Raw genomic sequence first — 72,089 nt, 5'->3', positions numbered from 1 at the left:
GAACCCAAAAGATGAGCCGCCCATAATAGTGTTCGATTTATTAATACAAACGGAGACCTGCCGTGGTTGCTTTGTGGCTATGGTGCAAAGCACGAGGTTGCGGGATCATACCAAGGTCACAGCGGTCTCGTTTCAACGTGGTCGAAATGCGAAAACACCCCCATGCTTACATTTAGGTATACGTTAGTAAACCCCATGTGGTTCAAATCATTCCACAGTCCTTCTCTACGGTGTGCCTCACAACTAGATCGCCGTTTTGGCACGTCAAACCCAATAATTTCATTTTGATAAAGAAGGACAAATATCAGAGAAATTCCAGTTCTCCAAACCTATAGCTCATCACGAAAAGTTATTACGAACAATCCAAATTGTGACAGGTCTGGATTGGAACCCCTACTTAAGTGGGCCTGTTGAGCTTTCTGCAACAAATGCTAAAAGGCCCGAATGTAAGATATGGAGTCCATCATGTTGCAGAGTACACGTGTAGACTTTATTCGTTCGTGGCCACATTCTATACTAGGTACAAGGACAGGGCTTGCAGACGATTGGGGACCGACAGACTATAACGTTAGCCGACGTCTCATTCAGCCGTCCGGGCATACAGCCACAAAAGGCTGCATGAGTCGACGGCGGGAGCTTTTTTTCTGTGAAGATGCATAAAGATGGCTGTCTCATCGTGTGATTATTTCAGCGAAGTGACCTAGCAGAAATGTTTGGCTATATGTGCAAGATACGTTGAATATGCTAAAAATTGAAATCCCATTCCTTTTAAGAATTCCACGTAGGTTGTTGAATATTTGCGGCAGCATAACCGTGCAAATGTGTCGGCCTTTCCGGTCGATATAAACGACCTTTTTTATTCTTTGCCGCAAGTGACACTACTATTGTATATTGAACAGGCCATTGACAGGTTAGCTGCCACTTCCTTTCAAAACAGTTGTGGAGCACCTGTTAGCGGTTTGGGAAATTGCTTGGGGTGTACTTGAGATCAACCTTTGCCGCTTGGGACAAGGATATTTGCCTATAAAAACGCGGAATTTGCATTGGGTGAGGTATTGTTCCTGTCCTTGGCGACCTGTCTTTAGCTATTCATGGCAAGAAGACAAAGAAACGCCTCGAATGAACAAGTGTAATCCAAATTTTTATATTTGTAGACGATTTACTAATCGCTGACAACACCAACGCGGATTTTTATCAGACAGCTGGAAACTTGCTTAGTATATTTAAGCGAAACTTAACACCCTTAATTTTGACGCATGAACTGCCTCATGAGAATTCCATTAGATTTTTAGAGCTGCGACAAAACTTTTTTTATGGTTACGTATGTTGGGGTTATGAACCAAGAGCAGAAAAAAAAAGGTTTTATTACCCGCTGCATCTGCTCACTCCCAGCTCGTTAAACGTAACATTGTTAAGTACTGCTTTACTAATGCCCTAACAAAACCTTGTAAACATATGCTCCAAGAAGGCCTCGCACTTCAAATTAGACGGTTTCCTGACGCGGGATACCCGGAACCTCTTGTGGTTTCTGTGGCCTAAAGCTTGTTGCTAAAATTGACAACAGCGCGGCAATCTGAGAAGCAAGATATGGCAGGTTCAGTCGCGTACAAGAGAATAGCAATTATAGTGTACATTCTTGTGGCTTCTCACAACCTGAAAAAAATTGAGAAACGAGTAGGCGTTGATGTGATGTTTCCGGCTCCATTAAAACTTTCAATCGGGTTCAAAAAAACAAAAGTCAGACAATAGCAAAGAGTAGAAATGATGCAAGATTCAACATCAAAAACGTTTTGTCTCTTGAGGCTAGGGTGTCGTTTATTCCATGCCGTTGTCTTGTGTGCGCGAATAAATTGGGAAGACTGGCAGGTGCATAAACACCAGACTAAAAAAGCACAACGAAAATATAACTAACGGTAATCAGGGCCAGCTTAGCTTACACTTCTGTAAATGGGGTAAGTCTACACGTCATCATAACAAGTCATGCGTGCCTCAGTTCGAAAAAAGCGGGATTGTTTCTCGACACAAGGATCAGTGCGCCAGAGAAATTATCGATACGGTCAAGATTGCTCGGGCAAGAGTGGTGTGTGTAAGCATGCCGCCACACACATTGACCAAAAAGGACCTAAGGTTTTTAATTAGCTGGTTCTTAGGAGATTGATGATATCACCTTGTGCCACTCACGCTAATTGTTGTTCTTTTCCTTTCTCCCTCTTTTTTTCCTTTTCTGCTGGTGCTTCGTCTGTATACATATGCGTAGCATCGCCAGTAGAGTAAACAGCTGGAAGTCAGCACACTTTTCCACTCGGTTTCTATCGTCGTCCCTTCCTTCAGTTTCGCGCTGTTACAAAATGTATTCCCTAATTAATTTCGTAACTATTTACCTTACGGCACTTATTGTCCTTTCGGAATTGTAGCCGTTGACTTCATAAGGCACCTTTAACCAATTTTCACGTTGGCTGATGTTTTCGGATGTTCATTCCTTAAATTGGCGACGAAATATTTCGGCATTCCAGCTACTCCTTTGGTTGAATACATAAGACGACGTTTTCCTATGAAGGTAAGCGGTGAAACCTACCAATTTTTCGCCAGTTTGTCGGCGCATATCTCGAAACGGGTGGCCTCTTGAGTACTCGCTCCAAGTGGATATGCGTCGCAAACTCACTGGCTTCAACTCCTAAACTACAATAAGTGCAGCATATATTTTAACGGGGCATTGAATTAGAAAACTTTTGTTAATTACAGAACTGTGCTGCAAGGCCCACGGCATACTTGCTCAATTTCGGCACAGTTGAAAAGAGGAGAGGCGGGAATTCCAGCTCAAGACGCCAACTACTTCTGCGCGCTCAATTGACTGGAACGGGTTGATCCATGGGAGCCGCAGCCAAGTCCGTTTGTAGAGTAGACGGTCGGTTTACCGAGAAATAGGAAACGCGGAGGTGAACGCGCGAAAAGTATTTCGAAAGTGTTGCTTTAAGAGTTGTGAGTGAAGAGTCGCGGCAGGCACCAGTTGTGGTGACGTGGAAGCAAGACGGTCCCTACATAACGGCAGCCCATTTCCTCCTCATTATTGTAGGTCGTATCGTCATCATCATCAGTCTGTCTATGTGGACTGCAGCACTAAGGCCTCTCCCTGCGATCTCCAATTACCCCTGTCGTGCGCCAACTTAGCTGGCCAACTGACTCCAACTTGCGCCTGCAAATTTCCTAGTTGCTTAACCCCACCTAGTTATCTGCCGTGCTCAACTGCAGTAGCCTTATCGTGGTACCAATTCTGTAGCTCTAATGGTCCACCGGTTATCAATGGCCCGTCCAGCTCCATTATTTTCTATTAATGTCAATTGGAATGTCGGCTATCCATGTTTGCTGTCTGATCCGCATTGCTCTCTTCCTGTCCTTTAACGTTAAGCCTAACATTTTCCGTTCCATCGATCTTTGCGTGGTCCTTAACTTGTTTTCGAGCTAGTTTGTCAATCTCCAAGTTTGTGCCTCAAGTTTGTGCGTAAAATGCAGTGACTGTACACGTTCCTTTCAATGATAGGGCTAAGCTCCCTATAAGGATGTGGCAATGCCTGCCGTATGCACTCCAATGTACCTTTTTCTTCTGCAAATGGCCTCCTCCATTTTTCCAGCTACGCCGAAGCTGACGCTCAGCACAGGAACGAGTACCTAAGAGTTGCGCTTTAAAAGCATGTCGTATTTGCTGGCATACTGCCTACAGCAAAGTCAATCCAAGCAAAGGACACATGACGCTTTCATGCGCTTTCAACGTGTATGAGAGTTTGGATCGTCTCAGACCTCGAGCTCTTGAAAGCAAAGGAGAGCATGAAGGTAAAAATTGCTGATCCGTTCAATATGTGCGTAGCAATGTTTGCGCACGGTAAATTAAATAATATGTGCATCTTTAAATGCCTTGTAATAGTGCTAAGACGCATGGAATGCGGGATGTCTGCCATCAGGTCGTTGTTTTTTCGCGCCAGTTCTACGTCGAAACTGGGAGTTTTGACGTGTTCCTTCGTCTCTGCACGTAAATGCGTTTCCATCGTTTCAAGGCATGAGTGGACATGATCCCTTAGCACGTGCTGCTTGGAGCCACGCTCATCGAAAAAAAAAACACTCTGGTGTCACTGTCTTCAAAGTGCACGTAAAATAATACAGGGGCCCTTTAACGTAAAACTATCCCAATGTGTTTCTATTCCAATCTCCTGACGTCAAATTTGCCTAATTACCGACGCAAGCACCGGGCGGTCACCCGCAGGACTGCCTGAACAGACCAATCAAACGCTCTCCTCGTTCATACGAATAACATTGCCTACAGTGAGCGGCTTGTCTTATCTAATTGGTAGACAAGAAGCGAGGAGCAGGCTCAAGTGGAGAGGGATTCGATAGGGCCGATCCACTCCACTGAAAGGCGATAACCGGATGGAGAAGGCGGTGCCGGTGTCTGCGATTAGTCTACTTTCCCTTACTTACTTGCGGTGGCTGGTCGAAAATCGCGGCGGCATGCAACGGAAGGTTAAGAATGACGCTAAAACGGATCCTCAGCAATAAAGAGTTGGCAGAATGCAGTCGTAAACGTGCCGAAAGGGCTCGAAAACGTTATACGGCCATGCAAGAAGTTTCAGTATACGCAAAGAAACCCATGCCCTCCGGCAGGCGCGAGTAGCCAGGGCCTGAGCGATCGATGGCAGCCATCTTTTATTCCTTTCGGAACGGGGCAGCCAAAATTCAGTTTTGTTCGGCATATTACTGCATCTTTAATGCGTAAACGTCACTTTGACGCTGCGAGTTCTTGCGGTTTTATGATGTCGCGTGACAGGCAGGTGAAGTGGGCGCAGCCCGAAACTTTTGACCAATAGCCAGGAGGCTAATGGCGAAAAGGCGTAGATTAAGAAATAACTATTTTTTTGTCAAATCATGCATAATCAGCCTGTACACGTCATATCAGATGGGACGCTATCGCGGTTTTCGTGACGTCGCCTGACAGACAGGTGAACTTGGGGTGGTCCAAAATGTTTTTCATCAACCGGGGAGGGCTGATTGCAGAATTGGAATAGAAAAGTTCGGAATAGTTTTACGATATAGCGCCCATGGAGACAGAATTATTTGGCATCCATGTGCTACACCGTCCCTATAATCGACTGTGCAATTTCGGGGCGGTCAACTTAGCGCTCAAATAAAGCGCTCAGTGATCCCGTTAGTGCACAAATTCTAAGCGCTGTTATTTATACGGATCATGTGCTCGTGAATAATTGCTTCTCCGTCCTGAGAGAGGAACGAACGGTCACTATCGCTGAACTACTTGCGAGGCGCACTCTGCCGAAACGACGAAGCGCTAAAACATCAGCAAGGCAACCTCATGAGCGAGGCAACCTGGGACTGCTGGTAGCGCTGAAGTGGCCGTGTAGAGCGTGAGATAATCAACACCAACGATGACCCAGTGGTCACTGGCTCGCATGAACCAAATGGGACTACACAATTCGCTTCCGACGAAGATGAAAGAACAAGGAGGACGTGGGAGTGCCTTCAACAGCCTAGTGGTCATATGAGGAGGGCTAGCGCGCTCGGAATAAGCGTGTTCATAATAAGATGAAGCGGTGCAGGCCGTGCCAGTACTACCGAAGCCAAAGGCGTGCTAAGTCGTGAACCCTCCGGAATGGACTTACCGCGGGTCCACATGAAAGTAGGCAAATACGTTGGAGCGTATGTGGCGAGGAATTGCATTTACTGCTGATGAGTGATTAGAGCAGTAGAGAAGCTCATGAGAATCGGTAAAATTATGGGCAGTGTGTTGAATCGAGCTTTTGCTAAAAACGGCTTTCAGGCCGCGAAAAATAGATCCACCAACGAAGAACGCACTTGGTGCTTTGTGTGTATGTGTGTATCGTTTCTTTCTATGTTAATTTTCGAGCTGACAAACACTGTTTAGTATACTTCCCCATCTTGCCCTAGAAGACCAATGGAGCGGTTGGTATACTACGCGAGGACAGCTCAGACAGGAGCTGTAGAAGAGATGATACCTAAGGATCCTTGCGCTCTCGGAATGCATGATGGCATGTAAAGGGGGAGCAGTTAGAGCGGGAGATAGACGCAGCTAGACGTCATGTGGAAGGCGAGATAAGCAATGGACGTCCGCGTATGAATGTTTACGGCCTGATCGGTAAACGACACGGGTATTCTACTCTTCGATACGGAAGCACGCCTGAAACCAGATGCGTGCCGTGCCCACGAGGTAAAATATCAGATTCGCGAGCATGCTGCTCTGGTCCCAGTGGTTGCTGGCGCTGACCCGCTCATATAGCTGAAGCCAGTCTTCAACAACAGTGTTGTTGGTGCCAGAAGAGGTTCCTGGGTCGCGTGGTTGTGCTACAATGACGGTGGGCGTGGGTGCCGATGGGTCCGAAGCACCCTCGCCTTGAGCTGGCATTGCAGATGCAGCCAAGGAGAGCCCGCTGCGTAAATCCGTCTCGATAATGATCCCGCAACCTTCACCAAAATGTTACGGGGTTAAAAACAGGCAGACGTGTATTTACAGAATATTTACAATAATTACATAAGCTGACAAGATGGTAGCCAGCGCGCGAAGCCCAGAACATCGTCTTCTTCCGACGATGATGAAAACATCTTCTTCGCCAGCGTGTCACAATATCGTAAAGCAATAAAAAGAGTTCCAAGGTAGGAATGAAAAGCACAGGTCGCGGTAACATAAAAAGCGGTACATCACTTGCGTAAAATTAACGGACAAAGCACGAGTATATGAAACAAACAAGAAAACTGAAGCAATAAATTGAAAAAAAATATATGGTAGAGAATAAGAATGCCCAGAGAAAGAGACAATTCAACACGTCATACAGAACCACACATTGGAAAAAAGAGAAAGATGGCACATATATGGGACATTAGATGGCATGACATATATGTACAGATGAATATAATTGTTATGAGGAAAAGGGCCGGTTCTGTAATTGTCTGAATTTATCACAACAGTGGCGCGACAGTGCTGTTAAGAAGCGAATTCGATAACCAATTTGCTCGTGGTAAAACAGAGAAGTTAAATGCGTTAATGTTCCCATAAATACGAGCGAAGCTTAAAGCATTATAAAGTTATCGTGATGTGCAAGACGCGTTCCAGATATCGCGCATCTTGCACATAGACGCGCGTTACCCTAAGATGTCGACGCTCATCTGATCTATGCATTAAATAAAAATTGGCTGGAACTTAGCTAAGGTTAAGCCTGGATATCTCTAAGCGAAAAGGTTCGGTGATGCTTATGGTTTAGCTTATGATTATTCTTCGTGACTTAGCCTATGGTTATGCTTACGGTTTAAGTTATGGATATGCTTATGGTTTAAGTTATGGACATGCTTACGGTTTAGCTTATGGTTATGCTTTGTGATTTAGCCTATGGTTATTCTTACGGTTTCACTTATGGAGATGCTTTGGTTAGCTTCTGGTAATGCTATACGTGTGCCTTGCGTAGTTATGCAAATTGCTTATCAATGATGTATACCATAAGTTATGCAGGATTATTAAACTTCTTTATTCATCATTGTTCGGCACATTGTCTTGCGATTTATGCACAGCCATAAACACAGCTATCTGTATTGGTAGTGTCACTCTCCTCTCCTTCCATGTTGAATGCTTACGCCTATTCTCTGGCAAGCGGTTATATAGTCGGCCTCCGCGATAAACCCGCGCTTGCGGCGAACGTCAAACGATGACGCATAGCCCGTGGCAGTGACCACCTACGCCGACTCCGAACACGCTGACGGAGCGAATTCCGACATACGCCGGCTCGCGCAAAGCGCGGTGTTGACTAGCGTAGTGAAGCTTTTCGCTTCAATATAAACGCCACCGCTTTTCCTAAATGAACTACGATATATTAGATGCGACTATTCGCTTTGCAATCCATACCACCGTCCTCCAGTTCTTTCTTTTTTAGTTGCGCCTAATAAACTGTTGCCATCATGGTCACGATCAGGTTACCGGTGATGGCTTGCGAATGGCTGGCATCATGTAACCGCGCAAACAACAAAGGACAAAGAAGGAAACACACAGGACAGATTCGCGCCTGTCCTCTGCGTTTCCTTCTTTGTCCTTTGTTTGCGCGGTTACATGATGCATTCGTATATCGACCACCAACTAGCCCGCCTCTTCCTGTTAAAAATGGCTCGCAGATTCTACTCCAACAAAAATTTGTTTACCTCGAAATTCTGTTTTAGTCAAGCCCCCTTTGATCGCTAGATTTAAATGTACTGTTAAGCAGCTTTCAGAGGGTGATGTCCTATCACGAGCTGTTCCCGTAGCATACTATTCACCGTCTATCTGCAGCCTTGAAAGGCGACATAGGAAGATTAGTTATGTTTCCCAGAATTGTCTATAGCCTGACTAAAGTCATGAATGTGATCAAACGCCGGACGTACTTTTCGAAAGGCAATCTGCTCGATCAACTCAGAGATGCCTACTGCGCTCCCTGGTCGACGTTTTATGTTTTTAGTTAGAGCTAACATAAGCTAAAGTTGTCTTCCTCACTATTTAAATGAAACGCGACTCACAGTTTCCGAAACCTATTTCTCTACTTTTCTCTTTGAGACGAGGGGACAGGGGGTGATGTTTATGGAAAAACCTTGCAGAGTGACCACACGTTTCACCCGCATAATCAGCTGCAATATCGGCTGAGTACACCACTCTGTGTAAGGGACTGCGGTGAAGAAAGCGGCAACAGCCTGAAGGCGAGCAGTGCGTAAAGGATAAAAAATTGCACTTCACAATTTTCGAATATTCTTTCTTTCCAAGTGACCCGAGTTCACATCGCTACGTTCACTAAACACAAAACCAAATAGTCATATAACATCAGCTGCTTAGTAGCGCTGTGGCTATGAAGCGGAAATTTGAGAGGAGTACATCGCGTTTCAGATTTGTGTAGTTTGCATATTGCATTTGTTGGATGCCTTGCGGAATTAAAAACCATGACTGACTTCTCCTAGTTCTATTCTAACGTCTAACACTCTAATTCTAACACTCTATTCTAACATCTCCCAGTGGTGTAGTAGGTGACAAATAAAGCTTCGCTTTGGTAAAACAATGATGAAAGAAACGCAGATGGCTGTTAGTGACGTTGTCCTAGGAGTCATGTTGGCGAACTCGCCCCGTGCACAGCTGCGTACGTTGGCCTTTCGCGCGGCTCGAACGCTCCAGCACCGCCTCTAGGGCAGGGACCTCTCTAAAACATTCTTTCCCTCCGTGTAAGCACAGGGCCTGTGCCACTGAATACGAAACACTGACGCCATTGTAGACGGCTTATTCGTGAATCATCACTGCGAGATGTGCGTCCCTGACGTCATGTGCCAGCTTGGAAGTTTCGCCCGAAGAGCAAAACAGTGACAGCGACAGCAATGTATAGCCCTGCGCTTTAACTCCGCAAACGGTGCTCTAACCACAGTTTTAGCCATGCGTGGGGCCGACATGGCAACCAGGTGTCTCAGAACGCTGGCGTCAACAGCGCCACCAGTGGCATTGCAGACGTTGCACCTCGTGGAATGGAAACAAACTGGAAGGTGTAGCGGCATTAAATTACATCCAAAACGTAACAGTTGAATCTTTCCGAGGTAATGACTAGGTTGTATTTAAAGAAAAAAGAGAGCATGATAGAGAACCAGGTAGTAAATGAGCTGGTGCTGACAACTTTCAAGTGGAAGAAAGCCGAAGAGAAAATTCCTAACCGCACAGCCAGACGGCTGGACGAGGTTGCCGTTAGGCTGATTAATGAACAAGAACCAAAAAGTAAGGAAGCTCTGATGAAAACAGTGGAAAAAACTTTAAACGATAGACGAATACCAGACGGTTGGCGACAAAGTAGAATGAATTTGATTCATAAAGGTAATGGGGAGAAAGATAGAATTCACTTTTTTAACCTAGGTAGGACTTTAGGCAGCATAATAGCGAGAGCTTGGTGACGCAACCCAGTGCCCCATTCCAAAGGGGACGCTCATAGCATCCATCAATCCATCCTCGCAGTATTCAATGCAATTGTACATTGTATTCAACGAAAACAATGAACAGTGTCAATACAGGGCCCCAAATTACCTCGGGTGAAAGAAAACAAAGACCTTAATGCGTTGATAAAGGAGAGAAATAGATATGTGGAAAAACACGAAGAAACAATAATAGCAAACGGGAAAGGAAATGCGGTCATAATGAAGCACAGAGCGCTGTGGGGATACAACAGCTAGGACGTGGTCCGGGGTATTTGGAAAGCTGTAATTGTTAGACGACTTACAATTGGAAAGTCGATTGTTTGCTTCAAGTCAGGGCACAATTATGGCATGGTGGCACCCAACGGTCACTGCAACGCGTCGCACTGGTAATATACATCGGTAATATACGGGCTAGCAATGTAGGCAATCAAGTTGAGGTTGCAAGCATGGGCATAGAAAAATGTCATTTTGGAAGAACTTCAGAATGGCTTTAGAATTAGTAGGCGGTTAGATGATAACTTATTTGTTTTTGCTCAGTGTATTGAAATATCAAGAGAAGAAAGCAGACCGTTATATGTGGCCTTTTTCGACATTAAAGGAGCGTATGACAACGTAGACCGCCACATTTTATGGCATATTCTGGAAGGGCAAGGCTCAGTTGACGATTGTCTCCAGCTTTTGAAAGAGATTTACCTGGAAAATAACGTTTGCGTAGAATGGGAAAGGATGAGAACCGACGAGAAAGTTGATATCAACAACGGACTGAGGCAACGGTGACCTTTATCCACACTGCTGTTTATTATGTACATGGTGAGGATGTCGAGGGCACTAGAAGGAAGTAATTTCGGGTTTATTCTCTCATACAAACAGGCGGGTACAGTAGTAGGGCGGCAGCTTCCGGGTTAATTTGATGCGGACGACATCATGTTGCTAGCTAACACGCAAAAATTTAGGTTTGAAATCTAGTGTTAGAAAATTGGGTGTTGTGGTATTCAATGAAAACAGTGAACAGAGAGTGGCGATACAGGGCCAGGAAATACCTCGGGTAAGAGAATATAGATACCTTTGTATATGAATAAACAAAGGCAATAGGTATATGGAAACACAGGAAAAAATAACAGCAAAAAGGAAGAGAAGTGCCGCCATAAGGATGCACATAACGCTATGGGGATACAATCGGTACGAGGTGCTCCCGGGTATGTGGAATGGTGTAATGGTTCCAGCACTTACTTTTGGAAATGCAATTGTTTGCTTTAAATTAGGAGTACAATCATGATTCGATGGGAACCAAAGGTCAGTGTGACGCCTCGTTTTGAGCGCTCACGCGAAGACTACAGACGAAGCTGTGCAGTGTTATCTCGGCTGGACTACTTTTGCAGTGAGGGAAGCTCACAGTAAAATTGATTATGAAGTACGACTGAGGATTATGGAAGAAAGTAAATGGGCCGGGAGAGTGTTGAAATATCTGTACAGGAAGAACATTGATTCACAGTGGAGAAAAACAACTAGGAAGCTTACCAGCTAGTATGCGGCCTGTAGGGTGGGCAACACAGCAAAAAAGAACGTGAAGTGGAAAGTCAGAGAGGCTGAAATAGTCTGATGGGGCATGGTAATGGAAACGAATTCTCCCATGAGTAACTACTTAAGGGAAAAAAACAAAATCAGGCAAGAGATAATTTATAACTCAAAGGCAAGCCCATTACTTTTCGAAGCGAGATCGGTATGCCTTAAAACATGCACCTATAAAGCGAGATATAAGGAGGAAGAAGAAGGATGTGCTTGCTGCGGTAAAGCTAGAGAAACGACGGAGCATCTTTCAATATAATGCGTAGACGTGTGCCCAGCGGTACATTTATGTACCACTGGACTCGCTGAAGCCCTTGGGTTCAGCGATAGCAGGGGAAAAGTAAACATGTCCGCAATAGATAATAATAAGAGGCGATTGGGAGATTCGTGGAAGAAAAGTAGGGAAACGACAAGAAAACGGAGACGCCCGAAAGCAAAGTTCGCAATAGGGGGTTAGAAAATTTGGTTGTGGGAGTTCGTAGTGGTTTTTGTCTTTTTTTTCTTATTTAACCTAGGTAGGACTTTAGACAGTATAATAGCAAGAGCTTGGTGACGCAACCTGCCACCCCATTCCAAAGGGGACACCCATAACATCCATCCTCGTAGTATTCAATGCAATTGTACATTGTATTCAACGAAAAAAATTAACAGACAGTGTGAATACGGGGTCACGAAATACCTAGGGCAAAATAAAACAAACACCTTAATGCATGGATAAATGGAAGAAATGCATATATGGAAACACACAAAGAAACAATAATAGCTAAAGGGAACGAAAATGCGGTCATAATGAAGACAGAGCACTGTTGGGATACAACAGTTTGGAGGTGGTCCTGGGTATTTGGAAAGCTGTAATTGTTACAAGACTTGAAATCGGAAAGTCCATTGTTTGCTTCAAGTCAGGGCACAATCCCGACACGGTGGCACCCAAAGGTCACTGTAACGCATCGCATTGGGCGCTCACGGGAAGTCTACAAATGAAGCTGTACAGGGTGACATAGCTGGACACATTTCAAAGTGAGGGAAGCTCATACAGATTTGATTCCCAGGAATGACTGAGGAATATGAAAGAAAATAAGTGGGCGGAGAGAGCCTTCAAAGACTTATACAGGAAATATATTGACTCACAGAGGAGGAAAAGAACTAGGAGCCTTGCCAGCAGGTATGCGACTGGTATAATAAGCAATATGGCAACCAAGAACGTCAAACGCAGTCATATGGGCCGAGACGACCTCCTGGGCGGCGGCGAATTAAAGTAAACCTGCTATGAGTAGCTACCTAAGAGACAAAAGCCAAATCAGGATAGGAATAAGTTATCAAAAATCAAAGGAACGCTCTTTACTTTTTGAAGCTACCAGGATGCCTTTAAACGCCTTTAAACGCGTAACTATAAAGCGAGGCAGCCTTGGTTTAATTTGTTGTTTTCCGGAAGAGCGGGGGAAAATAAGAAAGTCCTCTGTAGACCATTGTAAAAGGCGATTAGACGTTTGGTGGCATTTAAGCACTGAGTCTAGAAACAACAGAGGCGTACAAAAGCAATGTTTTCAATTGTGGTTAAGAAAGTTTAATGCTGGGAATTCTTCGTGCCCGTTTTTATAACGCAAAAAAAAAAAATCCGCAGATCCCACGCACTGTGCGAATGTTTCTAAGCGAAGCTTTCCGTGCTGGATGCTTTGAATGACGATAATTAGCGGTGATGTTGAGCTCTAAAGCTTAATTTATTCAACCTATAGTCTAACACGAGGGTGGTGAGTTGATGTCAAATATTACATTGTGCGCCCCACCGCTGTTTGTCTGCGTAGTACACAGAACACAAAGGGAGAGTTGTTTGCTCGAGGCGTTGTTGTGCACCATATTTTGTAACCTCTGCGAGGGTTGAGCGTTGTCATTTCCTCACATGGCACATCGTATTGTGGCAGAAGTATTAAAATTCAATTGGATTATGGCGCTGTACGCGTCAAAACCACACTCGGACTTTGAAGCAAGCCGTAGTGGCGAACTCCGGATAAATTTTCACATCATGATGTTCTTTACGTGGCATCTAAGTGCACGTGCGTTTTCTATTTCGCCCCCGTGGAAATGCGGCTGCCGCGACTAGGATCAAAGTCACGACCTCTAGCAGCGCCATAGCCGGAATGCTAACGCGGCGGGCACAAAAGTCTTAATTTGATGGTCGAGCGGCTCGGCTTGTACACGCCCTGCGTAAGCTGCACGCCTGACATATTTGCATGGCGTTTATTTTTCAGAAATAGCAGCAACGTGTTGCGCCGTATCTTGAAATTAAGCTTAGCCAGTTTCCCCGCAACCTCTGTCGTACAGTACTGCGGTTTCCCTGCCTACTCACGTCACCTCCTCCACCTTTCTTATATGGGAAGTGCCTCTTTTCCTCCCTCTCATTCTCCTCTTCTTCTCTATACAGTTATATATGCTGTACGTGTTGAATTCTTAATGCTTGCCGTTCATTCTTTTTCACAGTTTTGTTAACACCCATCTGAATTGCATTATGATGTACCTAGCCGAAATATGTACGTGACGGCCTTATTTGAAGAACATATTTTGTTGAGTTTTCACAGCTCTGGCTCGGTCTTGGGACCACAACTGGCATTCGATGGCGCATCAGGAGGCCTCTTATTAATCACCCGTGCTTTCGTGGGGCTGTTTTTGGAGGCTGATAAGTCGCCTTTGGAATTTGGCCCGCCGTTGGGGCCTGGTTCACGGGGTCTGTGACAACTAAGTAAACGCCAAAATGGATCTTGCCAAGTGTTACACCCTTAAATAAATTCTTCACTTACTATAATTGACATATGCTGTGAACGAAGTGTTTATTTAGTGTTCTTTGCTGGCTGCAATTATCAGAATATCTCATGGAAAATTCATCTAAGACCATAAAACTTCGTCAGAAGCACATTTTGATTTCAAAAAATGGTAGGCGACCGCATTCTTTTACTTAGGTCTCTCTTAATGGCACACGCACCTCGGCGTTGGTGTTCTTTAACTTAACTTTAGGCGGACGCAACGCACGAACCGAACTCGGAGGAGCAATGCAGCGACTCCGACTTCCTAAAGTCTACAATTCTATGCATTGGGGGGCAGTAGTCAGTGATTGAGTGATTGGTTCCGTGATTAATGGGTTTCATGTTTGAAACCGATGAATTGTGTACTTCACTATTTTTCTTCTGGCTTATTTTGAATTTAACCTTCGGCCGTCTGAGGAGGTAGTTTTTCTAATTAATTCAACTTATTCCAGACACTTCACTAATTCTACAGGTAACTAAAGTTATTCTCTGATGTATCTATAATGAATCTTATGAACTTTGTACTGTACTATTTTTTATGATTTATCTTGAATTTTCTCTGCGGTCGCCTCACGAAGTAGTGCTTTCTATTAAATTCTAATTATTCCAGACATTTCATTTGCTCTGATGTCGTATCTACAATGAAGCCCATGATTATCTTAGCAAGGTAAAGCTGTGGGCCAGTTGTGAGACATTGTGAATAATACTGCTACAGATGCAGGACGAAGGGAGACCACACTGTGTGGTGTCTCCCTGCGTACTGTGTCTATAGCGGTTTTATTCGCAAGGCCCATGAATATGTACTGTACTGTATTTTCACATTTATTTATTTATATTGAATTTAGTCCTCGGTCACCTCAGTGATCCCAGATCAATTCTAATTTTCGCAGCACTTCAGTAACTTAACTTGTAACTAAACTTATGCTCAGACATCATATCTATAATGAAACCCGTGAATTTGTCCTGCGCTATTTGTTTATTTCTTTTGTACTTTTGCTGACTTATTTGGAATTTCGGCCACGGTCGGTTCTGGAGGTGAACCGGAAGTGCTGCGCAAGAAACAAGAGTGTCACTTGGTGCTCGTTCGATTAATAATACAGCATCTTGCATAGCATACCGAAGCACCCATACGGACCATAACTCAGATGCCGACACCAATAGTGGTGACGACTAGTGGAGGCGGGCGTACTCAGAGAAGCAGTACATATTCTACGTGTTAGCTACAAATGGCCCTAGTAAATATATGTGCTTGTTTTTCCACATACTCATCATAGCTTTCGTGCATTCGATGACCTCAGGTAACAGCCTCACCATTGCCAGAGGGACAATATCTCGGCTGTGTGGCAGCTATATTAAAACGGGCCACTTTTTCTTTATTTATTTATTTATTTATTTATTTATTTATTTATTTATTTATTTATTTATTTATTTATTTATTTATTTATTTATTAACATACCTACATTCGCCCTGAGGCATTGTAGTAGGAGGTGTTATATATGAGTAAACGCAAAAAGTTGCAAGCATGGCATAAAAAAAAAACATTGCATTCCTTGCGCGTGAGCTGCAGATGGATGTTAATTTTCTACTCAGCGATACTGAGTCGCCTGTGCTACGCCTTGTATTTTCGAACACATGCACCTGCCCATCGCACAACCAAGTGCATTAGAGAAAGGTGTACGATATAAATTTCAGTCATAATGCTCTAGATTTTATGGAGGGACAAAGAAGTGCGACGCCTTGTCAATCACAAAAGCACAGCATGCGACGTATAGCTTCACTGAGTAATGAGAAACACAATAGGTCTGTGCTCCCCCATAACATTTGTTTTGTAGGAAGTGGATGCAGCTGGATTCCCTGACCGATCCACTTATTTCCCGAGCAAGAATGCCGCTGCATCACTGGGGTCTCTGTGGTAGCTCACAAAGGTATAAATTGTAGAGCATGGCGAATATTTTCTGTGTGCAAGGTAAGCACAGCCCGTGCCTGTAACACATAACTGTGTAACACGCCATCACTTTAGATAGTCGGGACGGTATCCTTAGATTAAGCGGTGGAAGAAGCTCTAAAAGGCTACAGTAGCAGTCATCGTCTTCGCGGGTAAGTTGCATCAGAGCCTTTTTTTTTACACTTCATGCCATTTATTGTTAAAGTAAAATCTGACAGTGCCTTTACTTAGTTGTATGTTTACAGTATGATAAAGGAAGTGTCTTCCCACTGTTCTTCCAAGAACGCATTGACAGCAATATGATGAAGTCTTCAGTGTTCTATAGAGTACACACAAAGAGAAAGTTAACATAGCGACAGGCCTCCCACGGTATCGGGACAGTAGTCGGCACGCTTCGACTTCAACTGACACATAGGAGGGCGGGTCAGAAAGTCTTTGCACCTACTTTCCGTTGAACGAGCATCGAGATACGCTCTCCTTTCTTGCACAGAATTTCCGGTTTACTTTCTGAGGCCACGGGGGACGAAATTAAATATAAATCAGAAAAATTTAGAATAAATATAGCACAGTACAATATTTGTCGTTTTCGTTATAGATATTACATCAGAACATTCGTTTAGATGCAAGTTGAGTTCTTGAAGCACCTGGAATAATTATAATTAATTAGAAATCACAAAATACTGCACACCAAAGCACAGAATTGTAGATTTTAGAGACCCACCGATTGAGCACGACTTTGGCGAAATTAGAGAAAGCCCGGAAATAGATAGCGGCAATAATGACGTCACTAATGACGTCACACACAGGAAGGTGGCATGATATTTAACCGGCTAAATAAAGGAATTGCCTGGTATGAACTGAACATGTGAGTGAGAGAGAGAGAGGGAAGAAACCTTTATTTAGTCGCATAGTTATGTAAGGCCGGGGTACGTTGCCCTGCTATATGGCCAGGAGGTCAAGCTTACTGGCGACTTCATAGGCCAGCTTCAGGGTCCGGTCTTGGATGCCCCAGTCCGAGCTGTGCAGCAGGGTCTCCCAGTCATCTGGAAGCAGGATTTCCCCTAATTCTGCAGGTGGGGGATCTTCTTTGCCTCCCCAGAGTATATAAGTGAGCGTAGCTCTCTCATCGCAAAGCGTGCAATCAGTAGAAAACGGTGATGGAAACATGTGGGAGAGAACCACCGGGTTAGCGAAGGTGTGTGTTTGCAGTCTCCTCCTGGTGATTTCATGCTGTTTATTGATCTTACTATATGGGGGCGGAAACCTCATTCGTTCAAGGCGGAAAAGGTGGGTTGGATCCTGAAATGAAATTAGGCTATCCTATCATTGGCTGTCCCCAGTGCGGAGGTGCCCACCGCCCGGCCGACTAAACCTTGGGCTGTCTGATGAGCCGCCTCGTTTCTAGGGTTGCCAGAATGCGCCGGTGCACAAATCAATTCAATATCCCTACCTGGGGAGGTGATCTTACTAAGAATGTTAAGAGTGGATTCAGCAATTCTGCCCCGGGCAAAATTGTGTATGGCCGTCTTGGAATCACTGAAGATAATATCTGCCCGGGGATCTGTAACGCCGAAAGCGATGGCCACCTGCTCAGCCATTGCGGATGTGCGTACACAGATGGAGGCGGAAAGGACTGTGGCATGTATACCCGTAATCGCTGCCGCTGCGACTGATCTATTCGGAGCTAGATATTCAGCCGCATATACGTAGATGGCACCCGATTGCTATATTACATTCCTTATGGATTGCCAGAGCCCTGGCAATCCTCCTACCTTTGTGGTGCACGGGATGCATACTTTTGGGAAAAAGGTTTAATGGTGAGGCGTTTCCTGATTGGTGTGGGCAGGTCTCTTGGTTTATCCATTTGTGGTTATACGTTTTCGTCTAGTTTGGCGAGGATACTTCTGAATGTTTTAGTTTTCTTGAGCTTCGCCATCTGTGTGGTGATGGGGGCGGCGCAGAGTTCTTCCAGTGTGTTATCAATGCCGAGTTGGAGACATTTTTCTGTAGATGTACAGCTGTACGCTGCAGAAAAGGCGAAGCTCCAATGCCTAATCAGACAAGCATTCAGAACGGCATGCGAGTGAAAAGCGGATGTGACGTCTCTCCCCTCTGTCTCGCTTCTCCACTCCCGGCGCGCACATGCTTGCTCGCCACAGCTGCGCGAGCGTGCTCGTTACATGCGCTGACGTCAGCACCGGAGAAGGGGCGTAAAGTGTTTTATGCGAAGCATATTACGAGGGCTCAACCCAGCTCCTCAGGCGCGGCGGTGACCATGAAATCACGTGACACCGTGACGTCACGACAGAGGAGAAGTGGCTTTGGCTCAACTCTTGCAAGACGGGCTGGGTGGGAATCGAACCAGGGTCTCCGGAGTGTGGGACGGAGACGCTACCACTGAGCCACGAGTACAACGCTTCAAAGCGGTACAAAAGCGCCTCTAGTGAATGCGGTGTTGCCTTAGGAACGCGCTGTTTCTAAGGCGTGCGTCTCTTGCTCAGGCGCACATTTCGTTGCCGCGCCGAACGCTGCTTTGCTCGACGCTCACCGCGTCCAATGCGGGGCGCGTAGTCGCTGCCCTGTAGCCCATTGTCTTACACCCCTTGGCGGGTCGACGGGAACGCTGTCGCGTTCCACTCTTGAAGGCGAAGAAGTAATGCATGAGTTGTTTCTTCGTCTAGCCGAACCAAATATAGCCAAGCAACAGCAGTTCACCAGGCTAAACAGTGGTTCAACAACTAAAATAAAGGCTAGTATGCTTCGCATCCTGGGCTTAACCTTACCTAAGCCACAGCCATTTTTTCATGCGACGCTCACTAGGGGGCTACACCCCGCCATGTGGCTCGCGGTGCGCTTCCTCGTCGCCCTCGTTCGCTTCTCGCCCGCATGTAGTGCCCGCGAAAAGATCCTCGTTCGGTTGCTCCTCCGAGTTCGGTTCGTGCGTTGCGTTTGCCAGAGGTTAGGATAAAGAACACTAACGCCGAGGAGCGAGTGCCACCAGGAGAGACCTAAGTCAAAGCTTAGGGTCACCTACAGTTTGTTATTAGCCAGAACGAGGCGCATGCAGGCAATCACGAATATAATACTCTACGTACCTTACGCTATTCTACCACATAGTCCCCACAGTGGTTCCGACATTTGTCCCATCGCAGCACTAAATTTGAGATGCCCCTGTGGTAGAATTCGTCCTGCTGAATCTGAAACCACCGCCGGACCCTTGCCCTGGCTTCATCTTTGCACCTGAATCGGTGCCCTGCCAGGAACTGCTTCAGCGGATCGAAAACGTCGAAATTACTAGAGGCGAGGTCTGGCCTGTATGGTGAGTGGTGCAGACTCTGCCAGTGAAATGACCAGAGCTTTTCGGCGGTTCTAACTGCCACATGTGTCCTCGCATTGTCGTGGAGGATAACCGCGTTGTACACATCGAGAATCCCTTGGCGTATTCGCCTGATGGCAGCCAGCAGACATGGCAGTGCCGAATAATAGTTTCGGCATTGATGGTTGTACCTTGCGACATGATATGCAGCAGGAACAGTCCCCGGCGATCCCAGAAGACCGCTAATATTGCTTTTCCTACTGATGGCACTGAACGCAATTTTTTTTTGCCACCAGTGAACCCAGGTACTCCCACAGCGTATTCTGCTGCTTCGATTCTTGCGTGAAATGCCGTATGCACGTTTCATCCCCCGTAAGCTTGGTGTTCAGGTAACATTCACCCTCCTAGGCATACTGCTGCCGATAATTCACTGATGCAATCATTCGCTGGTCTGTCATCTAGTCATCTAGTTGGTTAGGAACCTAGCGACATGAAATATCCCGGTACCATAAGGAACCATGAACGATGTCGTAAACAATCCCGCATGGAATGTTCAGGTCTGGACATGAAGTGCACCTCAAGCACCTCAAGTGCACCGTATGCACCTCAAGGAATTCTCCTTGAGGTGAATACGCCGATCCGCTTTCATCATTACAACCACACAGGAAATGTCGTCATTCAGCGACATGCCCGGCCTACCTGAACGATCACTGTCATGCAAGTCTTCACGGCCCTTTCGCGAACTCGCAAAATCAATACCTCACACTTCTTACAGCGAGACACCTTTTCCCATACGTGGCCTGCATTTCCCTGCATATTTCCATAGGCGTTCGTCTCTTGCTCCATACAAAATGAATCACACTTCGTTGCTCGTACGCCATGGACATGTCAAGCAGAACCGTTATGTTCAACAACTGACACCAGCGCTGTGCCGCGTAGCTGGCGGCTGATAAGGCCGGGTCAGTACAAGAACGGTCCACAGCTGGAAATGAGCATGCTGACTTCGTATTTACCGGCATAATTTCGTTTAAATATAGGGGCAATGAGTCTCTGATTCTCCATCGTACAAATATTTTTCAGCAGGATATACGGAATATGCCGCTTAACTTCTAAGTGATTCAATGGCCATCAAATTGAGGATGTTTATATCACATCCTTCTTGCGATTCCAAGTTGAAGAAAGAAGAATATTGTCAATAAACTAGGAATACTAGACAAGGTCCCTTTTACAATGAAAAAGTTACATGGGCCCTGTTGAGTGCGTCACCCGCAGCAAGAAGCAAACATATTCTAAAAGACTTCTTAGTTGGCACGGGGTAAGATCAGTGTTTGCGATTAGTGGTCACGGCCAGTTGTGAATGAAGTGGCGTATCTATGATATGTAGTTTGGAGTTAACTTCAACTGCTCTGAGTGTTCGGGCATACCATTTATGATACAGCACGTGAAGGACCCTTGCAGCAAGAGATGATGGCTGAAAACTGCATAAGGCCCTGAGGTACCTGCGCTGACAGGCAACTCGTCGATTGACCTCGCCGTTGTTGCATCTTTCCCTTTCATATGATTATCAGCGTTGTCTTTTTTTCACTTCGTTACAGCTTTGTATTATTAATTTACTGATTGTTCTTGAGTGTGGAGTAATGGAGTAGTCGAGGTAATCTCACCCTCAAATTTTCTACAGGAGCCTAATGCATAAACCAACAAAGATTAGGTACCATTTGAGAAAAAGCGCATTCGCGAGCTACTCCACCTTAAGCTAAAATATGGGAGCAAAAAATATTAATGGTAGTTTCTTGACTGTGCTGTAATAACAGAAATTTGTTGGCCAGATGCTATAAAATCTTGAATTAAGCTGTCTTTCAGCTCATGAGAAACGTTCACATCAAACGAAGGCTTATTTATCCGCAACAAAGCAAACAGAGTAGGAAGGCAAGGTGTAGCAGGACGATCAACTGTCCGAATAATAAAGCACGCTGGTCGATTTGTATTCAAAATTCGGGCCGAAATTATGTTGGCAGCTTCTCCACAACCCTAAAGTCTTGTATACATTGATATATGAAGCAAGTATTTAAGGCTGCCAAGCACTTAGCACTAATAGTCCACTTGCAAAAACCTGCTCGTCCATAGACTAAACTTCTCCCTCTACGTTCTCGCCCCCTTATATAATTCTTTGCCGAGGGAGTGTGAGCGCACACGCTCTCCTTGGATTACAGAAACATTAATAACATCACACGTTGGCCCCGTCCCACGCCTCACCACCGAGAACGACCGTATTGTTACCATTTTGAAGCCTTTACTTACCTGTACCTTCCCTGGGTAGAGGGGTGCGCACGGTTTTGGCGATGGCAAAGGCGAAGCTGTTGAATTGAAACAATAATTAGTCCTAGTTGTCCTTGGTCCACTTTTCTGAGAGAAAAGATGCCGCAAGAGTGTTGCAAACTGTGAATTGCACCTTACATGGAAGAGTCAGCTACTATAAAAGGCAGGAGATCACGATCGCGAAATAGAAAATTGCCATTCATCTAAGTGCTATTGACGCATTTTGATCCACAGTCGGGTGAAGCACAATTTTTTTCCTTCACAAACCTTTTTCCATATTGCGGGCTGCCGCACAACTGATTTGCGAACATATGCTGCACTTTCCACAGCGATTGAAATAAGGACCGAATGAAACAGTATTCTAGCGTACGCAGACAATCAATGTTAAGAAAACAAAATAACCAGAAATCTATTTGCTTCCGTAGTTTTGTGATATGGCATGCCAGCAAAGCCAAATGAACATCGCAAAACACAAAAGAGTACTTGTATAGATGCAAAAAAGAACTCTTGTCTGCAAAGCACAAATATAAGAAAATAATTACAAAAACCCAAAAGTACATGCATTGGGACTTTGTTTTTTAATACAAGCCTTGGAGGCTCTAGCGCAAAGCTTACTTCCTTTCTGTGGATTTAGGATTGAGATTTCTTATTTCCCGCAAAGATGGCTCAGCTGCTCCAATCTTTTCCAGTTGTCGGCCTTCTGGATATTCCCCTATTGAACTGCCCGGCGCATAAAGTTGCACTAGTTTTCTTTTGGCAACTTTTTTGGGTATTCTTAATTCTTGCTGAAAAAGCGCTGGGAAAGTTTTCAGGGCTCTTGTGGGAAGCATATGTGTTCTTTGTATTCAAATACCGCACTCCAGGTTATCGCATTCTGCGTTTTTAGCTTCCAACGTACGTACGTACCGACGTTCAATGCTGAGCGTATGCCTACCTTACAGAAATTATTTCACAACCGTGAGAAATGTAGTCTGTTTGATGCAACCTAAATGAACACCTATTACCTAACGACTCGCCCTCAGGGTAGGCCGGTCAGCCCCTGAAACTCTTACAAGGGCACCTAGCGCGAACTGCTATCAAGATTAACCTTCACACAACCTATAATACGTTGTTTCCGGGACTATCCTGGCGTTGCAAGCTGCAATAAAATCTTTGCAAGAGATACGCTGCGCTACTATCACGATCTATTCATGCACACCATTGATTACTCGGTGTCACAGGCCCATGATTTGCGACTTCGCCTGCCACCTGCGCTCTCCCATAGTGGATTAGCTTTGGTGTGCTACCGGCGGTTGGACGTCGCATTTAGGAAAGCTTATGCATTCCTTATCAGAAAAGCCAACCTCGCCGCATGCCCTTCATGCGGACGTGATCCAGCTAACAGCAAATTCCGTGACACTGTCCAACCTGCCATTCCCAACGGTAAGCTCTGCATACTAGATTTAGCCACTTGCACGACAAGCCGCTCTCGGTGGCTGAGATCCTGGGACCTTGGCCGCAGACATTAAGTATGTACAAGGCCGTCAAAGTGCTTATGCACTTCGTGATTTAGGGGAGCGCTTGTGGCCGTATACGTGAATGGATCTCCATCTGATGGTTCGAGCACAAGTATTTTTCTTTCTTAGCTTTCTTTTCCTTTTCTCATGCGCAGGGTAGCCAACCGGGCGCTACCTTCGTTAACATAACTGCCTTTTATCTCACTTATCTCTCCTGGATTCGCGTTCCTAATTCTGCGTCCGCAGAAACTATAAAGGCTGGTGGCTTTCTTTCAAAATGCTACTGTATTGGGTTTCTTTCTAAGTATGTAAGCTGTATCACGTGCAATTACTACGTAACGCCTGTTACATAACCTTTAGCCATCAGGCGCTAAGAGGCCGATGAGGTAGATGACAACACTTCTGTCATCGTCCGTTCGCATCTCTTGCCTGAAGTTGCACAACCTTGCCCAAATTAACACCGGAATGTTCTACGTCATGGTATAACCAACATCGCTGTGACGAGACCTGCACTAGAAACAACTACAGTCGAACCTCTATGTAACGAAGTGGTATTTGCAGCGAAAAACTTCGTTAAATCGCTAATTTCGTTAATTGGAGGTTCTAAAGACTTCGCGTTAAGGACAACTTCACAAATTCCCAGAGCATTCCGGATGGATGATACCTGCTTTGTTAGGATAAAAACAAAATAGCAAGAAGGTTGCATCATAATAGAGCGGTTATGAGCACCAGTGTGTGCGGTGCACATCGCACTGAGAGCAATGCATCAACGTGGATCACGGTGTCCGAGATTTCAGTGTGTGAAGTGTGCGCTGTGAATCTAGGATGCCATAGCTGTCCGTGCTTAGCGCCTACTGCCGGCACCCACAAATAAAAAGGGAAAGTGTAATAAATGCACGGATATTTGTCTTTCGCCAAAAAAAGTCAGTTTTGGCAGAAAGGTGGATACTGCACGAAGCAAGTTCGCGGTTTTATCGGTGTCACAGACTTCACTCAATGACAGATCATGTCATCTTCACAGATCTCACTCGATGACCACGAAATGGCAGTCCCAACGCAAGCGACCGCTGCACACCGTGACTCGGAAACTTGAGCTTACGTGACCGCCAACCCAGGTCGCACGGAAACAACAAAATGCGCGCGAAGGCACCATCCATTTCGGCATGACACGCATACATTACCTCCAAGATCGGTACAGCGCGTGGCGCGCGCCCGGACGCACGCGCGGAGGAGAGGGCGGATAGGCGCGCGTTCCTGCACTCTCCTCCCCCCATCCAAACGCCGTGTTTGATCACGTTACCGCGCGTTCACTCCCTGCCCATCCCTCTAGCGCAGACTAAATCGTCAGCGCTGGTGTTTCTTCGAGTTGTTCAACAACGCCATGAATGGCGCAGCGTTGTTTCCTGCCAACTGCGTCCCGGCACGCGCACTTTGACAGCGGTTTTGCCACTCAAACATTTCATGGAGAAAGATGTTTGTAAAAGCTTTTATCTCGGTCGACATAGTCTTTTTCTAGATTTACGGGCCACACAGGCTCCAAATACAGGATTGAAATGACCGAAAATTGCGTTAAGTTAACACACTGTTACATCGCGCATTTCGTTAAACATCTTCTTTATATCGAGGTTTGACAGACTTCATTTCAACGAAATTTAAATTTATTGCGCGTCGTAACAGTTCGCATATTGATTAAGTTCATATTTATTCTTCTCTAAACGTTCACACAGTCCAATCCCCTTTTAGGGATAAACGCACAACTTGCTATTTCAGCAGATGTCCCTCTCAGCTGTATGGAGAGTCCTTCTACGAGCATGAGCATTTGACGGCAATCACAAGACAGATATATTTATTATTATGGTGGTGGAGAAATACCGGGCTGTATTGATCGTACAAACAAGCATAAAATACTTAGCATTCTCACCTGCAAAACGCCGTAAGCTACTAAGGATAAATCTTCTGGAAGGCTATAATGCTGACAACCGACAACCACCCCTTCATGAGCGCACCTCGAAGAAATCACAAGCGCGCAGCACGTAGAGAGAAATAAACATTTATTGCATGTCCTTGGTGTAGTGAAGGGGGGGGGGGGGGGTCGGGAGACTAGCCCCACTGGAGCTCCCCTTCCTCAGGCGGAGGCCGGACCTTAAGTCCAGCTGACCGGCCACACCGCCAAAGACGTAGGCGCTCTGCCATGCCTTCCATCTAGGGAAGATAGTGTATGTTATTAATGAAGGGGAAATACGACATCCACCCTGTCATGACAATTGCTACAAAGGGAGGATACAGATCAACATGGAAGCATCGTACTTTACGTCTGTGAAAATACACCCAGATTGACCTGAGTGCATAACACTTATCTGCGGCAAAATTACCGCCGTATTTCGAACAGAAGATTATTGGTCTGTCCATAAAAATTAAAAGCGAATTCAATTTTCTATAAGAACATTGAACTTATATTCAGTATTAACATGCAATATTTCTGGTTGTAAAACCAGCTTAGGCCAAATGTAAAGGCAGACCTGGTGTCTGCGAGAACGTAAAGGCAAGGTGTATATCCATAGTGATTATGTTTATTAAAATCCCGATACACCGATACTGAGAGCATCTTAGCACTCATACATCACGCACTGTTGACATCACAGTGCCTGACCTCACGTAGTTCGTGATATTCAGCTGTATTCTGTGGGAGTCCTTCGGTCTACCGGGGCGCAGTCGCTGCTGTGCCTAAGGCTCCGGACTTATTCGCCATTGCGAGGAAAACCTCTCCCAAATGCCTACCCCTCGACCGCGCGCCGTTTTCCCCGGGCGCCGCGGCCGCGTCCCGTGACGTCATGCTACGCGGCCCTGCGATTGGGTCGTGGGGCGTGACGTAGGGAAGAAGCCCCGACTGGGGACGATCGCCGTGCGCGGGGGAGTCGGGCTGCGACAGGGGCGAGCGCCGGTCACGAGAGGCAAGCTGCAAGGTACGTGAGCGACCAGCTATTTGCGTCCCCCAACGCCCCGGCCTGGGGACGTTCACGTGCTTTGTCAGCTTGCTTAAGTGTGGCTTGCTGAGTGGCTTTGCGTTCCGCCCTTGCGGTAGTCGCAGGTGCTCAGTGCGTCACATTTTGCGTGTCCGAACCGTCGCAGACCATTGTCGGTGACGGGAAGCGCTAGGTAGCGTTTGCGAACGCATTTCGGCCCGCGCGCGTAAACCATTGTTCGACGCGGCGTGTACCCCGCCTTCCTCGCCATCGGGAACCGCGGGCGCCGAGTGTACTCCGTGTGTTTGGGTGCAGTCTGGCACATGTTGGCCATTGGGGATCAATAAACGCCTTAACTGTCCTGGACGCCGTGTGTTCCTGGGAGAGCGCCCATGCGTACGGCCAGAGCCGTCCAGGTCTTTCGGCTCGGTGCTCGAACCTGCGGTGGGTCTATCGCCGTGCGCCTTCGTGCCGCGTCGTGAGGCTTCACTTCTCGGGGGCCACTTGGCGACGCCGTGCGCGGAGACGTACTGTGAACACCACAATTCTCAGTCGCGCATGGTTCGTGTGGTTCTAAAATTGTTGTCCGAATTTATCCGTATATATTCCAGGCTCAAGTTGCCGACATTTCCCGGTAAAGACGTTCAAAGGGTTTCCACGCGCGTGATGCTACTGCAAGCAGCGCTTATTCTAGCTGTGTGCGGCGCTTTCGTTTGGGTGATACGGCGACGTCACCGGCACGGTCTATTTGAAAGGCATGGTGTACCGGGGCCGAAACCGGATCTCCTATGGGGCAACTGGAAACAACTCAAGAAAGATCGTATTCGGGTGAGCTCCTTTATGTCTTGAATGGGCTGGAAAGTGTCTAGACTTCTTTGTCACTGTGCGTAGCCAATGTCTAATAACTCAGGCACCTCTGCGCGTGAAAATCGCAAGATAGAGGGAGGGCGCCATCACCATGACCATTTGCGGGTCATATATATGCACCAATACCGGTTATAGGAAGACTCATAGAGGAGGTGCTTGATGCTCGCAGCCAGAGTTGTCGTAAGCAGGGCTGTCAACACTGGGACACTGGTCCAGACGGGTTTCGGTACTCGACGCCTTCAGATCTCTGCACAAATTCTTAAGGAGTTTTGAATTGTGCGACGGACTTTGAAAGTTGTAGCGCGTAGCATGGTGGTATTGTCTGAATTTCTCACTTCATTTTTCTGTTTCTTCTATCACCTTTCATTCCCTCTAACCCTTTCCCCTAGCACCGGGTAGCCAGCCGGTACTTACACTGGCTAACTTCCCTGTCTTTACTTAGCTTTATACTCTCTCTCTCTCTCTTGTGCTTACATAAAAGATGCATTCTTCTTATGACGTGAATCAAAACCCTTGATATTTCTAACTGCAGGTAATGGATCAATGGATCCAACACTATGGCAAGGTGTTTGGTATATATTTAGGCGACAAGCCCTTCATGGTTGTCACTGATGTGGAGCTCATCAAAGAATGCTTCATCAAGGCTACCAAGGTATTCCAGGACCGGCCAATGTACGCTGTCGAAGTGGAACCACTTAAAACTGGATTGCTTTTATTACGAGGTTAGTACTGTCACCAAACACCCTCGTCTTACAGTAGCCCGTTGTTGTTCCTTTTTCGTCCTTTCCCAGACAATGTTTTGCCTTCAGATTGATAGCTCTTATGCTGGCGACGAGACACGAAACATTTGTTCTAACGGGGTGCTGTATTTGGCCACTTGTAGTTTTTTTTCATTGTATGCATCACTGAAGGTATTACAATGTACCATGAGGTTCAGGGGGCGTCTCATCTCCCTAGTATTATTGCTGCCAGAATAGTGTTCTTTCGTGCAGATGCCCCAAGGTGTTCATAAAATACAATAAATGTCCGTTTCTACGCAACCACCCATGCCGCAATATTGTGGGTGTCATTCCAGAAATCACAGTGTATATATATATATATATATATATATATATATATATATATATATATATATATATATATATATATATATATATATATATATATATATGTATATATATATATATAGAGTATTTGTCTGATGCGGCCCACGTGCACGCAACCTCATCGACTTCTGCACCCCTCTGCCAAACCTCGCGTTAATCCGTGTACCAATCGCTCCGTTAACATCGCCCTCTCGTGGCGAAAGCGCCGTCCTGGCGCTTGCTGCGAAGGTGAGGAGCTAGAAGGGCAATAGGGCTTCCACCGGGAAACGTGAGCAACATCATTTGGCAGCGAGGAGGTAGAAGAAGCAGGGCTCATGGGTATATTCTCGTAATTGACGTCACCGAGTTGTTGCGCAACCTTGTAGGGCTCGGTGTAACGTGGGAGGCGCTTTCCTGATAGGCCAACGTGGCGGCATGGCGACCATAGGAAAGAGCAGAGAGCCAGGCACGAATTGCTCACTTCTGTGTCGTTTGTCGCAGCGGGACTTTTGGGAATCCTGCAAAGTACAAAGTCGGTCATGGCAAGTTGACGATCTACAAGGGTTCGGCCAAGGACATCACTGGCATATTCAGTAGGCGATTGAAGCGCCGAGAGAAGAAGAGTCTCGAATCGTGATGCAGGATGTAGGCTAAGCAGTAAATAAAACAGGGAATATGAATCGGTGTCATGCCGTGACGAATTGTACTCGAAGGTAACAAACAGTAACGTGCTGGCCCAGTCACAGTGATCCGGTGAAACATACAAGGCCAGCATCTCAGTTAGCATTCGGTTCAGGTGCTCGGAGCGTCCATTCGTCTGTGGATGATGAGTGGTGACGAGCTTATGTTCTGTGGAGCAAGCACGATGGAGGACATCTACCACTTATGACAGGAAGTACGTCCCGCGATCGGTGAGGAGCTGCTGAGGGGTGCTATGATGTAGAATTTCGTGGCGGAGGAGGTCAACGTCTCTGGAACAGCTTATAGGGGAAATGCCCGGGTGATTGCGAAGCGCGTGATGTAATCTGTCCCGACCACAACTCATTTATTTCAGGAAAATGACTTAGGGAAATGGCCTAGAAGCTCAAGGCCGACGCGGAAGAATGGCTGAGCAGGGCTATAAATCGGTCGTAGCTGGCCTGCAGGCAGCGCTGAAGGGCGCTTGCGCCGTTGGCAGCGTTCTCAAGCAGCGACGTAACGGCACGCAGAACGGTATATGCCAGGCCAGAAAAACCGATGCCAGATGCGGGCGAGACACCTAGGTAACCGGCAGTTGGTACGTCGTGAAGCTGTTGAAGAGCGCCGGAGCGTAGATGGCGAGGTAGGACAAGCAGAACCTCTCAGCCATCTGAGCTGAGATTAAGATGACCCAGAGCACTGTCATCTAACCTAAACAGGTGAACAGAATGGTCTGGTGATGGCGCGGTTGAACGGTCGATGAGCAGCCACAAAGGCGCTGGAGGCATAAACTCAAGCTGATGAAGGAACTTTAGTGTAGACGTACGGCCCAATTGGTTTGTACGGTCCATCCACTTGCCGTAGAGCTTAAGAGCCAAAGAAAGCGCTAATATTGCTGTAATTAAATGTATAAGATTTTAAGCATTTACAAAAACACCGTGTGCATGATTACATTCCTGCGAAAAATTTGCACAGGAGCAAAGAATACATTTCGTTACTGCTATTGTGTGCGATTGGGCTCTGTGCCACCAGGTGGCTGTACCGTGCAGACCATTCACATTTGCGCTTCTGCTCATCCCGTTAAACGGCGCGGTCAAACGGCCAGGCCCTGTCCCCTTGCGCTTGCGTTTACCCGAATACCGAACTGGCGAAGCACTATTACAGTAGTAATAATATACTGTTATGATGGGCACCGTGACATAATGTTTATAACTGCACTGTGGAACACAAAGGTAGGGGAAGAATTTACGCAGAAACCAGCAGAGGAGAATGTCCAATGGGGTGAAAAAGCAAACTAAATGCTGATTCCACGACATGAGCACTGATTCAAGGACCGAAGTGAATACTTTCCTGCTTCTCCTAAAAGCATCGGAATTGCAGGGCATTGTTGGAAATGTGCAAATTTCTAACTCTCGTTTAGTTTTCCTATGTTTTAGGATTGTTAACGTCCTTGATGTCCATGTGGTAGACACTGCCGAATCCGTCTCTAACCCTGAAGACAAGCATGCAAAATCATGAGCTTGCGAAGCATTTTTAGAACCCGAACGAAGTTGTGCAATGGCTCTTCCATGACCTCTGCCCATACACCCTGTCAGCCTCCTACGCATGACATTAGCTTGTTTATTACTTTTCACACTCGTTCCTTTGATAACGCTTACTGCTTGTATAGTAATGTTGCTTAATGTTATCGATAGTATTTGTGTGCAGTGGATAATTAAGGTCCCTGCGCATGTTTTGTGGCTATCAAATGCACGCGCAGCTGTCCTGAAGCTCACAATTCCAGGAAAAGGCTGTGCCCCTATGTGTGCGCAGACTTGCTGTACAAGAAGATATTGAATATGTGCACATTGGCAGCATGTTCCAAGCTTACGCTGCTCAGTTATGCTTACATTTCTTATGCAGCAGGCTACAAATAATTTTCCTGCAGTGCCTAAACATGTTATGTTGTAGCACGGTTTAAAGCAAAATTTTCAGTTTTGGCTTTTGCAGTGTGCTCATACAGTTCCACCTTAGCTTAGTTACATGATGGTTGGTGTGTAAATCAATTTCTTTAATTTTTGCTTCTGTCGGCTAATGCCCAATCTGTTTCACCTACTGTTTTCAGTATCAAAAAAGGTGCACCCTTTGGCATTCAAAATGCTGAATAGGCATCTCCTTAGAAACCAGTCACTCAGAGGATACTGCTGAGATTGTGTCTTCCATTGAGTTTTCAAGCTTGCATACGTTCTCTTATTTCTTTCTTAAGGCTGTTGCTTTCATAATGTGTTCGAGAAACAAAGTATGGAGTGGTAACATTTTTACAAGCCAGTTGAACTGCTCATTGTTGTGCTGCTGACTTGTACAGAGTGGCTGTCTGTTCAACTCCTGTTTACCTTTTTAGCTGTATCGCAGCGTATAAATCAGATTGATTCGTAAAACTTGTCTGTGGGTTGCATGGCAGAGCCCACACCGAATCCAAACGTTTGACTCAACGCTTCTTCCATCAACACGATAAAGAACCCCAGATCGTCTGTTAATACAAAGTCCGCCCCTGCGGCGTGCCTCATAATCACACCTTGGCTTTGACATGTAAAACCCCTTAATTTATTTTCTTTTTCGCAGCACCCGGATGCCTCACCTGGAGTTTACTGTGATATTCAAGGGTACTACCCTGCTGGAAACAAAAGCCCTGCATGTGCCGCTTGAGTCGATTACAATTGACGAAGATAGCTTTTTTTTCTGCCCTGCCAATGCAGATTTCCTTGTGCTGGGCATTTCACGTTGTTGTTCTGGCAAAGGAACAGAGAATATTTGATTTAACAGGCGGCATGGTTAGTGTTCACAGCTTTGAACGGTCAAATTCACTTGTGCTTGTGGCGCACATGTTGCTGCCGTGAAAAAGAAAAGTGTCGCTTTGTTTCAATTTTGTCGATATCTTGCGTCGCAAGCACCCAAGCAGCTCTGGTCGGGTGTCGAGCGTCTGAAAAGTATGTTTGACATAAAACATTTAAACCTATAATCAGTAACTCCAGATATGGGGCGCTGAACAGTTCATCCCCTGCGGAGTAACGGAAAGGATGAACAGTTGGTCCTCGGAGAATAACTGCAAAGACCAGCAGTTAATCCTCAGTGAAAAACTGGGGAGGCTAACATTTCTTACTCCACGGAGTAACTGGAGGGACTAGCGGTTCATCTCCAGGAGAGAAACTGCTAGAACGCTAACAGTTCGTCGTCTTGCCGTCGCACCCTAAAGGTGTAATGGTTGTGGAAATGCAATTATTCCCTCAAAGGACTAACCACTGTAACCCCGTTAGTCTCTTTTAGGTTGGAGTGTAAGATCAACGCTGAAAATTCATAGGATAACCTAAAAGAATAGTGAACTGCACTAGTTCGTACGTCGTGTTTACTGTGTGGAATGGAAGCGCGATGTAACGGGAGACCGAACAACGAGAAAGTGTTCTTGTCTGTCGATGCTTCTGTCTGATATTCCATCATTCTCACTACCATAGCTACCACATTCCATTACTTCGATCTACCATAGAGAGGTGACAACGCAAAAGATTAATTCCAGGCTTTTGTGCCAAAGCCACAGCCTGTTCATGAGGGATTACGTAGCGGGCATCGTCGGATTAATTTTGACCACGCTGCAGTTTGTTCACGTGCCTATAAATCTAAGTGCAGCAGCGTTTTCGCATTTCGTCTTCATAAATGCGACTGCCACCCCCGAGTTTGAACCCGTGACCTGGAGTTGTGCAGATTACCATGGTATTCACTGGTTTACTGGGGCAAGAAGTATCGATGCTGTTATCCTTGGGCACATCAAGTTATCTCGGTAGCACGCATATCAGGCATAAATTAGAAATGCAGCGCTAAGCAATGACTGCAGTCGTGATGTGTCCTGAATGAATGTCAATCTGCTTCTTGCAGGAGACAAGTGGCGGAAAGTACGCTCAGTGTTCAACGCCTGTTTCTCCGCTGGAAAAGTTAAGGAAATATTTGGTATTATCGACGGCAGCATAACGGGCCTTGTCCAGAAATTCGACGAAGCTGCCCTTTATGGCGACATTGTCGACGCCCATGAAGCAAGTCGTGGCATGGTATTGGAGATGATCACAAAGACTGTGCTTGGACGGGAGGTTGGTCACGAATGGCGTTGTATATATATAATATCGCCACATGAAAGCTGACAAAACATGTTCGCAAATAACAACAGGGATACAACTGCTGGGACATTCTCTGGCATTAAATCTCGTAGATTGAGGAAACAGTGGCAGGCCAAGACGGCCTGTTCCGTTTAAGTTCAACAAACCAACCAACGCTGCTAATGCGTAGGCATTCTTTGGCGAGTATCCCAGCAAAAACTGTCACGTGAAAAATGTAACGCCTTTTATCAGCACAATAGCGCGTAATTTGCGAAATTAAGATATTTATTTGGTGTAACAGCGTAAATGTCCCGCGCGACAAGTACAAACCACGTCTAACTGATCGTAGACGTGTTTGCTGTAGGTTAAAGGAGTCATCGTACAAGCGCTGTCGAAGCATATAGAAAGGCCTCTTTCAAGGTTGCCTCGTTTACGCGCGGCTCAGAACCAGACTGTTCTGGCGGCCCATCGCGAATAATTGAAGCTTGTTTTCAGGGATGTAGGATCCTCTGGTCTGGAATTCTCCAACTTAAAGTGGCCTCACAGCGTGCAGGGTTATCTCAGTGAGGTAGCTTGGAAGCTCGGTTGTCATAGCCATAAGTTTGAATTTCCTTTTTTGCTTTAAATTTGAAGGTGGGAATGTCGAATTCGCCTCCTCCAGGGCACTACACCTCCAGGCTAGGAGAGGGGCCTGACACCGGTAATAATGTCAAGAGACAGTGGCGCTACACTAACCCAGATATATCCAAATTAGGAATACCCACTAAGCTTCAACAAAAGACTGTCTCACCAGAACAGGAATTGGCCTCCCTAGTACAGCAATCGGTCACTCCCTCCCAAATGACTCATTAGATTAACCAACGGCCGTCATTCTCCAGCAGCTGCAGATCACCTGACCAAGGTGATGGTCAGGCCTACAACGCAGCAGAGGGTGCTAAGAATATCTGAACCCGGACAGGCCGCCACTTTAAACTGACATTGGCAACATTTAACACCCAAACTCTCTTGAGTGAAGCTAGCCTAGCAGGACTATTTGAGGCATTATTTGCGATATCATTGGTCAGAGGGGTGAGAAGAATTACTGAGGCTTATACAGTGCTGACAAATGGTCATGTCCTCTGCTATAGAGGCCTTCTAGATAAGAAGCCGTACGGAGTGGGATTCCTATTCATAACGAGATAGCGGGCAACATTGACGAATTCTACATAATTTTTGACAGGGTAGCAGTAGTCATGAAAAAACTTAATAAGAGCAATAGATTAAAAGTACTACAAGCCTACACTCCTACCTCCAGTGATGGTGATGATCAATTAGATGAGTTTTATGGAAGATGTTGAATTAGCGATGAGAAAAGTAGAGACTCTGTATACTGTAGTAATGGGCGACCTCAATGCAAAATTGAGGAAACTCAGGCCGGTGAACAAGTAATTGGCAACTACGGCTTGCACTCTAGGAACACTCGAGAGGAGGTGTTGGTAGAACTCCCGGAAAGGAATAAGCTGCGAATAATGAAGATCTTCGGGAAGCGTAGGAACAAAAAATGAACATCAAAAACCCCTAATGTTGAAACAAGAAACGAAATTGATTTACTACTTTCTGCTGATCCCAGCATATTGCAGGATGTAGAAGTGTTACGTAGTCTAAAGTGCAGTGATCATGAGGTAGTAAGGTCTAGGATTGACCTCAATTTGAAGAGAGAAAGAGTAAAAGTGGTCAAGAAGAAACAGGCCAACCTAGACGTAGTAAAGGTAAAAGCAGACCAATTCAGGATGGTACAAACATATATCAGGCTTAGAACAGAGAGATGAAGATGACATATGGGTAATGAATGAAACCGTCACTAGGCTGGCTTCAGAAGCAGCAATTGAAGTGGGAGGTATAGCACCAAGCCAACCAGTATGTAAGCTCTCCCAAGTAAAAAAGACCCAATAAAGAAACGACAAAGGATGAAATTGTCCTACTCAAAAGATCAGATAGAATTCGCGGAACTGGCAAACTGATCAACAAAGAGAAAATAAAGGTTATTAGAAATTACAGCGTGAGACAAATACTGAGAAAGCAGTAAAAATGATCGCAGCAAGAAATCACTGCGAAGGAAGCTTGGCATAGAACAAAGCAAGATGTATGCACTGAAAAATAAGCAAGGCAATACCAGCAATCTCGAACATATAGTAAAAGCAGCGGAAGAATTTTATACTGGCCTGTACAGTACCGAGAGCGGCCACGCTACCTCCACTCGAAGTGGTAATGAAAAGGTTACAGGCGCACCTTCTATAACCAGCGATGAAGTTGGAAGGACCTTGCAAGACATAAAACGTGCAAAAATAGACAGGACAAAATAGCATAACAGTCGAGTTAATCAACATGTAGGAAACCAGATGCTTGGAAAACTGGCGGCCCTTTATACGAACTATCTATCGACATCAAAGGCCCCAGAGAACTGGAAAAATGTGAACATAATACTAATCAGCAAAAAGGGAGACGTTAAAGAAATCGGAAAGATGTAGGCTCATTAGCTTACTTCCAGTATAATATAAAACATTCACCAAGATAATCTTCGATATAATAAAGGCAACACCGGACTTAAAGTCAATCAAGGGAGCAGGCTGGTTTCAAGAGCGAATACTCTACTATGGATCACATCCATGTCATCAATCGGGTAACCTAGAAATCCGCAGAGTACAATCAGCCTCTCTATATGGCTTTCATAGATTACGAAATGCATTTGACTCTAGTAGAGATACGAGCAGTCGTAGAGGCCTTACGTAATGAAGGAGTACAGGACGCTTACGTAAATATCTTGGAAAATATTTACAGAGATTCCACAGCTACCATAATTCACTAGAAAAGTAGGAAGATACCCATAATGCAAGGGGTCAGACAAGGAGGCACAATCTCTCCATGCTATTCATTGCGTGCTTGGAAGAAAGGTTCAAGCTATTAAAATGGGAAGGCTTAGGAGTGATGATAAACGGCGAATATCTCAGCAACCTTCGATTCGCAGATGACACTGTATTGTTCAGCAACAATGCGAAAAAGTTCCAACAAATTATTGACGACCTTAACCGAGAGAGTGCAAGGAGTGGGGTTGAAGATTAATATGCAGAAGACAAAGATAACGATCTATAACCGGGCAAGGGAAAGAGAGTTCAGGATGGCCAGTCAGCCTATAGAGTCTGTGAAGGAGTGCGTTTAGCTAGTTCAATTACTCACAGGGGACCCTGATAATGAAAAGAAAATTTACAGTAAAATAAGAATTAATTGGACCACATAAGGCATACATTGTCAGATCCTGACGGGAAGCTTACCTTTATCATTAAAAAGAATAGTGTACAATAAGTGCATTCTAACGGCGCTCACATGTGTGGCAGAAACTTTGAGACTGACAAAGAAACTCGAAAACAAGTTAAGCACGACGCAAAGAGCGATGGAACAAAGAGTGTTAGGCGTAACGTTAAAAGACAGGAAGAGAGCGGTGTGGATCAGAGAGCAAAGGGGGAAAGCGGATATTCGAATTAACATGAAGACAAAAAAATGGAGCTGATCAGGTCATGTAATGCGTAGGTTAGATAACCGATGGACCATCAGGGTTACGGAATCGGTGCCAAGAGAAGAGCAGCGCAGTGGAGGACGGCAGATATCTTGGCGCGCGATGCAATTAAGAAATTCGCAGGCGCTACTCGGAATCACTTGGCGCAGGACAGGGTTAACCCTTTCAGGCGCCACTTGCAATTATGCATAGAAAAAAATCTTTTTATATATAAACATTCTTTTTGGGACCTAAGAAACACAAAACCATTGAATTCTTGAAAGTTAGTATGAAACTTTATTATTTGCAACATCGTACACAATTGTGTACACAGCGCCTCGGTGGTCACAATATTCACTTGTGGAAGGCGAGGAAGCAATTGCTCTCTTTCGTCAGGCACAGTTGCACGGCGCATTTCATGCAGAATATCCGGGTGCCTCATGTGCACTTCTCGAGCTTGCACCTAATTCGCACGTTCTGGTCGCGGGATTCGGACCAATGGTCAAAGGAGTCGTAGTGCGCGTCGGTGCAAGGACGCGATATTCTTGCTTTTTTGCCATATCTTTGGTTGTGGTGCTTGGATCTCTGCAAGAGAAGGCCTTCCACGCTTTTTCTCGGGTAGTACCGATTTAATTAATGCTTCGGCAGCGTGCAAGAAAGCGAAAATTCATCAAATATAGGAGTTTAGCTCCAGGCAGCGTTTGATTGTCACGGTGGTAGTCCAGCCAAGAATTGCAGATACCCAGGTTCACAAAAGGAAAAAACACTCTGTGTCCACTTCTTCAGCTTGCGTTTCCCCTGCAGCAGCGTCTTCCTCTTTTGTGAGGTTGGTGAACGCAGCTGCAACGCAGGCGTCGGTCGCTTCGCACGTGGCTTCTTCTTCGTCACTTTCCCCAACGTCTGAAACATTTATCAGCAATGAGCTCCAAAAGCCTTTCAGCTGTCTTTTGGGTTTTCTTATACTTGTTTGCAGTGTAGAAAGAACGACGAATGGCCAAAAAACCTGGAAAGAAAATCAAAGCAACTCTCAGCGTTCTTCATTTCTGCAGCGACCACGGCGCTTTGTACACAATCGTGTACACATGCGCGTGCGAGCGTTAGCGTTCGGTCATCTCCTCAGAAAGGATAAAATTATCACTCCTCGGTACTTCATATGATGCACAAGTGCGTCTGATTTTTTTCGCTTGCCACAATAAAAAGAAGTGGCTCTAAAAAAAATAAGAACTTGACTCACCGCTCTTTGCTGCTCCGGCGTCCACCATTTCTTGTTTTGATATGAACATCTTCACCGAAATGCGACAGATCGTGCCCAAAATGCACATGGTTGTCAGTTTAAAGTTTGGGAATGTGCTAAAACCAACCTAATAGAAAATGGCGCGCCCTAAACGCGAAAAAAAGACCAGAAGTACAATGTACACAATTGTGTACAAGGCGCCTTAAAGGGTTAACTGGACATCGCAGGGAGAGACCTTCATCCTGCAGTGCACATAAAATAGGCTGGCTGCTGGTGATGATGATGGTGAAATGTAGATGATTGTTAGCTTTATAAGCGGTAAGGAGCAATTGAAACAAAAAAACAATGATCAGAGGGAATTGCCATGTGATCTGATTTATTCATAACCACAGGGATACACAGGACTTCATGGAAAATGCGTAGGGAACTTTATAGTATGGATGAGCCACCTTGAAACTTGGAGGTCGACCAAGTTGAAATTTAGGGGTTCTTAAACTTGCAGTTTAGGGGTGGCCCAACTTAAAATTGGGGGCGGGCCAACTTTGAATTTGGGATCGGACCAACATGAAATTTGGGGGTGGGTCAAGTTACAAGAATGGCTTGGTGGGCTAGTTGGTAAAGCATCTTAATGTGTTTAGCACTGTGTCCTGTTCTCGATGTCGCCATCCGCGGGCGCTGTTAACCCTTTATGGTCAGCTTAAAATTTGGGGTGGGCCGATTTGAAATTTGGGAGTGCGACAACTTGAAAGTTAGGTGTGGCCCAACTGAAAATTTGAGGTTAATAATAATAATATATGGGGTTTTACGTGCCAAAACCACTTTCTGATTATGAGGCACGCCGTAGTGGGGGACTCCGGAAATTTTGACCACCTGGGGTTCTTTAACGTGCACCTAAATCTAAGTACACGGGTGTTTTCGCATTTCGCCCCCACCGAAATGCGGCCGCCGTGGCCGGGATTCGATCCCGCGACCTCGTGCTCAGCAGCCTAACACCATAGCCACTGAGCAACCACGGCGGGTAAAAAAAAAAAAAAAATTGAGGTTGGCCAACTTGAAACTTGGGGTTAGACTAACTCGAAGTTTGCGAGTTGGGCAACTTAAATTTGGGGGCGGGCAAACTTGAACCTTGACGGTGGGCTAGCGAAATTGTGTTCGTATGCTTATGCATATTTTTAAAAAAATTCAGTAAAGTTTGTGCATAACTTTTTGATGGATATAGCCGTTATCGAGTGTGTTCTAGAGAATACCGGGTAGCCAGTTGCCGAAAGAAATAAGCATTAAATTTGTAGTTTCTTCATACTACCGGCAGAATGAGCTTCAGGTTATTTGCCTGTGTATACCACTGGCTACAACAATTGAATTGATCGTTCGAAGGTCGTTCTATTCGGAATTCACACTTCTCAGGGTCATCCCTTCATCTTGTCAGAAAATGAACAAAGACAGTGCCTGTCTTCCGTGCGACTGACGGACACGGCATAATTAAATGTACTCATGGGAGACTCGTGACATATTCGTTTTGACACCAATGCCAAAACTGGTCGGTCATCCTTCGACCGTAGTGCCAGTGACGAGTGAGTTGACAAGGTGGCTGAGCCGGGCCTCTAGTGGAACTGCTGCTAGAAAAAGTGGTTAATCGCTTTCCTACAAGAAAGTGAGATGGCATTACAGCTTCGAATTCGTTCACATCCGCGTAGACGTAGGTCAGGGGTGGACAGTTGGTGACAGGCCGAAATTTTGTTAGTATTATTGTGTGCTTTTAGAAGTTCCCGTAACGGTGTCCCAAGACCTACTTTAATGATTTGACAGGATCAACCATACGTACAAAAAATAAATTATGTGGTTTCCCTGAACAAAACTACGACTTTACTTGAGGCAGGCCGTAGTGGGAGACTGCGGAATAATTTGGACCACTAGGGAACTTTTAACGCGCAACTGAGTCTAAGTACACGCGTGTTTTCGTATTTCGCCTCCATCGAAGTACGGCCGCCGTAGCCTTTCTTTCCCACAATCCGTCCAAGCGAGCGGTCTCCTCAGTTTTATACTTCAAGCGAATCAGGTCGCTTGCAAAGAAGCTCAAGATGTCTTGTTTTAGTATTGGCCACAGTCTCCTTAGGTACACATAAGGGTGCTGAGGTGCCATGACGTTGTTAGAAAAGATGGCTTGATGGACTGCTGTTCCACAATGGACTGTACCTCAACAGGAAGCTTGTGGTCAACTTGTTGGTCAGCTGTTCAATGTGAATTGCGTGCGTAACTGCACACTTGAAATGGAAGATATATGATTTCCGTGGTCCAGACAAGCCTGCACCTGCAACATCAAAACATGGTGCCTGTGTTACCTTCTCACCAGGCAGCTGACCTCTTGGCTCAGTGGCCGCAGGGCTGTTTAAGCTACTGCGCGTCGCAGATCTTTTTCAGCACCTTTTTCACCAGTTGCATTCTTCACAGAATGCAGTACTGCTTCTTTAGATCGATAAGAATATCATATGCGCCAGCATTCAGGAGATGATGGTAGCTTGTGCTAATTAATACTTGTGTATAATGTGCGGTAGTTGAGAAATGTTGACGCACGGTGTCTGCGAGGTGAAAGAGACGCCTTGTCGAACCGAAAGACGCCCATGCCATTTTACAAATTTCTGTAGGAAGGTCAAGGTTTTGAGTCACTGGGACGAATTCGCATCATAATATTTGGAAGGCATCCCAGTCTATCAGTTCAACCGAAATTCGCAAGAGAACAGTCTGAATGCCCGCACTTATTTCAATATCGTTCATTTTTAAAATTTAGAAACGCCTGGAGTAGGTCTGGGTTCAAGTTTAGTTTTGGTTCCAGAGCTCCGTTGAGAAACGTACATCCTGAATCACAGAGAAGTCTGGCCGAAAGCCTTTCACTCTTAACGACAGCATGATGAGACATGTAGAGTAGTACACCCTGCATGCGTCGGTGTTGATTTCTTCCGTTGGAAGTCATTCTGCGAACCCTTGTTCCAGTCAGGAGTTTCGTAGCAACCGCTCTTTTATCAACAAGCATAAATTTCAGTGCTTTCCAGGGTACTGCTACAGCCTAGAGTGATAGAACTGCTGTTAAACACTTTGCTGTTTGTAAACAAAATGCCAGGGCGCACCCCAAAAGGGAAAAACACCCAATCGCACGATTTACCGATGATCCCTGTCGGAAAATCTGCATTTGCCGCATGAGCCTGCTTGGAGCAGGTAGGCTAAGGTAGAGTGAACAAGCGCTATTGGTGGTGAGAAACTACCTGGGCGCGAACACTACCAGCACATTTATTTTTACTTTGATTAGTTGATTTCATCATTCTGTGGGAGCCACATTTCTGAGTTGATGCTCCTTAGGCGAATAAGCACACATTCAAACAGTTCACAGTTGCAGCTTGACTTCGTGCCACTACCGCTGTGCATAATCGAAAGCGGCAGTGCAGCGGAACTGCGTCTACGACTTCTTGCGCAATGTGCACATTCGGCAGAGCACGTTCCTTCTTTTGCGAGGGAACGAATGTTAAGAAGCCTCCCGCGCATGATATTCTTCAAAATTTTTAACGCAGCGCAGCTCAGACGAGCCGATATATTGCGGCACCTTGCATTCAACATTAGGGCGTAGCGTTTCGTAACGCGAAACCAATAAACACAGCATGGAAGCTGTTGCTGGCAGGCATTTCCGCAGCAATGCCTGGACTGCATACCACTCCTATAAGTAGTGTCATTGATTGCAGATCGTACATATAGTACTATTTTCTTCTTTTGTGTTGCAGGCCGACCGACAAACGAAGAGTGATGACCCAGTACACAAATCATTCGAGGTTATATTCCAAGAAGCGGACAATGCGTTGTTTGAGAGCGCGTTTGCCTATCCCGGCCTCCGTAGCATTCTTCAGTGCCTCTATCCCTTTACATCTTTCTGTAAAGCAGTGCAGAAGGTAATGGAGCATACGCTGATTACCATAAACAAACGAAGGACGGAGAGAGTGAGCGAAAAGTTGATGTGCTTCAGCACATTCTCGATGCTCAAGAAGGCGTTTCTAATTTTCCGCTCACAGCAAGCACTAACGCCCGTTTTATGGATGACCACACTTTGTTATGTAACATCGCAGTGCATATTATAGCTGGCTTCGACACAACTTCTGCCTCTCTGGGTTTTCTGCTGTACCTCCTCGCCAAGCACCCAGAAGAGCAGCAGAAAGTACGAGCTGAAATTGAGAGACGGCTCCGTGGTCACATTAACTCTAAAGTGGAATGTGACATAAGCAATATTGAAGAAAAGCGGGAACTCGAACAGAAGCGATGTCAACCAAGCGATAATGTTCCCGGCTCTTCACGCTCCCATATCTCGGATAACCCGAAAAATGAGAGTCAGAATTCCGAGTACGAGTCTTTGAAAACAAAACTTGCCGAGCGAACAGATCTACCAAAGGCCTGGTCACATCAACGAAACGAAAAATGCGAGCTCGATGAAGACGATATCATGCTGCTTGAGCGGCTCGACATGGTCGTTCGAGAGGGGATGCGCTTGTACCCGGCAATTCCCATCACCGTAATGCGAGAGTGTGTCGAGGACACCACCATAAAGGGCCGATTCATTCCAGCGGGCACGAGCGTTTTCGCGCCACCGTGGCACGTCCACAGGAACCCAGAGATCTGGCCTGAACCCAACCGGTTCTTACCTGACCACTTCTCCCCAACGCAGCGAGACAGTGTGGCCTGTTGCTACTTCCCCTTCGGCCTTGGGCCCAGGATGTGTGTAGCACACAGGCTAGCAATGGTGACGCTGAAGACAGCACTATATAGAATAATAAGGAATTTCGAGATTTCCCTCGCCGGAGACATCCCGGACCCGCTCCCGGTATTTGTGGATCATGTGATTCTTAATCCAGCAGTGGCTATAAAACTACGGGTTAAGAGGATAAAGTTGGAATGAATGAATGCCACTTGAAATAGTATTTGAATATTGTAACATTATATGCAGTGATTGCTTGCATTCGCACCTTGTGTTTAGAGATGAGCTTTATTTCTCTGCTTCCCGCAGCACAATGTATTATTTAACCATTTAATCAGTATTTATGCCTCAATAAACCTTCCATAACAGACTGTTTCCTAAAGTTTTCCCTGTTTACTAATAACTCACGCGTGAGATTATAATTTATGATTCTAATTCATTCATGCATTCTAATTTTACATCTGCTTGCTAATTGTTACTCCTCCACATTATAAGGGCCTAGCGTATATATATTTGTCAAACAGAGAAGAAGGACACAGTAGGAAGAGTAAAAACGCAATTATGGAACATACCTTCCAATTTTTTGACGGACAGAATTTCTCAATATCGCGAGTGCCACGTAGCGCCAATTGGTGAAGTGTACGGATTACTGGAGGAGATGGGAACCACTTGTTGGTAAACTACGATGTTAGCTTAATTACCATACCTTGTTTATACAAGTAACTCCGAAAAAAAAGTTTTCTAAAAATTACTTGCGTTAACTGCCCATTCATTGCTATAATTCATTGAAGTAACGTCATGTAAGATCAATTTCCGGGCACAAAGAGCAGAAGTTTAGGAATCTCGCTCTGTAACTGAACTGCTAAGAGGGAATTCGAATTATCAATGTTTTTTAACAAATTCATTCTTTCGCATGCTGGCACTGCAGCAATAAGTACGGCAACGTTGAACATGCGTGACCAGTAAGAAGCTTAATTGGGCTCTATCTGACCATAGTAACTATTTCCTTGACCATCGCATACACTGAGGCAAACAGGCATAGTTTACTCGCTGCACCACTTTCAACGTAAAATAGAGGCTTGCCATGTCGCTTCTACCAATTATCTACTTGTCCGCCGTTATCGTTCGTCCCTATTCTCGGCCCCTTAATCGCTTCACGAACTAAGCTGGCGGGCGTTTCTTTCTGCATTACATGATTCTGCACAATGCGTGCCCACAGAGAGTCATCGCTTTCAACCCTAATGGGTCTCTATGTTCAACCGGCCTGAGTTAAATCATGACTCAATAGCATATAAAGTGCCACCGCCTTCAGCCTTTCCAAAAGGCCTCACGTATTGTACACCGGCAAGAGCTCGGTGGCAACCGCTTGACATAACTGCTGTGTCACACGCGCACTCTTCGCGCCTCTCGAGCGACTTATTTCCTACAGTACCTTTTCATTCATGTTCTTCTACAGCAAATTAAGTTGGCTTTGTCTGACACCCTCTCCAAGGCAACTGTCCTCTCGCTCAAAGCTCTACAGTTGTTGACGTCAACATGGAAACATGGAGGCCCCTATGACACCCGCCCGGCGATCGAATTCATTCGTTAAATAGCGGCAGTATTAGTACTGGGGAACTTAAGCGAATGCTAAAAGAGTATGGAATCGGGTGATGGAAGCCGGTCTAGCTCACGCACCGGCGGGCAGTCTTCTCAATCTCGTAGTCTAGCAGCAGTTAGTGCTTCTTTATGCCCAGCGTGTTCACGTTTCACCCTCCTCTAGTAGGAAGACTGACACTTTCCTAGGACACGATATACCTCGGAGATCTCTTCACCTTAACCTCACTAAGTACTGTGCAAAAATAAAGATTAATAAAAACTGGTGCTTGCATGGCGAGTCCTGTATCTGCAGCCACGGACAAAATAGGGAGTCTTGTTTGCATACACACTTTCCCTATCATGTCGCAATCCTTCTCCACACAATTTCATCTCGCTGAAACCCACCGTACTCCGGCCGTCGTTCAGGTTAGTATACGTGGTCCTGCGGCTGGCTCAACAACAAGCACAGCGACCATTCACAATGACCAGCGGTTGCCCTGTACAAAGTCATGTTTCGCGATTTAGTGGCTCTCACTCCAGCAGCTGCGTGAAAGTGTTCACGAGTGTCATGAACGCTCATCCAGGGAAACCATGGAGAAGGCTGGCGTTCGAAATTCACGACAATGAGCACTCTTGTCGAAACGCTGGCTCCTGCTTTCACCTTGTTCTCGTATTGCTCGTCGTCATGAACGCTTCTGACACAGTCGTGTTCTTTGGGACCATCATGTCAGCTCCAGTTCAAACTCCCGTGCCGGCGTAGTATTTCGACTCTGCCTCACTTGATGCCCGCCTAGCCCTAGCGCCACCCAAAAGCAAGTGCCCTTCTTTTACCAAAGGGACACTAAAGATAAACACTAAATCGAAATACGGGGTGATCATTTTTAATTTTACTGAACGGTCAAAGAATTGTAGCGGGTAGCATCATTGTAGTCCTTGAGCTGCATTATTGAAAGATGCGGTCATAACCTGCAGGAGAAATCAAAACATATCAAAACATAACTAATTATATGCCTAATTAATTATTTTGCTGCATATGTTGCAATTCCGATTTGCCTTCAGTTTAGAGGTATTCGCCATCAAACACGCTGGAAAAATGGACGATTGTTCTACTTCCGTAAAACGATCTTTCATGTATTGAAACAGAAAAGCAACCCAACCGCCTGTGTATTTCATCCCACACTTTCGTAAATAACATTTTGAAACTTGTGGTAAAGTGCCCTCTCCCAAAGAAGAAGAGAAGAGACGGCGGAGGAAGAGAAGGAGGGGGGTAGAAGGCGACCAATGAGAGTCCGTGGTTCTGTGTGTCGTGCCGTTTTGAAATATGGAATCCGCTTGTCCCGAGCGCCAGTGGAAGTTTGCACGAGAATGCGGTCAAGGAATTGGCCGCGGCGCCGACGGCTGCCTCCCCGCCGCTGCTGCTTGCGCAACATGGCGGCGGCTGTTGTTGCCTCAGCGACACAGCTGCTTGCAGACGTTCACGTCCGTCACCCCGTGTATGTATGTGTACACGTCCGTTACCGCGTATGTCCTCCAAATGTAGTTCGCAGTCGGTGCTCTTCGATTTCTTATCGCGTACTGGCTCAGGACTGACTGTCCGAGTAGCTGCGTACACCAACCAAAGTTCATTGGTTATTTCTACTGTTTTCATGAGCGTCACCACCACGTGACAATAGTGCACTACCGGGCCGACCCGCGTGGAGGTGAAGCAGCTTTTGAGCACGTCCCTTACGTGGGCCGCTTCCGAACATGATCCAATACGGTGCCGAGCCGCGGCGAAGGTGACGCAGGCTTTAAGCCCTCCTCATACGTGGGCCGATCCCGAAGATTGTGCAATACCGAGCCAATTCGTGGTGGAGGGGCAGTTTGTCATTATGGGGCACACATAAACAGCCTCGCTGGTCATCTTTCTTTATAGAGCGGAACAGCACAATTTTTTTTTAATTCTTGACACACAAACAGGATACATACGTGGAACCCTAGCCATGCGCAGCTTCGCTGTGAAACGCGCCTGCCCGAGGCAATCACAGTGACGGGATCAAAGCGAACAGTCACGGAATTACAGACAACGACAGTATCGCACATGCATTCTTTCAGCACCGGGAAAATATTTTTCGCATTGAGGCAGGAAGACATGAAACGTTTTCAAATTATTGTTTTCGGACGCATGCCTCACTATGTGCTCTGTTTGTAGCTGCCATAGACACTAGCTTCACAGTCCCCTTTAGCACTTGCCTGAAATTCTATGGCAAGATGTGTGCACGCGTGCCGCTTCTACGTAAGACATCGCAGTCCACAAGCTTTTCACGCAAGTATGAGTATTTGAGCTGCCACCATCGGCGTGGTGGTGATGACCTTCTATCGACAGTGGCAAGCTTTAAGTCAAGATTCCGTATTTGCTGCCGTATGCACTCCAACGCAATTTTATTATCGTGCAAATTTACTTCTCGTGTTCAGGGTATCCTGTGAGTACTTGACCTAGGTAATTGTGCTCCTGCACCGAAACCAGAGGCTGATTGGTTATCATAACCTCTTGTTTCCCTGTCAGGCTATTGAGCGTTACTTCCGTCTTCTGCATAGTAATATTTATTTTTCTATTTATTTTCACATACTGTCAATCCCTCATGGGATTATAACAGGAAGGGCAAGTACATATGGTCGTATTTGCGAACAAAGAATATAAATAGATTATATAATCATAAGTGTGTTATAGCAAAGGTTTTGGTTTCACTAAACAAAAGAAATAAGTAGTTCATCACAAATGCAATATTTGGGCACAATATACTATAACAAGGAAGAATCTGAGAAAACAAGAAACCAAAAAAAAGAAGAAAGAGACACCTGAAAGCACATGTGATATACAATACCTAATAAACATGACAAACAAGATGCAGTCATGCGTATGATGCATCATACAAAAGGCGCACTCATAGATTAAAGTGTTAGGCTACGAAGATCGGTAACAAACCTGACTATGTGTCAGAGCTGTAAGGCAAGGAGGTGTTCTTCCACTGAATTAGCAAATATTCAACCCACTCTTACACTTTCTCGGTTAAGGTCCTCAAGCCTTTGTCGCTCATTCCAGCAGTGGAGGTCAGAGCGCTGCCCTGACTCCACCAGAGCCGATTGGCCGAAGCACGAAAGTGCGTCCACTTGGCTTCGCTTATAGACTCAAGCGCTGTTCGCGTTTCTGGAGGCCATCTAATCCCACAGCCTTAGTCCACGCATACGCGGTCGATGCAGAGACAGCACGAACACGCCAACGACGGCGCCGACGGGGACAGCGCAAACATGGGTCTAGCGTCTGCATATTTGCGGTCGCAGTATTCCTGTCATACTGCCCTTTCGTGGAACGTTTATGGACCGCAATGTTTCACGTAGAGGCACACGTGCGCACCTTTTACCATAGAGTTTCATACAAATGCTATAATCACGGAGAACTTGCTGCGGCTACGAGGCGACAGCTACGGAGGCAAAGTGCGCACAAGAGAGAATGCTTCTGAAAAAAAAAATGCACATGAATTTAGTCTGAGGAAGAGAGATCATAGGCACCCTATTAGTAACAGTTCAATAAGAAAACACACACCACTGAGTGTTATGCTTTTCTTATTTTGCGGCTTTTCCCTTCCTCGTCTGGACAAACGCGAAGCCGTCATACGTGGAAGCTGCGTCGATTCAGCGTCCGTTCGGAGCCACCAAAAGCACTGTCAAACGACGCCGGACTACCTGGCGTGGTAGCACATGTGCAGCAGCCACGTGCCCGTAGCTTTCCTTTTCTTTCCGCGAGTACAGAGGGAACTGTGGGGCTAGTGTCTATGGGAGCAGCAAGCAGGGTAGTTCAGCCAGCATGAGAATGATGGTTAGCACACGGATTTGCCTAAAGGTTCGTCCTTCTGGCTGTAAGGTGCTTTCGTGGCTTTGCAGCTTAGTCTTCTTTCACAGAGTACTGCGTATAAATGATAAAGCAAGCATAATTAAGATTGTCCGCGGGCAGGAATCGAACACAGGACCACTACGAGAGAAGCCTGACATTGAAAACATTACGCCACGGACGCATAACCAAACGGAAGCACTTTAATTAACAGCAATTACGGGTGCTTGCAGAGTCTACCTACTGCATTAAGAAAAGCATAAACTTCTTTAATACTTCGGATAATTTAGGCCCAGATAAACTGTAATAAACAAAGCCACAAGAACTTCTATAGCCCCAAGCACGAAGATCAGACACCTACGTGTACTACCCATCACTCCCATGGCGGGCAAACGAGCGCAGCGCCAGAGTTCCGTCTAGCAATTCTACGAAACTCTGTGCTTTTTACTTATAACTTCGGGCGCATGCCTAGTATTTTCGCACCAAAAATGATGCATCGATGGCGCACCAATGGCTGTTGAACGCATTCTACATGTAACCGCAATCATATTCTAAAAATGTCTTCTGAGCGCTTGATAACAAATCCAAGTCGTTATTTTCCTAGCTTTTTTTATATGACAGCCTGGGATGACATTAGAGCTCTAAAGATACGTTTGTCGCTGTTTCCAGTGCCTTGACGCACCTGCCTGTTATGGTGATGATTGTGCGCACGCGCGACCCGCGTGCTGTCCTGGGTGCGACTCCGCGTGCAGAGCCCTCGCACCGTATCTTGGAAGTCAGGTGATCTGCGGCGGGTGCAAAGGTCGGATCGTTATTGAGGAAGCAACTATGGTGCATCTATGTGCGCTGTATTCCCTCGATGCCAGAAGTGACGCGATGTGCTGATTTCCGGAGGCGTGGCACGGTTTAAGCCGCAGAAGGTTGCCGGAACACGGAACATTATTTTTGTAAGAAGAACACACGCTTTCTGCTGCCGTCGCTCCTCATCACAGCAGCGTTGTCACAGCGAGCGTTCACGGTCATCGATTTATACTCACGTAACATGGGTATACTGAAGGCCCTTTGAACCAAATATCTTCCACTTCAAAAAATTGGCAGTGGCTTAGCTTGGCTATGCCAGGATATCCGTAGCGAAAGCTAAGGCATAGAATGGTTAGCCTTGCTTAATCTTGATTGCAAGTCCAGGTTAGTCTGGTTGTCTAGCTATGTTGCGGCGTTTAGCCAGTCGTTCGGCGCGCTGTTCGTCTGTTTCCTGGGTGATTCTTTTCCACTTCATCTCGTTCCGATGTCGATTCCAGGGCTCCTCCTGATTATCAGAATTCTCGCCGCCAACAATGCCACCTCCACTGTGGTTGCGGCGAACGCGAGCTCTCCTTTTCAATCCTCCGACATGTTATCAGGCATGCGACGCAGCTGGCGAAGCGAGCGCATGTGAGCGCAACGACGTAGAACGCGGTGTGACGTCATAGCAAATGGCCGCGGAGAAAAGGCGTTGCGTTGCGCAGCGGCGGAACACCTGTGGCTCGGTGCTACTAGTGGCACATGCGCAGTAGTGACTATGGAGCGAGAGAGAGGGAGAGAAAAATATCCGCGGAGGGGTGTGCGTTGTGACGTCATGTGCCTCCTCAGAGCACCGCCACGGAGAAATCACTAGTTCATGGCCAGAAAAGCTTTCGCTTTAAAAAGGATGTGTGGCACGTCACAGGTGGATTAGTTGAAACGAGCTTTCAGTAACTGGAGACCGCGTTTGTGACGAAACCAGAAGGGAATACTCTCGTTTCCCGAGGTATTCAGAAAAAGTTACCGAACCTTCCCTAACCTCGGATTTCCACTTTAGGGCCTAAATTTTGCTGAAAGAATTATCAAAAATTCAAAAGTTAAAAAAAGAGAAGCACGAAGCTTACATATTAAGAGCTTTCCATCAAGAACAGATATCTCGATTTTGTAGTTGACGTCCATTAGATCGTTCAAAGTGGACAACTTCAGTTGGGCTATATATATATATATATATATATATATATATATATATATATATATATATATATATATATATATATATATATATATATATATATATATTGCGTGAATTTTTTACGTTGCCTAGAGGGTTCTGCAACAGCCGTATTTCCGTATTACGAAAATTTTTGAGGTTTATGTGGTACATATAAATTTTGTCCACTTAACATGTACCATTATATTCAATTCACAGAGCTGCGATATCATTTTCGATTCCTGAGTTAGAGTTGTAAACTTGATAGTTCTGCTTTAAAAAAATTTCATTTTTGCTAATTTTACTAAAAAACTGACAATCTAAATCAAAAATATGAAACGATCAGTCACTAGACTAAGTTATTTCTCTTAACTGCAACAAACCTCGTCAAGTTTGGCGGTGTGGTTGCCGAGGAAAATGAATTTTAATTTTACATGTATTTAGACAGAGCACTCGAGCTAAAGCTTCCTCTTAATTTGTGACCGACAAAAAAGCATGCGCATTTCCGTGCATTGTGTTTGCTTTCTTTCTTTTCTTTTTTATACTGGCATGGCCGAATTTGATTCCTTGTGTTACATTGGTCATTAGGTCTGCTCATTGGTCGAAAGACAGCATTCCTTGATTGGGCATTTCCGCAGGAAGTGCGCGGCGCTTAAGGCGAAGGCACGACAGCGCGTTTCGTTACTGGCGGTCACTGCGAATGGGAGCCAAAATCCCAGTAGCTAGCGAACGCCAATAAATGAAGGCAAATTAAAGAACACAATTTAACCAACAATCGAGGTTGGCTATCCTGCAATAAGAAAAAGAGGCGAGAATATAAATGTAGGACGGAAGAGCAGAAGAAGAAATTTCCCATGTATTGAGTAAGCACAATGCGACTATACTATTTTAATATGTATTAAAGACTTACCCCTTAATGTGTCATGAAAAATGCGCCTCTTCGCCGATGATTGCATTCTATACCGTCCTATAACAGACTCGCCCGATATTTATATCCTCCAGAATGATCTTCATCACGTAGAAAAGTGTTGTAAAACTCGGTTAATGTCTCAGAACATTAATAAAACTGCTAATTTCATTTCGTCGTGGTCGCAACTTTCGATTTCCTGAATACACCATTAATAATTGTCCTATAATTCCCTGTGACTGGTTCAAGTACCTCGGTGTTCATATCTACCACGACCCAACTTGGACCAATGAGGTTAATCAAGTTACTGATCATGCATATTGTCTCTTGGGCTACATCCATCGCAATCACAACCTTGCACTTTTGTTAATAATCCCTTGGTATGCAACACACTAGTCCGTTCTAAAGTTGGTTATGTTAGGGCAATATATGAAACTTTCCAATTATAGTTAATAAAAACACTCGAAGCAGTCCAAAACCAAGCGGCTAGATTCATCTTGAGGGATTACTCTTGCAAATCTAGCATCACAGCACTAAAATCACAACTTTATCTGCCTGCCCTGGCTGATCGCCGCAGAAATTCTCGACTAAATCTTTATCACAAGTTCTTTCACTGTTTCGCAGCCTAAAAATAAAAATAACAGACAGGAACTTGTCGTTCCTGTCTAACGCATGTCACGCAACACCCTTGGAAACGCCGTCGTCCCTCCACGTGGCCACACCTCAACATTTCATCTATTTTTTATTTGTACTGTGCTTGACTGGAATTGCCTTGCCGGCATATCGTTACAATCACGGAGCCTGCAGAATTGAAATCTATCGTCGAAGAATCTATCTATCTCGCCTTGTATTTACTGACTTGTATTATTTTGACCTGTATACATCACTTTTTACTAAAATTATGGTATATTCCTTGTACCCACCCTTCATGTAATGTCCCTTATGGGAACTTTGAGGTATAATAAATTAAAATAATTGATATAAAGAATAAGATATAGATAGGCTCAAAACGACTAAATGGTCAAATAATGCTGTTCACAATAAAAGGAAGCCATTATTTGAGATTATGCATCATGGGATGACGTTCTACTTTTGAACAACTATTGTAGTGCAAAAAAAAAATTGTGGGGGTGAAAACATCTTTATTTACAAAGATCATGTCAAAGTCTATAAATAATGGGGCAATGTATCGCACGTCTCGTGTATGGTGGTCTAAAGTGACAAAATGAAATTTTTCCGCGAGTAGTAGTTTCAAGACCAAAAATTATGCTAGAAAAGCAATCTTCGTATCACACTACCGCCCATTCCGGTTACTTGGCGGCCGCAGTCACAGGTATACATAGATTGTTGGCCTAACTGAACAGAGAAAAATAACTGCTCTGCTCTCACTTGCTGGTTTGTGCCCCACGTCCCATCGTTGGTGTAAAGAAAATTGACATGCTCTTTTTTTTTTGCTGTGTACCAATCATAGGCGGAACACGTGTCACGTTGATTTTGGGATTTGTTTCTCCGCTAAAGCTGCGATGACTGTAGGAACCGTGCGTAAATATAGCGGCAACCAGTGAAGGTAGATACTCTTTTTTTTTTCACTTCTCGAAAAGCTTTTTTCGCGAGGAAACCGTGCAGGATATTTTGGTACTTCCCTACTGGCGAGCATACCAACCTTGTGGTCTGTAGATCAAATAAAATCAAACTTTATTAATCTCAAGTAGAGAAAGGGGGTGGCGGAAAAAAAGCTGCTTAACTGCAGCTTGACTTAGCCTTGTCTCCCTTGCTACAATTCGGCATTGGGCAGCACGGGTAGTTTCATATAAATCTATTCCCTGTAAGAGAGACAAAAACGGTAGGCGACCCTAATCTTCGACTTAGGTGTGTCTTAGCGGAACTCGCACCTGGACGTCAATTATGGAAGCAAGCGAACGTCTTTCCCCTGGTTCGATATGCTGGTGAGAAGCGAGGGAGGGCGAGGAGGAAGCGTAGCTCGCGCCGATTGGCGGCGCGTAGCCCCCTACCGAGCAGCGCAGGAAGCACCCCTTACGCGCCCTCTCCGGTGCTGATTTTGGAGCATGTAACGAGCGCGCGCGCAGCTGTTGCGTTAAAGCGAGCGAGCAACCAGGTGAGCGTAGGGCGAGGGGAAGCGAGAGAGGAGGGAGTGACGTCACATCCGTTGTGCTAGGCGGATGTTCATTCCATGCCAAGCAACTGCTTTCCACTATTGAGCCGGTTAATTATCTTGCCACCTTCCTGTATGTGGAGTCATTACTGACGTCATTACACCGCTTTCAACTTCCGGGTTTCCAGGAATTTCGCCAAAGCCGTGCTCAGGTGGCGGGTCTGTAAAATCTAGGATTCTGTGCTTTGGTGCGCGGCAATCAGGGATTTTGACTACAATTATAATTGTTCCAGACACTTGGACAACTGAGCTAGTAACTAAACTTATGCTGTGATATCATAAATACAATGAAACGCATGCATATTGTACTGTACAATTTTTTCTTTTCTTTTCTGATTTGTTTTGAATTGGGTGCCCTGTTGTCTCAGTAGGTGAACCGGAAGTGCTATGCAAGAAAGACGAGTGTCGCTCGGTGCTCGTGCCACTAAATATGCGGAAAAAATTGTATTACACTAAGAAAGACATAAAGGTAAGAAATATGTTGAATGCTTGATTTTCATATTAGCGTTTGCAAAATTCATCTGTTTATCCCCGATTTGACTGGGTGAGGTGGTCTGCTATAGTACGCGTGGTCTTCCTGTTACCTTATTGGCGCCACACTATGGCTGGTGCGATTTTCGGTTGCAGGAGTATTTTCGGTACGCCCTATAAATGAATGCACACAGTAGGCATTGACGCCATGTGTAATCACCGCATAACCATCCGCGTTGTAACGTGGTGCCGTGAGCATAATTATAATAAAATTTGCATCTAACAAAATAATATTACTTGCAGTTCACTTGCTTTTCAATGGAGTACTACGGAGTTTATTACTATGAAGACGAAAAATTTATGTAAATGCAGTCGACGATGCGAAATATGTAATGCAGCTACGATAAATAGCACCAAATTTACTTTGCGGCGGAGTGCCCTTGGTTTCCTGTGGAGTACTACGGAGGTCATTATTATGATGGTGAAAAAGCGAAGTAAACAAAGTGTGCGATGCGAAAGATATCATGTAGCTGTCAAAATAATCACTAAATTTACGCTTGCGCCAGTAAAACACCGCTTTGTTTCTTTTTTGGCATAGGTCCCTGGCGCCGGAAAAGCAGCCGCTCTGCAGAGTTCCCTTGTTTTGAAGTCGAGTGCGCCGTCAGTCTCACGTGCCTGCGGGCGCAGCGAGCAACAGCTGGGGCGTGATAGTGGGCACCTTGCTCGTCAACTTTGGTGCGCTCATCTAGGTTATGTTCATTAAAAAATGAAACTGCGCTGCAATGAAGCATCCTCAACAGAAGTGAAATTATCGAGCCTATGAGGATAGTTTGGCACGGCTTGTTGCACATAATGGCACGTCCCTTGTTAATAATATCACTGCCAGTGAGTTGCGCTGAGACGACAATATGTATGAGAGTGACGCAACTGAATCAACTGAACCGGCTAATCAGCAAATGAGACTCGCAAGTTTAAAACCGCTTCATTTTAGTTGTTTGACGTCTGCTACGCTCCCGGCAATGATATCGACAACGAAGACAAAGAAAAGCCAGATCCCTGCTTTTTCGATGGCTTGACATATTTTTTTATAAAGTCCGGTATCTCGGTTCACCCACGCCTATTATTTTGTATTTACATATTTATTTATCCAAAAACCCTCACATGCTCCAGCAGGAGGTTACAAGGTGACGATAAATAATAGTTAACGGAACGCAATATTCACCATCTGATTGAATGGCGACTTACACAGTATAAGGGTACATCATTTAACACCGTCAAATTTTACAGAAGTCAGGGCACCTCTCTTGACATTGCCAACTAGATAAGTTAGCGAGAAGCATGTAAATAGTTAGGAGAAAATTAACGAAAGCAACTGGTCACGAAAAAATAATGGTTACTTCATGACAAAACTTAACAGGGTCATGAATGTCGACAACATTATCAGGGAGACCATTCTATAGTGCAATTACTAGTGGTAAGGCTAATGAATTGAAGGCGTTTGTGTGCACAAAGATACGTTTTCTATGGGGCCGAGCCAGTGCAATAAAAATCGCTAACCGGATTAAGAGGGTGTTTCTGGCGTCTGCGATTGGTCCGCTTTTTCCTACATGGCTTGAGGTGGCTGGTCGAAAATCGCGGTAGCATGCAACGGAAGGTTAAGAATGCCGCCAGAAGCGAGACTCAGCAAAGAAGAGTTGGAACAGCGAGGTTGTAAACGTGCCGAAAGTGCTCGAAAACGTTACAAGGCCATTGAAAGACTTTATTGGTCGCAAATAAACCCAAGTTCTCCGGAATGTGCGAGTAGCCAGCGCTTGAACGATCGGCGGCAGCCATCTTTTATTTCTTTCGAAATGGGGCACCCTGTGGCTATTCAGAAAAAAAAATGCAGTTTTGTTCGGCATATTAAGGGATCTTTAACGCGTGCACATCACTTAGACACGGTGAGTTTTCGAGGTTTTGTGACGTCGCGTGACCAACATGTGAGGTGGGTGCGACCGAAAACGTTTTACGAATAGCCGGCGGCTAATGGCGAAAAGGCATCGAATCAGAAATGACTATTTTTATTTTTTTTTTGGTCCAACGATGCATAATCATAGTCTACGCGTCATATCAGATGGGGAACTATCGCGGTTTTCGTGTCGTTGCGTGACTGACAGGCGAAGTGGGGGTTGTTCAAAAACCTCTTGACCAATCGCGGAGGACTGATTCCAGAAATAGAAGAGGAAAGTTCGGAGCAGCTTTTCTTTATAGCGCCCTTGCTGTTTATCTCAGTCGGTGTCTAGAGGTTACGGCGCTGCGGGCACGTTCCTAGCGTTTCATAAAGTTTCCTGCCCCCCTACATCTTATGACAGACAGACAGACAATGAACTTTTATTGCTCAAATCGACAAAGTCTGCTTAGTTGGGGCACAAGCCGTCATCTTTACCCATCACCGACGTTGCATCTTGCTATCAGTGCTGGGATTGCATTGACGCTTTTCACAGTACATCTGACGCATAATCTCGGCAATTCCAAAGCTACCAAAGCACCGATTCTTCGCCCAGAAAACTCCTGAGGTGCAGCAAGCTCGGCTTCAAAGTATACGTCGGCTCCTCGCAGACAACACTCGACAAAGAACAACATGCCAGAAACGTAATTGCGGCAAACGGCAATCTGGCAAGCTCACAGTCGTGATTGCCTTACCATTTTCATGCTGTCCACAACACGGTCACAAAAAAAAGGAAATATGCGGCAGATCCAACGAATTGGAATCTATATGCTCTATGTACAGCGAAGCTTTGTCTGATTGCATAAAGACTCGAAACACGAGTATCCGCAGGCACGCAAGCACGCAACCCACACACACTCGGCAGACGCTGTCAGATCCTGACTGGAAGCATACCATTATCAATTAAAAGAAAGGTGTACAATTAATGGATTCTACCGGTGGTAACATATGGCACTTGGTTGTTAAGGAAGAAGCTCGAGAAAAAGTTAACGACCTCGCAAAGAGCGATGGAACAAAAATTTTACGTGTAAAGTTAAGAGAGAGGAAGAGAGCAGTGCTGATCAGACATCAAACGGGGATAGCCGATATTCTTGAATATAGCCTTGAAGAAGACAAGTCCACTTGTCGAAACGTTCGCTCCTGCATTCACCTTGTTCACGTTTTGCTCATAGATATTCTAGCAGTCACTGGGAGAAGCAAAAAAATAGAGCTTGGCAGTCCATGTAATGCGGAGGGTAGATAACCGGTGGACCATTATAGTTAAAGAATCGGCGCCAAGTGAAAGAAGCGCAGTAGAAAATTGCATTAGACTGCAGAAAATTTCGTGAGGTGAGCAAATTAGGAAATTTGTGGTCGCAAGTTGGAATCAGCTAGTGCAAGACAGGGGTAATTGAAGACCGCACGGAGGTTCTTTCGTCCTGGAGTGGAAATAAAGAAGCTGATCTAGATGTATATATATATATATATATATATATATATATATATATATATATATATATATATATATATATATATATATATATATATATATAATTTTGTTATACATATACGAAGATAACAAACAATGACACTAACGACAGCATAGGGGAAATTATCTGCACTTCTGAATTGAAATAAAAAAATTATAGAATTACATGCTACGCAAGCGTAAATTAATTCGTGGGAAGCAACTACGTCACAGAGAGCACCTTCAAAATCTGGATGCAGTAAGCCCAGCGAATAATCGCCAGCTTACAGCAGCTGCACAAAAATCAAAATAAGTATCGTATTCATCGGCTTTAAAGCAGCAAGCCGCGCAAGAGTTTCAGAGACAGCGGAGTCATCACTCTGCTACGGCCACTGAAGGCCGCATATATCAGCGACCATGCCTAGGACAACATCAGCGATCTTCTCAGAACACCCCTCAGCGATCACCGCAGACGGCGACTGGAACATCGGCATCCCAGGATAACAACGCGTCACTCAGTGTTGGGCAGATGATGAATACCCATGCTGTTTGCTGCAGTTCGAGCAATTTTCGCAGCTCTACCTATGGCGAACAAGCTTCCACGGGTAAAGACACTGTTGTCTATCGAGCAATAATATTCGCCAGATGTCCACATCACTGCTACCCGATGGCAATCGTGAACAGTCGTTACGAAAATGTCGCAATATTTCAGTGGAACACTAATAGCCTTCGATCAAAATCTGCTGATTTTCGCAAGTTAGTTGCACAATACAGCTACCCTGTGCTGTCCTTATAGGGGGGGGGGGGAGAGAGAGAGAAAATGATAAATGAAAGGTAGGGAGGTTAACCAGGACTGAGCCCGGTTGGCTACCCTACACTGGGGAATGGGAAAGGGGGACGGAAAGATGAAAAGAAGGGAAAGTCCACTGGAGATATCAGTCGGTCACTCAGTCCGTATCACAGGCGCTGACTCAATCCGGTCGCTTTCAAATAACGCAGCAGCGCTTTTGTGGCCTTTTGTAGCTGCGATATGCGAGGCCATGATCCCAAGATCTTCTTCAAGGTGAACGGCTTTCCATCTAGCTGATTGAGAGCTGTGCAGAGGTCTTGCCTTTCATTTTCATAAGATGGGCAGTAGCACAGTAGCTGTTCTATGGTTTCCTCGACACCGCAGGCTTTGCACTCGGCGCTATCAGCCATTCCAATCAGAAATGCATAAGCATTTGTGAATGCGACTCCCAAACGTAAGCGGCACAGCACTGTTTCCTCATTTCGAGGTAGACCTGGTAACAGCCGCAGTTGCATATAGGGATCGAGGGAATGCAAGCGATGACGAGTGAATTCAGATGTGTGCCACTTGTCCAATGTCAAAGAGTGCGCTAGCTTGCCTAAGTTTTGGGCTGCATCGGTCCGCGATAAAGGTATTGAAGCAAGGGTTGCTCCTTCGTGTGCTTTTCTAGCAGCTTCGTCAGCGAGGTCGTTGCCGGAGATACCGCAATGACCGGGCAGCCACTGAAACACGACGTCGTGTCCTTTCGCGATCATGTGGTGGTGCATTTCTCGTATCTCCGACACGAGTTGTTCACATGACCCGCGACGAAGAGATCCCAGAAGACATTGTAAGGCCGCCTTGGAATCGCAGAATATAGCCCACCGATTAGCCGGTTGGTTATTGATATAATCAACGGCACCTCGGAGGGCAACAAGCTCCGAACCAGTCGATGTTGTCAAATGAGAAATCTTGTATTGGATGCTTAGTGATCGTGATGGTATAACCACTGCGCTGGTGGAGCTGGTCTGAGTGGAAGAGCCATCCGTATACAGTAAAAGCTCGTTAATTCGAACCGCAAGGGGAAGCCGCTTCAGTTCGAATTAACGAAAGTTCGAACTAACGAAAGTGAAGGAGAGCAACAGTACACTGCGATTTGGAAGCAGTAGGGCATGTAAGAAATTTGGCGTGTCAGAAAGTGATGGCGTGTGCCGCGGGCACACGCCATCTTCAAGTCGAAGCTCGGGGTCCGACTGTGCCACACCACCGATGTCCACCGAAACGAAGGTTAGCCGAGGCTTAACACCATCACAATGAATCGCGACGGCCGATACCTCCTAAGCTGAAAACAGAGATGCACAACCGATGAAGACTGCCGAGACAAAGACGCTGAACATGTGAAGGTGGCGAAGGTCCTGATTCGTTGGTTCTTGATTGCAAGCGCAGCTGCGACGTACTTGATTCGCTGTGTTTTGGCGCTTGCCGTGCCATCTCCGCACAACATTAGCAGCTGTACAAGATTTGCAAAGCCTCCGAGATTCGCAACGGGCAAGAAGTCTCGGAGGTTACGTAGAACGGAGAGGCGGCAGCCGCCGCTGCCTTCTGGCTGACCCCGCGTCGGTTAGATTTTTTTCCGATTTTGCCTTCTCCCGCCGTTCTCTCCGTTTCGGAGGCAATACAGCCTTGTGTGTAGGCAGTAGACGCGTTTCTCTGGCCGTGTGCCAGGCGAGCGTAGTTCGAATTATCCGTGAGGGAACCTTCTCGCGTTCGAATTAACGGACTTTTTTATACATAGACTTCTGTGGAGCTTGGCCGGAACAAATCGTACAGTTCGAATTATCCATAAGTTCGAGTTATTGAAGTTCGAATTAACGAGCTTTCACTGTATATGTGTATTCGATCAAAGTAGAAAGTGTGCAAACAATCCAGAGCTGCTTGCTTCAAGGCCAAGGTAGGCAGATCGGTCTTCTTTCTTATTCCTGGAACCATAAGACGCACTTAAGGTTGTTTTAAACACCACAAAGCTGAGGTTGAACGTTCAGAGGGTGTGAAACCCTATGTTAAGGAGGCAAGATGGATGCTGACCTTGTTAGAGAAGGACGCCTGTGGTCGTTGTTCCGGCAGGCACGCAAGACAGCTTGACTGCATCCGTGAAACATGACGAACATGGGCTCTAAGCGTTTCGGTACTAATGTAAGTCGTGATCGGATGGTCTTGAGCCATTATAATGGTTCCAGCTGTTGAGGCGCTGCGCGGAAGGCCTAGGCAAACACGTAGTGCCTGCGCCTGCACGCTCTGAAGTTCTAGAAGATTTGGCTTGCATGTTTTAGCAAGCACGGGAGAACTGTAGCGTAGGAATCTGATGAACAGTGCTCGATATAACTGTAACATGGAGCCCACTGCCGACCCCCATGTTTTGCCGGCGATGAACTTGAACACGTGAACAATAGATGTGAGCTTCTTCTTTAAGTGGGCAACATGAGGGCTCCAAGTGAGGTCCCGGTCTACAATGACGCCCGAAAACCGGTGATTTCTCTTGTAGGAGATAGGCTGACCATTGATGCATACCGGATAAGGAGTCATCGCTTTTCGCGTGCTGTCCTTATAAGAAGCTGGAGTGCATGATGACTTCCGTCTTGCTAATTACATAATATATAAATCCTCTCCTCCAGCCGAAAACAGGACAACAATACTCTGCGTTCAAAACGATTGGCCCTCTCGCCTCATTCATTCAAGCAGTTCAGATTTTCCTGAACATGTAGCCTGCAAAGTATTTCTCCCAAAACTATGTGCAATAGTCGTAAGCATGCATGCATCGAGGCCAGGCACGTACCCAGGATTCTTTTTCGGGGGGAGGGGAGGGGGCATCACCACCACCACCAGCATCATCATCATGTCCACTGCAGGACGAGGGCCTCTCCCTGCCATCTCCAATTACCCCTGTCCTACGCCGACCCATTCCAACTAGCGCCCGCGAATTTCCTAATATCATCACTGCACCTAGCCTTTTGTCGTCCTGGATTGCGTTTTCCTTCTCGTGGTACCGATTCTGAAACCCTAATGGTCCAACGGTTATCTAACCAGCGCATTACATGACCTGCACAGCTCCATTTTTTCTCTTGATGTAAATTACAATATCGTCTATACCCGTTTGCTCTCTGATCCAAACCACTCTCTTTTTGTCTCTTAATGTTATGCCTAGCAATCTTCGTTCCATCGCTCTTTGCGTGGTCCTTAACTTGTTCTCAAATTTATTTGTCAGTCTCCAAGTCTCTGCCCCATATGTCAGCACTGGCAAAATGCACTGATTGCACACCCTATTTTTCAATGATAATGTTAACCTTCCAGTTAGGAGCTGGCAATGTCTGCCGTATGCGATTCAACCCATTTTTATTCTTCTGTGAATTTCCTTGTCATGATCAGGGTTCTCTGTTATTAATTGACCTAGGTAGACGTACTCCTTCACAGTCTCTAGAGGCCAACTGGCGATCCCGAACTCTTGTTCCTTTGCCCGGCTATTTATGATTATCTTTATCCTCTGCATATAAATGTTCAACCCCACTCTTACAGTCTCTCTGGTAAGGTCTTCAATCATTTGTTGTCACTCGTCTGCATTGTTGTTGAATAGAACAATGTCATCGGCAAACCGAAGGTTGCTGAGATATTCGCCGTCGATCGTTACTCCTAAGCCTTCCCAGTTTAATAGCTTGAATTCTTCTACGCATGCAGTGAATAGCTTTGGAGAAATTGTGTCTCCTTGTCTGAACCCTTTCTTTATAGGTATCTCCCTGCTTTTCTTATGTAGAATTAAGGTAGCTGTAGAACTTCTGTAGATATTGTTAGGCGAAGGACGAGTCTGGCAGACGAGCAACTATTTGCAGGTTATATTTACAACAATGATTGCAGCGCTGACCGGTTAGATTCACAGCCCGAGCCCAGTTCGTTCTTCCTCCTCTTTTCTGGAGTGATGGCGCCCACGCGCCTCGTTCAAACAAATACTACACGCGTGTTGCAATATTTTGTAAGCTATTTACGTAAGCGTTCTGTATTCCATGATTACGTAGTGCCTCTATGATTGCTCGTATTTCTACTGAATCAAATTCCTTTTCGTAATCTATGTAAGTTATACAAAGAGGCTTATAGTACTCCGCGGATTTCTCGATAACCTGATTGATGACATGAATGTGATCCATCCCTTCCTGAAGCCAGCCTGTTCCCTTGGTTGACAAAATCCAGTGTTGCCCTTATTCTATTGGAAATTATTTTTGTAAATATTTTATATAATACTTGGAGCAAGCAAATGGTACTATAATTTTTCAATTATTTAACGTCTCCCTTTTTGTTGATTAGTATAATGTCTGCATTCTTCCAGTTTTCTGGGACCCTTGCAGTCGATAGACGCTTCGTATAAAGAGCCGCCAGTTTTCCAAGCATTATGTTTCCTCCATCTTTGATTAAATCGACTGCTATTCCATCTTCTCCTGTCGCTCTTCATCGTTTCATGTCTGGCAGGGTCCTTCTGACCTCATCACTATTTATAGGAGGAGTTTCTGTATCCTGTTCATTACTGTTTCTAAGTGAGGTATCCTGACTCCTCTGGGTACTGTACAGGGCAGCATAGAATTCTCCGCTGCTTTTACGATATCTTCGAGGTGTCTGAAGATATTATCCTGCTTATTTTATAGTGCATACATCCTGGTTTGTCCTATGCCAGGTTTCTTTCTCACTGATTTCAGGCTGCGTTCATTTTTTACGGCTTCTCAAGTCTTTCTCGTGTTATCGTTTTGAATATCACTTATTTTCGCCTTGGTGGTGAGTTTTGACAGTTCCGCGAATTCTATCCCATCTCTGGAGCTGGACACTTTCTTTTTTTTTTCTTTATTACGTTCTTTGTTACTTGGGAGAGCTTGCCTACTGGTTGCCGTGGTGCCTTGCCTACCACTTCAATTGCTGCCTCTGAAACCAACCGAGTTACGGTTTCATTCATTAGCTCTAATGTCATCATCATCTCTTTGTCCTAAGCTGCATATCTTTTGGCAAGTACCAGCCTGAATTTGTCTGCTTTTACCCTTACTGCCTCATGGTTGACCTGCTTTCTTAAGCACTTTTGCTCTTTCTATCTTCTAATTCAGGTGAATCCTAGCCTTACTAAGCTATGATCACTGCACTTTACCCTACCTATCACTTCGACATGCTGTACTTTGCTGGGATCAGCAGAAAGTATAAAACCAATTTCATTTCTTGTTTCACCATGAGGGCTTTTCCAGGTCCACTTTCAGTTGCTACGCTTCTGGAAAGAGGTGTTCCTTATTCGAAGCTTATTCCTTTCTGCGAGTTCTACCAGCATCTCTCCTCTAGCGTTCCTAGAGTCGATGCCGTAGTTACCAATTGCTTGTTCCCCAGCCTGCTTTCCACCCCTTTTGCATTGAAGTTGCCCATTGCTATAGTATACTGAGTTAGCACTTTTCTCATCGCTAATTCAACATCTTCATAAAACTGATCTACTTCCTCATCATCGTGACTGGATGTTAGAGCGTAGGCTTGTACTACCTTTAATCGATACCTCTTATTAAGCTTGATAACGACTACAGCTACCCTCTCATTATTGCTGTAGAATTCTTCAATGTTGCCAGCTATTTGCTTATGCATTAGGAATCTACCCAATATTGCTTCTTATCTAGAAGACCTCTATAGCAGAGGACATGTCCATTATTCAGCCATGTATAAGCTTCACCAGTTCTTGTAATATCAATAAGGCCGATCATATCTCAAACAATGTCTGATAATTATTCAAAGAGGAATGGAATTATCAGACATTGTATCAGGCTAGCTTAGCAATCCCTGCTAAGCTAGCCTCACTCGAGAGGGCTTTGGTGTTAAACATTGCAAGGGTCAGTCTCTATTGGCGGCCTGTCCGAATCCAGAGATTCTTGGCACCCTCTGCTGCGCTACAGGTCTGACCACCGCCTTGGTCAATTGCTCCGCAGCTGCTGGGGACTGAGGGCCATTGGGTAATTGAAAAACCATGTGGGAGGGGGTGGCCCAATACTGCACCAGGGAGGCCAATTCCTGTTCTGGTGAGGGAGTGTCTTGTTGAAGCTTAGTGAGCCTTCCTAATTTGGTTGTACCTGCATTAGTATAAGCCCACTCGCTCACGTCACATTATGTCGGTGCCAGTCGTCACTCCAAGCCTGCAGATGATGTGCACTAGGAGGGGGGCAACCCAAGGTAACTTTCCAACCCAAGGTAACTTTCCATGCAAGTGAGTGGGGGGGGGGTACTTTTACTAGGACAAATATGAATGATGCCCACCATCCGTCACAAAGACGCGTAAACCTACAAAAGAGACATGAAATAAGGCGTATCTCACAGGTACGCTTGTGAGATACACCTCTCCTTTACTTGGCAAACAAGGAACGACATCAAGTGGACTCAAGCAGGAAAGAAGAGCAGAACAAATAAACAAGCGAAAGTGTCAAATAAAGATTTCCACAGTAGAATACAACTTAAAAACAGCATTTAGCAACCAAGGCAAACGGACCGTGCTAGGTTGTGTTACTCCGCTAGTTAATCACAGAAGGAAAAAAAATCATCGTCATGCGGCCTTTTCATAATGGCGTCGTGCTTGATATCTCCGGATCGTCCGGTGTTCTTGAAGAGTCTTTTCATCGGCGGAAGCAATGAGGTGTGCAACAGACATGGACAAAGTGTATGGAGCCTGAGTATATTTGACTCTTCAAAAGTCTGCGGTAGAGTTCATTTCACTGCTCAGCCCGTTTTACTCATTAAACTTCACTGCCATCTGAAGTGAAACTTGACAATAAATAGTTGCAGTGAAGCAAGCATTTTATTTCAGTTTAATAAAGTATTCGGCTTTCGTCATTCCACTGTAATAGGCGCGGGAAAACATGTAAAATTAAGCGTTAACAATTTTACTTTTTTGGTTACCGCTTTATTTGGGTAACAGGAAACGTTCGAAATACGGATTATTTGCAGCATCGTGGAGGAACAGTGGCTGCTTGTAATGATCGAGGGCGTGGGCGACGCTTCACTGCAGACTTAAGTTGTATCCGACTATAGAAGCGTTTTTGTATTAGCTCTGGAAGAATTTTAGCGAAATATGTATTTGCGGAACAATCACAGTTCTTTTGAGTTCCTCGTTTACTGCTCTACCAAGTGCGAAAACCGACTCGTATTGTAATTTGGGAAGTTGCGTAAGGCTGTGTGGCTGCCAGTCCCGTACAACCGCGTAGAGTGGAGGACACTGCGATTCTAGACCTACTGCGCCCACCGCGAAAGGTTAGAACACCCACATACGCACAGCAGAGAAGTGGCTACGTGAGGCGGTTCGCCTGATAACTACAGAAGCGTCATTCAAAACACGCAATTGTTCTTCACTTCCGGTGGCGTTTTCTCTACATCCTTTTTAAATATAAAGATGTCGATCCATAAATATTTTCATAAACAGCGGTTAAATTTGTTATTATTCGCTTTTCCTTGCAGTTTGGTTGTTGCCTTGGCTTTACTTAGTAGATCGCTTAATTTCTCAACTCCTTGCGATTTTTGTTTCCAGTTGCCAATTTTGCACGAAAAGTGCTGTACAATTAGGGAAATACCAGACGAGATAACTGGTGACAGTCATATTGCTTAATGTTTTAAGGGGTATTGCAAAGTTTCATGATTGATGCTGTTTCATATTGCTTCATTTCCCACCTTATCTAACCCATATCACGTGTATATGGTTCCGGGCATCTGCCAGCGTCGCGGCTAGCCGTCACTCGAGGAAATAATGAAGCAAAAGGAAACATTAAACGCAATTGGCGTTTTCTCCAGCCGCAACTCGTTCCACGAGAGTACAGACCAGCTGACTAATAACCGAATCCCATTCCTGGTCCTAGGATCAGCCTAAACAAAGAAGGTTGAACTAACAAAAGCAACAGCTATGCGCGGGACAGTTGAATAGATGGTGACAACTGAACGCATCTCGAGTTACTCGCACGGGCACCGAATCTGAGGCAACTGGGCTTCACATTCCAAGAGATGCCGACAACTATCGCCATCCAAAAGGAGTTAAACAGGCAGCAACATGCTGACCGATTAATAGCTGCCAAGTCTCAACATTGATCTGGCGGCGCTTTAGGAATGTGTGAGGAGTGGTGGCGTGGGTGGGGAGGGGGGGGGTACGCCACTTTATCTTTGGGGGCGGGGGGCCACCCCCCCCCCTGGGTACCCGTACAAAAAATTATTGAGAAGGCATTGAAATATCGTTGGTCAATGTAGAGTTTTTTATTGAGGAATTATTGAGTGTTTGTTGGAGAATTGTTGGGTTGAGTGTTCAGAGATCTTGAATATTGGCCATTGAAATTTAATTCAAACACCATTGGGTATCTCAATATTGAATAATTTTTAAGTTACCATTGAAAGCCCATTGTGCTTAGACGGCCTGTTGTGTTTGTTTTGTTGAATGGTGGTTGGATTACCATTGATTCTGTGTTGAACTGACATTGTGGTAGTTCTGTTGACCTGTTGTTGAGTTATTTTTGCCACAGCACTGAAAAGTACATTGTGTCCCACTTGAGATGGCATTGAGATTTCAGAAGTCGTCATAGAAATAGTATTAACGTGTCGTTGGGCTAGTCGATTTTATTCATATATTGAAATTGCTTTGCTGTTCACACTTGCATGCCCTAGTGCCTGCTCATAACTTTCCCAAACACAACCAAAAGCGAAGGAGAGTGATCAATTTGAAGTACCTTTATTTACACTTAAGATGCGTGCACATTAAACATTATTACAGTATACAAGGCAACATGATCTTGGCTTGATCATGTTACCGTACCAACTCGCCCAACTGTCTGTCCTTTTGCAGTATAAAAGTCACCACTACATCGAACCTGGAGACATAGCCTAGTACCTACAGAACTCTAGCAGCGTAAATACATAAAAAAACCTATAGATATGAATTCAATCAAAACGATCATTGTGGTCTGCACTTTCGACATAAGTTTATGACTAGAAGGCAAAGTGACTCAAAAGGCAGGGCTTAAGCATACCCTTGTAACAACCAACTTTGAACACATGAACACTTGAAGCTGTTTGCGTCTGAATACACAAGACATCTGAATATGTTACATTAAAATGTTTCGCACACAAACACATCACAGGAAGAGCTACGGCTGACTATGAGAACTATTTCTATGCTGACTATTTCTATGTTTCCCAATTATTTTATACCATAAGATCACTCAACTTATCTATTAATTGAGGAACATCATTTAGAAAGATGTCGGGCATGGTGAACACATGAATCATGTTTCTGACGAGCCAGGTTCCCTTACAAAAATGACTTTAGACTGTCTATAGAAAGTCTCTAGACTTTTCATAGACGACCTTTCCTTTCTATAGATTTGGACTTTTGTTGATACAAAGTATATAGACTGTCTATAGACGAAAGTCGATAAAGGTTCTATTTCTTTTTGTCTACTCGCTGTCCATAGACGGGCTATAGAAAAAAGTCGATGAGGTGTTTGTTTCCTTTTGTCTATTTCCCCTCTATGGACTACTTTTAGACGAAAGTCGATACAGTTTCTATCAATTTTGTCCATACTTTGTCTATAGACTTTCTATAGACGAAAGTCGATAGTGTTTCTATTTCTTTTTGTCTACTCGCAGTCTATAGACGGTCTATAGAAAAAAGTCGATAAGGTGTTTGTTTCTTTTTGGCCTACTTCCCCTCTAAGAACTACCTATAGACGAAAGTCGATACAGTTTCTATCCATTTTGTCCATACTTTGTCTATAGGCTTTCTATAGACGAAAGTCGATAAGGTTTCTATTTCTTTTTGTCCACTCGCAGTCTATAGACGGTCTATAGAAAAAAGTGGATAAGGTGTTTGTTTCTTCTTTGTCTATTTCCCCTCTATATGGACTACCTGTATACGAAAGCCGATACAGTTTCTATTCATTTTTCTGCATACTTTGTCCATATAGACTTTCTATATTATGAACAATAGCCGACAAGATGTCTATTTCTTTTGCTCTGCTCCCGGTGTATTGAATGTCTATAGAAGAAAGTCGATAATATGTAATTCCGAGTTCCCATACCCCGCGCCCTCTGCGAACGCGATGATATGGCACTGGTTCATGCACTACGGCACCGCAACCCCGGCGCGGCGGGCAAACCGTGCGGACTGCTAGTCTGCGTTCGGTGCTGCCCCGAACGAGGATCGCGGCGGAGCAGGCACCGTCCGAGTCACCAAGGTCTTCCAGGCACCCAAAGGCCCTAAACCTGGCTGCTTCCCGGACGTACACTTCGCGGAGACCAGGTGGTGAAGGTCAGATGGTGATGATGTGGCAAAGGTGGTGAATAAGTCGCGAAAGCCGGCAGACCAGGTGGTGAATTCACCACCTGGTCTGCCTCTGAGTTGTCGTGGTATTGCATGTCTATAGATTAACAATAGACAAACATCGTTAATCTGGGCCCAACCCGTGTACGCTGTAACCAAGCGCAGGTACCGGTGGATGATACGTAGCTGCGTTTGATATAAGCCACTGAAGTTGTATACTGCTGAGATTGCTGTAGAGCCTATTTGTAGACATTAGTATACACATAGTGTATACCTCCGCATTTGTTGACCGCATGATATGATCTACGTAGTCATTCTCGGCAATCCCAAGACAGTCTTCACAGTTGTCGCATCACTTTTGCGGCAGTAGAATAAAGAAAGCAAAACGCCGATCCAATTGTTATAATAGTTGTTATGAACGCCAGCTTCAGCTACAAGTGGATTCCAAACAGGCATCGAGCTAACAGCAAGGACACTCGTAATGTTTGTAGCTGACAACGCGGACTTTGTGAATGTGCGATGAACCGATGTCGCGCATGTGGTGTTCGCGTTGTGTGTCGTCCGATTCTCGGATACTTTTCACATTTTCTTCATACCTCGGCTGCGTCACTAACATCGGACGGTTTTTTGTTGACTGATATCCTGCACTATAAACCCATCAAAGTTTCTCATTCACTTAAAATAGGTGCCAAATTATCAGAGCCCACCCAGTATTTCGCCAGCGTATGCCTGGGCATCCACGCATATGAGTACCTCAATGCTGTACTGATTGCTTTGACCTATCACCGGAACAGAAAATTAGCACTAACATACGTGCGGGCATCACATTTGGCGGTACGCTGGAAGATATGCTACAAGTACGCTGTATTACTAATCGACGCTGGCAATAATGCGTCTGAAACGTTTGAAGGGCCCTGTAATGGCTTTTACAAACAGCGCATTCAAGTTAGCGTTCCAGACTCATACGATAGCCCACAGCGTTTGTCAAACAACCTGCCAGCGCATTTCCTTCGTCCACGAAAAAAGATGAATAATGGTGATAAAGATGAATAAGCCAACCGTTCCGGCGCGCATGGCGCGCAGAGAGAGAGCGAAAAAAAAATGAAGGAGGAAAAGGCGCTCACACTCCTCCGAACGCGCACGCCCTCGCGCGCGGAGCTCCTGCGCATACTCGGAGACCTTGCGCATGCGCGGCGGTGCGCCATCTCAACGAGTGCGCCAGGCGCGTAAACGGTTGTACCGGTGTGCGTTGTCCGCCTGAACGTTGGTGTCTGTGTATGCGTGTCATCTTTGTGGCATCACACGTCAACTACACTGAACGGTAAGCTTTAGCAAAGATGTTTTGCGCCAATAGCTCACGATTATGTGAGCGCATTTCGTAGCGCGAAGCGGCTGCATGTAGCGCAGGCGACTCGGGTATAGTGTCGGTTTGTCGTTGACATGGTTTCATAACGCGCTCTTGTTCTCGCTTCTACTATACGAAATGTTTTACGTCGAGCGATCGCTCGGGCTTGTTGATTTTAGCATAATAGTTTAGGTGCGTTAAGAAGGAAGCTACACCATGTTTTAACTTGATATTGAGCTACCACTAAGCGGATTGTGTATGTTGGGCAGCCAGTGTGGTAGATCTCATTTCGTGGCGCTTGATCCGGCCGCGATGAATGCTGAGCCGCATGTGTAGTGAAATTCTCGTGACACGCTTTGCGTATATATCTCGAAATTGTGTTAGCATCAAGAATGTTCTGACAGACACGTATAGTTGAATAACTGCTAACGTACTCGGATGAAAGGCCGTGTTAGCGGGGCATGCATCAGCAGTGTGTGCACTGCCGTTTTCGAATTGTTTAAAAGTAGCAGTATTTTTAAGGTTTCTGGCAACCAATCTAAATAATTTTGGGAAGTTACCGCAAGCAAAACACGAGACTTGAAGAAATGTCAAGCGAAAATCTCTAGGTTCACCCAATCTATTTATATGCAACCACAAACGCTTTTGGAGCATGAAACCTGCGATAAGCTTAGTCACTCGCAGCTTCACAACTTAGCCGAAAAAATTGGAGCACAATAAATTAGTCGCTCCGGGAAGAACCTTTACACGTTTCAGACTGAAGGCATTGCGTTTGACGGTAGTTGGAAGATTTGTTTTTTGTCTCTTTTTTAAACTGTTTAGCAGCAGAAGTTATCTATCTAGTTATCTAGCTATATGAAAAGCGTTAAGCGCCTTTCGATGCTACGGCGTTATGCAGTTTACGTGCTCTTAATCTCTAGGCAGCTGCTGGCGCAGATTCGCATTGTGACAGTCGTGCACGGTATGAAGCCCTTGTCGTGCGCAGTAAGTGTTCCGGTTTTCATTACTGTTGTATGTAGTGCCGTCGTCTTGGACACACTGCATGCTATATGCGCTGTACAAAAGAAAAAAGAGCCAGAATATCAATTTGGTGGTCTTTTCTTAGTAGATAACGCGCAGATTATTCAAATAATTCAGTGGACATTGCATTTGTTCTACCCTTATTACCACACCTAAGAGATCGTAACATGTTTTAGTTGATAAGTAATCTGATCAGTACGCCCCCATTCATGTGCATTCTACTGAAAGTGTGGCAAACGTATTCATCTCGAAGTATGAGAAAAGAGACAATGCAGACTGTTCTAAGCGGAAATAAATTGCAAATATTAACGTGATTGTTCAAAACTGCAGTCAGTATGCTGAGCATGTTCGATCGGCACGGGAACATTGCATTAACACCTGAAAAATGTGCACAGTGCAGCAGGGTATCTTTGTTTCAACAATTATTATTATAGGAATCGTTTGGGATTCTCACATTTCTTTTATTTTTATAAGTACACTGTGTGTCACATGAACCTGTCTTGAAACGAAACGTACCGTTGCTAACACAGGCGACCATTATGGTTGTCTAACTGCTTATCATACTGTAATATAACGAAACATCATAATGGTACTGATTAATATTGCCATGTAGTCTTTAGTCAGAGGTAAACAAAGTTAACTAGAGGCATAAGTGGTGAGAGCAAATTATACATAAAACTACTATTGAACCGTAAAAATAACTCATTGTATAGTTTTCCCTCACATTGTTGCATTTGTTTTACGCGTGTCTCTGTGTCTTCCGTGCTGTACTCGTGTGGCCATCAATTACGAACTTGCCGAAGCCCTTGTCAGCTTTATTAAACAAGGGATTCAAGTCAGTTGCATCTAATACTACATGTTAAGTGACTGACGTGTTATTCGTTTTATCTAAATATTATGGACTGGCACTACTTGGCAAGCATTAAACCATAGTATTTTTTATTGCACTTAAGCTGCAGGCGTCATAGATTGCCAGAAAATTTTCATGAAAACAGCCAGGAAAGGCTTGGAAAAAGATCGGGAAACTTTAAATTGGCCACATAGGTATGCTGCCTTGTTATATGTCAAAGTTTCCAGAGAGTCTCTGTGTTAAATATATTTTTAAAACGTTTCACTTCATAAAAATTGCGGGAAATTGGTTCTATTTATTGAAAAAAAAAGAAAGTCAAGCAGACTGACAAGGTATTTCTTACTCAATATGTTTTTTTTGCGTTAACTAAACGTCCTGAACCTCGATAGCCTAGAAAAAATTTTCATCTTTCAAAGCACCTTAAATAATTTACTGTGATAGAATTCATTCGAACTATACTATCAGTTCTGTTTCCTAGGAGGTGCATATCTGTCGTGCCATGACACAAAGTGCTCGTGTGGTATTTCGGGTGCTCATGTGGTATACCTAACTTGGAAACCTGTTAGCATGCCCAAGAGGCCTCATTACCTGCAAGAAATTAAGGTACCATATCAATACAATCAATCCATCTGCCATCTGTTGAAGTTATGGCCAATGACCCATTCATTTAAAAGTATGAGAAATACATTTAAATGTGTACTAAGCAAAATAAATTACAATCTT

At 45.1% G+C, this 72,089-nt stretch overlaps 1 protein-coding gene across 1 annotated transcript; it reads left to right on the top strand.

The window, feature by feature from the left end:
* Positions 1-26,990: 26,990 nt before the first annotated feature.
* LOC139049263 (cytochrome P450 3A29-like) lies at positions 26,991-42,968 on the top strand. Its single transcript, XM_070524634.1, has 5 exons — positions 26,991-27,201; positions 27,773-27,962; positions 32,910-33,118; positions 40,238-40,341; positions 41,809-42,968. Exons 1-5 carry the CDS (start codon positions 27,040-27,042, stop codon positions 42,815-42,817), a joined length of 1,674 nt encoding a protein of 557 aa, XP_070380735.1. The 5' UTR covers positions 26,991-27,039; the 3' UTR covers positions 42,818-42,968.
* The last annotated feature ends 29,121 nt before the right edge of the window (positions 42,969-72,089 follow it).

The sequence above is a fragment of the Dermacentor albipictus genome, chromosome 8 (genome assembly GCF_038994185.2).
Source record: "Dermacentor albipictus isolate Rhodes 1998 colony chromosome 8, USDA_Dalb.pri_finalv2, whole genome shotgun sequence".
Classification (NCBI taxonomy): domain Eukaryota; kingdom Metazoa; phylum Arthropoda; class Arachnida; order Ixodida; family Ixodidae; genus Dermacentor; species Dermacentor albipictus.
This window is presented reverse-complemented; position numbering and strand designations above follow the sequence as displayed.

Excerpts from the sequence above, each read along its gene's own strand:
- LOC139049263 (XM_070524634.1), top strand. The coding sequence starts at position 27,040 with ATGCTACTGCAAGCAGCGCTTATTCTAGCTGTGTGCGGCGCTTTCGTT. Across the intron at positions 27,202-27,772 it reads TCAAGAAAGATCGTATTCGG|GTAATGGATCAATGGATCCA; the intron begins GTGAGCTCCTTT and ends TTCTAACTGCAG. Across the intron at positions 33,119-40,237 it reads AGACTGTGCTTGGACGGGAG|GCAGCTGACCTCTTGGCTCA; the intron begins GTTGGTCACGAA and ends CCTTCTCACCAG.